Source organism: Vipera ursinii (assembly GCF_947247035.1).
Source record: "Vipera ursinii genome assembly, chromosome: 2".
Taxonomy (NCBI): Eukaryota; Metazoa; Chordata; class Lepidosauria; order Squamata; family Viperidae; genus Vipera; species Vipera ursinii.
In genome coordinates this window covers 7,719,890-7,791,978 of record NC_139513.1, presented here as the reverse complement: position 1 = coordinate 7,791,978, position 72,089 = coordinate 7,719,890, and positions in this window count along the sequence as shown.

Sequence of the window (72,089 nt, the reverse complement as noted above, 5' to 3'; positions counted from 1 at the left end):
TGCAAGCTAGATCACTGTACAAGAAAGGTTCAAATGAGAACAGTCAAAAAGGAATAAGTTGCCAAGTTTACTAGTTGTTTTTTTTTTTAATTCCTGGATGTTCCCATTTCAGTTCCATCCCTTTCTGGAGAAGAATGAGTTCACCAATTTTTCTGAATTTGAACTGTACTGGGACAAAAACAGAGATTTAGCAGCCGACCTGGAGATCACAAGCTGGGTGTTTTTCACCAAGGAGGGTTCCTTCATGGACACACTGTTGTTTTTTGAAAGACAGAGACTTACCATCGTTGAACGTTATCTATCACGGCTAATTACACTCAATAGGGTGAGAGACGTTTTGGTGTCTTTTCTCTATTTTCTAAGCGTTCTGACCCTTTCAGTTTGGCTAAGCCTATGCACCATGGCTTAGTGTTGAAATGGAGAAGCTGCATGAAAATGGTAAGAGAGGCCCTCAAGTGCTATGTGATAGCCTCAGGTTCACTTCTTCCTTGTGTGCAAATTGCAAAGAAGGCAGCAAATTTATTGATCAGTGACCAGAGTTCATGTTTGAAATTGAATCAGCACTGGATGGAGGTCCTGCTGGAAAATTAGCTTTGGAATTAGGATTCATCTTGTCCTGGTTGGGTCCTGTTACGTACTGGGCTTTTTGAGGGAATACCACGTGGGTTGCTGGAACAGCTAATGGCTCTCCAGCAACCCAGACTACAAATCTCCTGTGCTGCAATTGGCTACCTCCAGGCGGCAATGGTTGATTCAAACCTATTGGCTGCCGCCTAGGGGCTAGACTATATATTGTGGCTAGTTGCAGCCATTTCTCTAGTACAGTCATTGCATGAAATAAACGATGAGTTACCCTGTACTCCATTCTGCGTCTTCATTCCTGTGCCAAAGAACCTGCTATTTAACAGGTCCAGTGTCCCATAGAAGGACAGGGCAAGCAGTTTTTTATAAAACTCAGACCTGGCCAGAGATATCCAGTCCAATCTTTCACACCACTGGGATAGTGCAGAAGGCCTTCTGCTCTTATGAAGGAGGTCCAAGAATTTCTGTTCCCATGGAATCATAGTGACTGGTCTGCTGGGAGATTATCCCCTGACCCAGGAAACCAAAGCATTGAAACATGGCTTTGACTCAGAGAAAAGCCTTTCCTGATATTTTAAGTAATAAGGGACAATTTTAAAGGAAATACTGCCTAGATTCTGGCTAGGCAGTATTGTAAGAGGACAGCTCCTCTGAAATTCATCTTGATTGTTACCTGCCTTGAGTAATCTGAAATAAAAGGAGACTCCAAATTTAGCTAATAACAATTATGGGCTTGTTCTTCTATGCTAATTGTTACCTGGTTCTTCAGCAGAAAGGAACATTTTTTGGATGCCTAGCTGGGCCTTAGAAATATGTCTTTCTGACACAGGGTTTATACACATGTCCCACATGCTGCAGCAAAAGTTGGCTGAGTTACCCTTTCTGAGGGATATGTTTTCAAGACCTCACATCTACCTCATATCATTACAGTTCAAGAAACTGAGCACTCCCTTTTATTCTTTTCAAGATCATGTTGGCATGTCAGGATGGTTAATGCTAACATATTTTCTTTTGGAATTCTTTGTTTTTCTGCTTAGTCTCCTCCTCAGTCCAAATGTGTGGAAAAATGTTGTCCAGGATTTGTCAAGCGGAAGCGAGAAGGAGAACCGGTTTGCTGCTATGACTGTGTTCCTTGTCCAGAGGGGACCATCTCCACTCAGGAAGGTGGGTCACGTCAAAGAAAAGATCAGACCTCATGGTAGTAGATTCATTCAGGGCATTTTAGTGGAACTGCAAGTTAAAAGACAGTTTGAAGCTCAGCAGCTTTCTTGTTAATTTTCAAACTGTACAATTTATAATGTATAGCAGGGGTGTCAAACTGCTGGCCTGCGGGCCAGACATGTCATCCGGAAGCCACACCCACCCCATTGCTGGCAATAGCAAAATAGTCCTGATATGTCTTGCGACATTACGTGACATCACAAGTTTAATATGTCTGATCTATAGGGAGGAATAGTAAAAGAAAAACAACCTGCTGCCGGCATCAACTCCCCTCCGCCCTGTGCGTGCCCACAGAGAGGACCTCCTCAGGGTGCCTCCGGTCAGGGAATGTCGACTGGTGGCCCCCAGGGGGAGGGCCTTCTCTGTGGGTGCTCCGGCATTATGGAACCAACTGCTGGTTGAGCTCCGGATGGCATCGGACCTTCGATCCTTCCGTCGCGGGTTGAAGACCCATTTATTTGAATTAGCTGGTATGGCCTGATAGGGGTATATGGGTTTTTTATCGGTTTTTATTATTTTATCATTCTTGTATTTTAATTGGGCATTGGTTTAATTTTCTTTTAATTTTTGTACTGTTATTTATATATGCCCTGTGAACCGCCCTGAGTCCCTTAGGGAGAAGGGCGGTATAGAAATCTCAATAAATTAAATTAAATTAAATCTTGGTCTTTAAGGGTAGTGAAACATCAATATTTTTTTCCACCCTGGTGTCTCCTGATATCCATGCAGCAGCCATACTTATATCCCCTCAGAAATTCTGTTGAGCCACTTAAAGGATTATTCAGGGTATGCGAAGGATAAAATTGCTTAGATTTATCCTGATTTGGGCAGGGAAGGTCAGGATGCCTGGGACAAGATTTGGTGGTGTGAATTGGGAGGAGTTTCAATTAGTGACTCCTAAGGAAGCAGACATGGTTCCCTGTGAGTTCCAGAAGGTCCCCACAATACTGCTTTTTGAAGGGTTTTGAACACTTCATTCTGCACCTAAGATATTGGTGAGAAAAGTGATGACCATCCCTGTAGTGTGTGGATTTATGTTTGGTTCCTATCCTGGATTTTGTTATCCTGGCAATCTTCTTCATAATGTCCTACTGTACCAATTCTTGTTTTTAATGTCTGAATTTGTCAAGCATGTACAGTCATTGGGTGGTGGGCCTCATCTAAGTTTAACAACATAAAAAATAAAGTTATAAGCCTCACTGGCTCCATTATGACAATGCCCAGCATATTTTCTTAAAATCATTTAAGAAGAATAGAACAGAAGGTATCTAATTATAAACACTCTATAAAGCTTGAAAGCAGCCATAGTACACACAAGGGGTCAGATCCCCTCCTAATGCAATACCTGGGGACACAGTCAAAATTTAAATGGCCTTTTAAAGAAGGTCAGGATTGGAGCTCAACAAGTCTCAGAGGGGATATTATTTTATAGGGCAGATGTTATGAAAGAGAAGGGCTGTTTCCAAGGTCCTCAGTTTTATGTTAAGAAGCTGAAATCTAAGAGCAGACAGGCCTTGATACTTAGTAACCTTGCTAGCATGCAAGGATGGTCAAGAATGCTTACAAAAGAAAAGTCCTCAAGCGCCCTGAGTCCTTCAGGAAAGGGCGGTATATAAATCTAATAAAATATAATAATAATAATAAGAAGAAGAATGCTTGCTGAACTGGAATCCCAGAGATATAATGAGATAAGGTAACAGTTTGTGAAAAGAGGAACTTCGGGGGGGGGGATGTATTAATTATGGTATAATGTGCCAATTGCCACTGGAAATTAGGAATAAATGTGCTGATTGCTTCTATGTGGATAAGGTCATAGGATGACCTAAAAAGGTTCAGGGTGAGCTTATGGAAAAGTAGTTATAAAAACTGTACTGTTGAAGGAATGGCCTTTAGACAGAACTAGTGGGAATGGTCCCCCTGTGCCCTTTCTTCTGTCCAGAATAAACTCTTTGCAATCTCTACCTCGGTGTACTGTATGTTTCATACACTAGGTATGAAGCCAGCTTATTGGGACAACACCATTGAGATGGTCTCCTGGCCTGTAATGGTTCAGTGGCTCTACTCCATCCTGCTCCAGAGTCAAGGTGTTGGCTTCAATGTCAGATATCCTGCATTTGGCCTGGAGTTGATAAATACTTGATGCCTGAATTTGAGATAGAGACTTTTATCTTTCCAAAGGGGCTTTTTTGCCCATATCAACATGTGAATCACTAAGAATAAAAGCAAAGCAAAAAACATTTATTGGTGGGGGAGGTTTCCCAAGTCTTTTTATAGGGTACAGAAACAAATGATATATGCATTTGATATTTGTGATACCTCAGCAAGCAAATAGTTGAACAATAAAAGGCATTGATTACCTTTGAGTCTTGAACAAGAAAAAAATGATTCTACATAACTTTCCACAAATGACCAATTTTTGGGTTCCCTTAAATTTCCCAGCTAGGTTTCTATTTTTCTTGAAACTTGCAAGTACATTCAAGGACTTTCAGAATACTTACACAATGGTGTAATTGCTGAAAAAGCAAGTTCTCACAAGTATAAATGAAATGGTCAGGGCTAAAAAGAGGAAAATATTTTTTTCTTAATATTAAGAAAGAAGCCTGGACTGTCGTTAAAAGTGCTCATATGATGTTTTTAAAAGCTAATAAGGAAGCCTAAATTCAAGGCAACATTATAACTGTTAAATACATATCATAAGAATTAAAGATGAATTTCCTTATTGAATCATGATTATAAAGTGTTTACATTAATTTTGACTGATTGATCAGTGCATATTCTTATTTAAAAGACAAAAGACAATGTCACAGCTGTATTGGATGTAATAGAATATTTACAAAAACTTAATGAAAAGCAAGCCAGATTAATATTCCTACATGCAAAGGAAATAATTTGGCAATTTGAGGAAGATGGGTGATTAAAAAATATGAATGAATGAATGAATAAATAAATAAATAAATAAATAAATAAATAAATAAATAAATAAATAAATTTGAATTTAAAGTCCTGAAAGACATTATCTTTATAAAAATAATTAAGAAATGAAGCTGTTATATATGTTTCAGAAGATTCAAATTATTATTAAAATTTTGTAAAACTTTTCAATAAAAAAAGAAGATTCAAATTATGGTTTATGGTGATCTAACTAAGCCATGTGATCTCCAGAAGGGGATAAGACAAGGTTACCTTTTGTCCTCTTTGTTGATTATTTTGCCTCTTGAGGTGTTGACCCATCATGGCCCAGGAGAAAGGAGAGCAGAAGGGAGATTCCATTAGGTTAGTTGCCTAGCAACACAGTCAAGATTCCGATCAGTGGCAGTTGGCTGCAGCCCCATTCCGAGGGGTGACTGGCCATATAAGAGGCAGGGTTCCCTCTCTTCTCTTTGGTGGAAATAACATTTAGCTCAAGCGTGATCCTTGTGTATGAATTTCACTCTTGAACCTTAGACGCTTGGATTGGCTGATACTTTGAGCTTGGACGAATGTTGACCTTGGACCAACTTTAGATGACTCTTTTACAAGCTTCTCTTTGAAAAACACACTTGGCAGGTAAGACTGACTTTGTTTGACATTTTTAGGTACATATTATTAGAATAAAAAATTGGTTCAAATCCAGGTTGATTCTTCCAAAGAGCACACGGTGCTAATTGCTTGAGTCAGAGGTGGAGTTCATTTGATATGGTTACCTTTACAGAGCAGCTTTTCTATTGTCCCCAGGAAGCACATGAACTCAGCCTGCCTTCTTAACGAGATGAGGCTGAAACCTTCCTAAGTAATTTTGAAGAAAAAGTGACCCCACTTCCCTTTATCACAGTTCTCTCCAATACCTAATAATCTACATACACATCTATCTCATTTCCATATCAACAGGTTAATAATACAATATAATATTCTTGTTTTCATTATAATTTCCACATACTGTAAATTCAATAGCCAAATTTTCTCCCATTTCAGCATTTAATACATCCTTTCTCTTCTCCTTTGTATCTGCTCTCTTATGCTTAGACTTTTAATTTTATTCTTATCACTACATCCAAGTATATCCGTTACATTATATCACTCTCAAAATATGTCTTAGTCAATTTCATTTAAACGGCTCAATATTTCAATTTAACGGTTGATATTCACACATCTAAGTTTTTTTAATTAGTATTTTTATCTGGACATTAAAACAATCTCTCATAATCCAAGTACAATCCTGTCTATTTAGATATTTTCCATTTCAGGCCTCTTAAATAGGTCCATTCTTCTTCAATCTTATTCTGGTTTTTTTTTTCCTTTGCCATGTCATTTTCTGTTTCTTTGCTTCAGGGTCATCAAAGAGTTCTTGTGTTGTTGTATCATATTGAAGTGACCCTCCAAGCTCCATTTTTGAAGGGTTGAGGAGTCTGATAGAGGTACCAAATCTTCTCATTATTTTCTCCTCTTGGCGTAGTTGTCCTGGACTGTCTTATTTTTTCTTCCATATGTTTCTCATTTTGATCTTCAAATTCCTTCTGCTTTATATAACAATTTTTTTCCCTCCATCCATTTTGTCAGGTTTTTCTCCAAGTTTTCTCTTATCTGTGCTTGTTGAGTAGTTAAATCTTCTGCCAGAGAATTTGATTGTTCAATTTCTTCTGTTATGTTCTGTCCCGATAGATCAGGGGTGTCAAACTCAATTTCATTGAGGGCCGCATCAGCATTGCGGTTGCCCTCAAGGGGCTAAGTGGGTATGGCCAGGGTGGGCGTGGCCTACTGGGTGGGCATGGCTAGAGTGCGTATGGCCTCCTGGGTGGGCGTGGCTAGCTCTACATCGTTCGCATCAAGGGTGCCTATGGGGGCCTGGGCAGGAGTGGGACAGATCTGAGGGTCTCTGGCAGAAGGAGGGTCTCTGGGCCAGGGCCAAGGCAGTGGGGGCCGTTCCCTCACTGTTTCCAGGATGGCTTCGCGGGCCACATGAAACCAGTTCGTGGGCCGGATCCGGCCCCCAGGCCTTGTGTTTGACATGTCTGCGATAGATTATTAGTTGTAGTCACAATTTGAGTTTGCTTATCCAAAACGCTTTCTATTTTTGTTTTGTTTTCCCCAAAAGCTCTTATTTCATCACCGGCTGTAGAAAGGAACTGATAGGTTTTGGCTGGTTATTTTCATTATAGCATAGATTTGTTTTTGTATTTCTTCCATGGTGAACTCTCACATCTGGTGTTCAAGGTTAGTCTTATCTTCTAAAGTGTCAGCCAAGTCTCTCTCTCTCTTTTTGTATTTAGGGTGTCAGATTGCAATTTCAGGTTTAGCCACGAGGTGTCCCCCAAGTGCTTAGAAAATTCTTTTCAATTGTATCTTCTGTTTTAGAAGAACAGAGCCAAATTATCAAATAAGGATAGGAAGTAAGGTGTAGATAGTCAAAAGCTTTTAGTATGCAAGTTATTTTTTTTTTAAAAAAAAGGAATAAAGTTCTAGTTGTAGTCCAATTCGTTTTTTCAATGTTTCTTTTTAAATCACCCCTAGAAGTTCAATTGCCGCTGTTTCTGAAGGGAAGGTTGAAATTCCCCATCCCTCTCTTCAGGGGGAAAGGTGCTTAGCAGCTTATTTAGGTGGAAAGAAGAAGATTGGAGTATAAGAGAGGTTGATCATACCCAGTCTCTACCATGCTGCTTTAATGTTGCCTGGTGGTAAGTGTGACTTTGGCTGTCTGCAACATAGTGACCAGCCATGTTGCTATGGCCGGTCTTTTGTCCGCCGGTTTGAAGGGAATGCAGGCACTAACGGGAGAGTTGCAGCTCCCCCACATTTCTGCGAAGGCCCCTTCTTGCTGGTTGCCTCTCCAGGGTGACTCTTCAGCCCTTTTAGGGGCCCCCAGCGATGTGAAACTGGACGTGGAAGATGAGAGCCATTCTGCAAGTGTCCATAATGGCCGCATTGGCAAACCAGAGGATGTATCTATGATTTTTTTGTCCAGCCATTCCTTTGAAAATGAGGTTTTGAAAAAGTTTAGGGTCGCCAGAGGAGAAAAGTTACTTCTCACTGTAATTTTCTAAATTCTCACCTCTGGGATCTCTTCTGCTACAATTTACTGTCTTTGAGATAAACATCAGAGTGAAACAACATGGAAGACATCTTGCATCAGAAAAGGATAAATGCCTCAGTCATACACATTGTGGCACAGGTTTGGGAACAGGTAGAGACTATGCTCTTGAATGTACTTACTGTCCATTCCACGTGAAGCTTGGTTTATCTCTGAATCTGGAAAGTCACTAGAATTTCCATATTGTGAAGGTGCTTTCAATTCATCTAACACTCCATTGTTCTTTCTTAGAAACAGGAAAGGGATTGATTTATGAATTATGGACCTTCTGATTGTGTTTCTGTTGTTGCTGATGTCCCAGCCAGTCTCTGGAAAGCTTAAAATGAAGTGTTCACTGAATTTCAAGCACCAGGATGAAAATAAACCATGGAGCTATTACAGGCCAGGAGACCATCTCATTAATATCATCACCACTGGAAGTAAAATAGTGCATACAACAACATTGCCTTTCAACACAGCTCCTCATTGTCAGTCTGAGCCGTAGGTCATCCAGTGTGATGGAGTTACATTCCCTCTAATTGCATTTCCCATTATTTTCTTCTTATTTCACTTATACCTGTATTGTAGGACTTATTTCTTGAATCATTTTGATTTCCATTGCTTTTCTCTTTTGTCTTATTTTGTAGGCGGGGTGGAATCCAAAGATGGGGCAGGGAAAAAAATCCTTGGGAAAAAAATCCAGATTCTATAATTTTTTTGGTCTAATCCTGAGTTATAATTTGAATATCGACTCTAGTTTAAAATAGTTACCGAATGAGCTGTGGTTGCTTCTGCCCAGACCACTTCCATAATTTTATAACCCTTCTTTCATATTTAATGCCTGAACCTCATAGAAACAGAGAATGACTTGATTTTAGAATTGCTTTTATGCCTCACTTATGAAACAGCTTCTTCCTATTATGATGGTTCTACCTTAATGACTCAATGATTTTGGATCCTTGTTACTGGGCAGATGAAAATTAGTACTGCTACAAATAATGATTTATTTGTGATTCTTAACCTTAGTGGAAAACTATCTCCTTATCATCTCCCCAATACTCATTAAAAAGAAATGTTGATGGGTAACTATCATTTGTCTCTTGTTTTGCATCGGTATTGGCTTAAGACTCAGAAGGTTTGTGGAGACAAGGAGGATTACATTAAAAATATTCTGTTATTGCTGTTAACGATGATGATGGCAACATGACCATTTTTTATGTTAGTTTATCTTTTGATAGATTTAGAGCACTACGCTACATTTTTAATATTCAAGTGGTCAACAAGACTCCCGGTTTCTGCAAAATCTCACACTTGGCTACAACATCCATGATAACTATCTGAACACCCTTATGACTTCAGATGCCTTGCTGGATATGCTCTCTACTGGAGAAGCCAATGTTCCCAACTACAGCTGTGGAAGGAAGGACAACATCTTGGCTCTTGTTGATTCAGCTGCTGCTGACATCTCCACCCAGATGTCAACATTAGGAGAAACCTATAAAATCCCCCAGGTTTGTATGTTTATTTTTCTATAGTAAAATTGAATGGGGTGGTGAGTTGGTATGTGATAGATCCAACCATATCTTCATGATTTTCAACATGGCCATTGTAGGTATCATGGTTAGGGATTGTTTCATTTCTAAAATCCTTTGCTCCTCATTGTCTGTTGGCCTTTTGTTGGAAGCATGAATGAAAGCATCACTTGTACACCTAATTCTTTAACTTTCTTCTCTAGCTGTTCATAATATCTTGTTATTGTTTTCAAATTCATTCTTGTGTCATTGGTTCCCATGTGTAGAAGTAAGGGTCAGTAATCTATGGGGTTGATTATTTTAGTAAGATTCTCAGTTACATCTTTGATTTTTGCTTTGGGGAGAAAACATACCTCCCTAGATTGACTGCCCAGTCTGCAGGCTATAGTTTCTGTTCCCCAAAGGAATGAATTTTCTATCACGAATATTCACTTTTTTCCTCCTTAGGAAAGTCTGTGATGATTTTCTTCCTGTTAAATATTAATAGGGTTGTGTTTAATATTAATTGATATTAGACAACATATTCCCTGTTTGATCACTTTTTTTAAAAAAATACATACAATATGTATCTTTATTTGAACAAAACACTTCAGTTGAAATTTGCTTATGGGGGTCTTCTTGCCATAGTTTGTAGATGCAGAAGCATGATTTGCATTCTTTATTCTTATTCTGTTAAACTTAATGTATTTTCTTTTATGCCATTGTTATTCACTATTGTTAATGTTGTTTTATTTTATTCTATAACTTGATATGGGCTTAATGACTAATCAACAAATAAATTATTCTAATAGGTTCATGAGAAACCAGTTGGATTTGTTTAAAGCTAATATTCTGGAACTGATCTGACTCCAAATATAACAGTTTTCTTCATTACTTTTTCAGATCAGTTTTGAATTATTTTCAGATTCGCCACGTGATAAAAGCTATTTGCCCTTTTACCATCAGCTTTTCCCAAAAAAAGGGATCTTCTACCCAGGAATTGTCCAAGTGCTCCTCCATTTCAGATGGACCTTCATTGGTCTCTTTGCTTCAGACACAGAAAATGGAGAGAATTTCATGAGAACTATTACTCCTTTGCTTGTCAAGAATGGAATTTGTGTTGTTACATCACAACAATTCTCAACAACTCAACTGACAGCACCTCACAGTGATGTCCTCTCTAAGTGGAGACAAATCAATGTCTATATTCACCACATAGAATATGGTACTGTTTTGGAAAGAATTCTTCCTTTTCATTTTATACTTAGGCGTTTGCCAGGACCCATTGAAGGGAAAGTCTGGATCACAACACTCCTCGGCTTATTTCCATTGAGAGAGCACAGAGCTCTCAAATATGTGAATAGTATCTGGACTGTTGATTTTGAGAGAAAAAAGGGGCCAATCAAGGATGCCTTTATACCCAGTTTCTTTCTGGATCCACCCTCTGGATATCAATCATTTGTATGTTCTTTTTCAAAGCACCTCTTTTCTGTCAAAGGCCGGAAAAGATGCACTGAGAAATCACCACTGGAGACCCAAAAGAAAAAGAACATGGTTTGGGCCAAGAATTTTCACGGTTTTTACAGTGCCATTAAGACTCTGGACCATGCCTTGAATGCTGCATATTCCTCCAGATCTGTGAGGAGGAGAAAGGAGGGCAAAAAGCAGTTGGGGGCTCCAAGGCTGCAGCCATGGCAGGTATGAGGTCATGACAATTCAACAATTCAACAAATACAAATTTCAACAAAACAATGTTTTGTTTTCAACAAAACAATGTTTTGTTTTCAACAAAACAATGTTTTGTTTTCAACAAAACAGTGTTTTGTTTTCAACAAAACAATGTTTTGTTTTCAGCAATTTCAACAAAACATGTCCAATAACAATAAAAGAAAGCCAGTCCAGAAATACAAGAGTCACAATAATATTGACAAAAATGTAGTCACTGATAAAAAAGTAACCGAATGAAACAATTCATACAACATTAAATTGTCTTGTGGCAAGTTGTATAGCGGTGAGTTAGCCGGGTCAAGTTGTCTTCAACCCCCATCAAATTTATTTCTTTTGGAAAAACAATCTGAACGAGAAGGAGGCAAACTATTGTATATCGACCTGCTTGTATTAAGGATTTCAACAAGTTTCACCAATCTAATAACTTAGACAATAATGTTCACAAGAATGGGAACTATGGCAGATATAGTTTGATATAGCTAACTTTTAAATGAAGCATGCATTTTAAATAAATTTCTGTATGTTTAAATTTGAAGGAACCCCTTGGACCACCTAGACCATCTTAGATCAATGAAGGGTAGAGTTCTGTGGATCACTGGCTCAGTACTAAAACTTTTTATCAGGGATAATATTTTTTTAATTCCATTTATATCCCGCCCTTCTCCGAAGACTCAGGGCAGCTTACAAGCTTAGCAGTAGCCTTCATTCTATGTATATGCCTGCTTATTAGGGCTTTCACACACACCCCCAAGCGGCATTATTACAAAGTCAGCTTATTGCCCCCAACAATCTGGGTCCTCATTTTACCTACCTCGGAAGGATGGAAGGCTGAGTCAACCTTGAGCCTGGTGGGATGCGAACCTGCACTAATTGCAGGCAGCTGGTGTTACTTAAGGAGGCATTAGCCCACTGCTCCACCAAGGCTCTTAATTTAATCTTTTAATTCTCTTTTAACTTTGTATTTTATATTGATGTGATTTTAAAATGCCCTGTAAACCGCCCTGAGTCCTTCGGGAAAGGGCGGTATATAAATCTAATAAAATCTAAATCTAAAATCTAATTCTCAATCTAAGAGCTTGTATTATTTGGAAAAGATGCTCTCAGATACCTTCTCACTTTCCACTCTGGTAGACCAACATGCTTCTTCTCTAAAGGCTAAGTCTTTCCTTAAGGCTAAGAGCGGCTTCTTTCATCTCTTCCTTGGTTTCATCATTGTCCTCTAAAGTTGATCCAGTTTTTTGGCAATATTGTTTCCAAGTGTGGTGCCTGAAAGGGGCACTTGGGATCTCCCAAGAAAACTAACCTTCACTTTCTGATACTACTGTTGTGGACACTAAGTTGATGTTGAACTTAGTTACGGCAGCAAGACTTTTAGTAGGTCAATATTGGAAAAAGGAGTAATTGCCGACTATAGAAGAATGGACTTTAAAAGTTTCTGACATGGCGGAAATGGCAAAGATATCGGCGTATTTGAAAGATCATTCGCAACAACGTTATATTACGGAGTGGAAAAAATGGATTGATTACATCCAGAATAAATATGGGACTAAAAAGTTTCATTTAGCATTTGCATAAGTATTGATGTGATATTAGTATTGCTTGTAGTCATTTTATATGAGCTAGAGTGTGATAGACCTAATAGCTTATGGTTATTAGCATATGGTTGTTTATGATTGTTTTTACTTTTATACCTTGTATTTAGCTCTGGGAAGTCGGGGATGGTGAGGGGGGAAGGGGAGGGTGGGAGGGTCGGGAGGGGGTGGGTAGGGGGTGGGGGGAGGGGTTGTTAAAGTTAAAATGTATTGGAAAAACTTTTCAATAAAAAAAAACTACCCTTCACTTTCTGAGATTCTTATGAATGCATATGCTTTCTTTCCATGATCATCACACCGCTGATTCACATTTGGTTTACAATGAACTACTATTTTAATATCATTTTCACAAATAGAATAATAGGATAACAGACCTGGAAGAGACCTTGAAGACCCTATACCATTCCAGACAAGTGGCTGTCCAATCTCTTCTTAAAAACCTCCAGGGATGGAGCACCCATAACTTCCAAAGGCAAGCCGCTCCACTGGTTAATTGTTCTCACTGTCGGGAAACTTATCCTTAGTTCTGTGTTGCTTCTTCCCTTGATTAATTTCCATCCATTGGTTCTTGTCTTCAGGTACTTTGGAAAATAGTTTTCCCTCATCAATTGATTGGTTTATTGATTATCAATTTATTAATCAATTATCATTTCATAAGCATCCTTATTAGGTTTTATGGCCATCATTCTTGCTCTACATTTCATTTTTCTTATTTGTTTTTTAAAAAAATATTTTATTAATTTTCTAATTTTAAAATTAAACATTTAGAAAGCAATGTGGTGGCTGGGTAATCAATAATTCAATAACATACATAAATCTTTAGCACAAATCTCAAGTTACAACATCAGACATTTCCTCTCTTTTTCCCTTAATATCTACTATCTCATATTAGGCTAATATAGTTCTTATCAATTAAGTAAAACCATCTTTGTTACATTTATCAATAATTTTTAGGTTATACATATCTTAATTGTGTTTGAATTCAATCCTTACATACAATCAATGTCTTCTTATTGCTTTTTCCCCAAGCTTTATTTTTCCATCAATATTCAAATTAACATTTGTTATATTATAATTTCCAATGTTTAGGTGACCAGAGTTTCCCTTATCTCAACTAATACATTTTCTCTTTTTATAACAAAATCTAATATTCTAAATACACATCTTACATAATCTCATTCTATTTTCTAGAAGTTATATATTTTCCACCATATCAAATCAAAAGTCTATTAATGTTATTATACATCTTACCTATTCAATTATAATGTTAGTTTTTCTAAAAAAATATCTATTTTCCACCATATTCAACCCTCTAATCAGTAGTATAAAATCCTCTCTAATAAATAAAAAGCCTAGTTTCTTTCAGCCTTACTCTTGCTTTTTTTCTTTCCAACTAACCTTCCATGTCAACAGTTTTGAATCCTCAAACAGCTCTCCCTCTATTATTATATGTATTATTTGAAATAAGAAAGACAATTTAATTACAGTTTTTTTTTGGAAGAAGTAGCCTATTTGTATTCATTTTAATTACCTCCCTATTACTCCAATTTCCGACAATTTCCCTACATGGCCTGGGTCCGGGGTATTTGAGGGAACACCTGCTGCCGGCATCAAACGCCCTTCGCCCAGTGCGCTTCCACAGAGAGGGTCTGCTCAGGGTCCTGCCGGTAAGAGATTGCCGGCGGGTGACACCCAGGGATAGGGCCTTCTCAGTGGGGGCGCCTGCCCTCTGGAACCAGCTGCCAGTGGAGCTGAGGACTGCTCCCGACCTCCGATCATTCCGCCGGGGCCTGAAGACCTGGCTCTTTGAGCTCTCGGGCCCAGGCTGAGGAGACATTCATTTTAATTGGGGTTTTTAATAGTACAGGGTTAATTTAATATTTTTTAAATTGGGTTTTAACTTTTGTATGGTTAATTTTAACTCCCTGTAAACCGCCCTGAGTCCTCAGGGAAAGGGCGGTATATAAATGCAATAAAATAAATAAATAAATAAATAAATAAATAAATAAATAAATAAATAAATAAATAAATAAATAAATAAATAAATAAGTTTATCTTCCATTCAATCTGTTCTTCTTCCTTTTCCTCAAATTTCTTCTGATTTATGTAAAACATCTTTCCATTTTCAATGTTGTCACTCTCTTTTCTAATTTTCCCATTGGCTGGATTTGTTAGCCAGTTGGATCCTCTGTCTTAGTATTTAGTTGTTCCACTTCTCCTGTTACTTTCTGCATTGTTAGTTTATTTCATGTAATAACAGATACTTCTCATGTAAAGAAATAGGAAAACAATTTCCTACATATAATTCTGAAAATCAGTAAAGGTTTATCTTCATAGTTCAAACAGGCCAGATATGCCACCCTGCAGTTCCTTCTTTACAGCTGAGTTTTCACAAGTGTTTTTTTTTTATTGAAAAGTTTTAAAATACAATTTTCCTTTGAAAAACCCCCCTTCCCCCTCCCTCCTCCCCTCCCTACCTCCCCCCTATCTCCCCCCCTCCCCCTCTCCCTCTTCCCTCCCACCCCTCTACTTCCCCTCCTCCCCCCCTCCCCCCCCGACTTCCCAGAGCAAAATACAAGGTATATATCTAAAAAGCAATCATAAACAATCATATACTAACAATTATAAACTCTAAAATCCATCACTCTCTAGCTTATATAGAGTAAACCAATCCTTAACAATACTAAATATGTATAAAGAACTAAAATAAAAGAAAACTAGCATCATTCCCATCTATGTTCTTCCACAATTCACTATTACCTAGACATATTCTCACTTACACATCACAAGCACCTATCCCTATTAACCTCTCTAGCCAAAATAGGCTATAATAGATAGTTCTTACACAAATTAACCCGCATTAACCCACAAAACTTTCTTCCTCTTCCTCTGTAGTAAATTGTCCATTAATTCCAAATTGAACATTCTGTTACCATACATATCATCCCAAAACTCTTAAAAACACAACTACCACTTGACTATAAGTATATTGTGGAAGTTCCATAGATTTCTACTGGTCTTATTTTTTAATCTTTTTTGAGCGTTTTAAGGCAGCACGCGTCACCCTCTGTTCTCTAGGATCATCCAAAAGAGTTGCAGCTTGATCTCCTCCTGTACCCTTCTCGTCTAACTGTCCATCTTCATCCTCTTGATGTTCTCCTTCTCCAGATCCCTCTGCAGCTTCCAGAAGTGTTGATGGGGTTGCTTTTAAAACATTGTTGTAAAAATCATGCGCTTGCTTCACAGTACCCAAACAGTACCTTTTGCCATCATACATGAAGCTCAACCCAGCTGGGATCTCCCATCTGAACCTTATATCTCTTTGCTTGAGCTCTTGCACAAGAAATATAAAGTCCTTCCTTCTCTTTAAAATCTTTGGAGGAATTTCTTTTAGAACCAAAACTTCTTGACCAGCAATCACAACTTTAGTATCATAGGCAGCTTGTATAACTTCATCTCTAATTTCCCTTTTTACAAAATAAACCACCACATCTCTAGGCAACTTTCTCTGCTTAGCAATCCACGAATTCACACGAAACACTTTGTCCATGCCTTGTTTTATTTCAGATGCTGGATGGTTCAATACCCCCTCAAAAGCCTCAGAAACCAGCTGCTTTAAATCTTCCTTAATATTCTCTTTTAGGCCTCTAATTCTAACAGCAAACTGCATCTGGTAAAATTGAGCCAAACTCTGTTCGCTATCCATTTTGTCTTTTAAATCTTCAATTTCCAATACTTTTGCTTCTAATATAGCATTCTTTTGAGTCAAGTCTTCCACTTGATCATCCAGCACCTCCACACATTTAGCTACTTTATGCACTGAGGACAAAATGTCTACCTTCATCTCTCTAAGTTTCTGCTCCATCCTTTCTTCCATTCTCTGCTCCAATTTCTCCAATTTCTCCTCCATCTGTGCAAATTTAACACCCATTGACTCCAAAATTAACTGGGTATGTTTTTCAAGATCCTTCGATGTCAATACATCAGGAGAATGCAACGCCTGCAGTAGTGATTGTTGTTGCACCGGAGAATTTCCAGCACTCCGAAAAGTTCTAGGGGGAGGTTTAGCCGCCATCTTTTACTTACAATTGTGACGCACTTTCACTTTAAGTTTTAAGCATAGTCCATCAAGCTTGAGAGTAAAATAAAATAATCCTCTTCATCTCTCCACCTTTTCCTCTTGTACCGCTCTGCCTGCTCCTTTAAATCATAGTCCTTTCTTCAGGCAGGGATGGTTCGCAGATGCCTGGCTCTGCTCCAGGAAGTTCGGAGCAGAGACGACGGCCAGCTGGGAGCAACCCAGGCTTCGGGGGAGTTCGATCCTTCAGCCGCCCAAGCTCAAAGCTCAGGCGGCCTCGGAGAACTCTACCCCTACCTGGGGCCTCACCCCCTCCTCTTCTCCCGAGGAGGGGGCTTCAATTTCGCCCGAACAGCTGATCGGCGCTGTTTCGGGCGAAAAAACAAACAGCTGAGCCGCGGGCAGCCAGGGGAGGCTGTCTTCGGCGCCGCGCCACCAGCGGAAGTCGAGTTTTCACAAGTGTTATCTATCAAGGTCAAGAAATTCTTTTCTAGATTCTGGGCTTCAAGCCAAGTCTCTTTTAGTCAATAACAAGTAGTTATACCATACTTCACCAAAAGATGTCACTGATGCTGTTTAAAAAGTTTTAAGTCCCGAGTTTTTATAATAGTTTTTCAAAGTTTATTTCTTTTCTTTTTTGATAAAAACCAACATCTACAGTAAGAATAGGAAAACTTTTAGTCCCCAAATTTCAAAATTATAAGCATCCAATTAGATTAAAGTTGTTCCTATAATTGCTCTTTTCCCCCTAGGTTGTCAGTCACTGCTGTTCTTAAAGGGTGGGGTAGGGATTCCCTTCCCTCTCTCCTCACAGGGGAAAAAATACTTTGGGCAGCTTTTGCAGGAAAGATATTTAAAGTCTTAAAGAGAAAATCAGATCTCACCCAGTTTCATCCACGTTGCTTTAAAGTTGCTTGGTAGTAATTTTGACCTCGACTGTCAGCAGCTTAATGACAAGCCATATTGCTATGCCCAATCTTTCTCCCACCAGTTTTTCAGAGCTGCCCTGGATTAAGCAGAAGGTCTCCCACAATCAGGAAACAGTCCCCTCCTTGCTCGTCACCCCTGCAGGGCAACTTTTGACCCTTTCCAGGGTCCCCCAGCAGTATGAAATTGGACACAGAAGATGGAGTTTGCCTTCATGCATCTACAGGCACTGTGATGGCAATCCAAAAGTGGTTGTCCAGTCTCTTCTTAAAAACCTTAAGGGATGGGGGAGTTTCCAGTGATCTCAATGCAAGATGGGTGCTGGGGAATGAAGCTCTGTTCCCCAAGCCCGAATTCTACCAGCTGGGGAGTCTAATAAGACTCAAAGTCACCCCATAGAGGCGACTGGCCAAACTATGAAACTTTGCAGATTGTGGGCCAGCGGTAGCTGACTCGCTTGATCCAAAGGAGCCTTCAGGACTGGCAGTAAGAAAGGCTCATTGCACCCATGTGGTCAGCCAGAAGCAGCTGATTGTCAGAGACAACAAATTCTAAAAGCAGAAAGCAAAACAGCTGATTTGGGTGAGATTACTTTCCTTATCTCTCTGCAAGTGAAAATACCAGTTCTGGGGAAAAGCTTTCAAAAGCAAGGAATCCCTAAGCTCCAGAGAGAGGGGAGGGCTTTTCTCTTTACCCCTCCCTCCTGAACTATAAGTGGCAGTTTAAGCCTTGGGAACATTGAAATTGACTTATAACAATATTATGAAGGTAACTGAGGCATAAAAGAAGGATAATTTGGGAAACTTTTGGACTCATAAATCTTTTTTTTTAATTCCTTGTTTGGAAACCATCTGGTTTTAACTTTTAAAACTTGTTTAAAGCATGGTGGGAATGGACATCTAAGGACATCTAGTGGCACAACTGAGAATTACATTTAACCTTTTTTTCCTCTTTTCTTTATCTTACTGAATTGTTTTGATTGGAGTTTGAAAACTTGGCTGCATGCCCAGACACGGTTTATAATTTAAACATTTTGGTGTCCTTGGAATTTATCTACACATACTAACTGCAGCAAGAATTGTATTTGCCCAATATTGGAAAAATGGAAATTTACCAACTGAAGAAATATTAATTAAGAAAATTTTAGAGTGTGCAGAAATGGACAGATAGACTTTAAAGATAAAAGAGAAAGAAGGCACAGTGTATTTTAGAACATGGGATAATTTCTATCAATGGCTAGAAACATGAGTTAGAGAGAAAGGAATGTGATATGTAACTTTGAATATATATTAGTAAGAAGAAGACTATTGAGCGATTAACATATTGTTTATGATAATTAACTATTATCTATTATTTCTTGTTAAACACATGAACCCAGACATTATGCTGTTTGCTAAATATTGAGAATTTTATTTGGAAAAATCCTAACCCTATCCCCAACCATAATCCCAACCTTAATCCAAATCCCGATCCCAAAAGCAGAGGAGCCCAAAAATGAATAATGGGGAAAGAGAGAAACTCAGAAAGGATCCTCCCAAGCTTGTTGGGATATTTGTACTTTTGCAACTCACAGTGAGATACGTAGTATATAAATCTGATGAGATAGATAGATAGATAGATAGATAGATAGATAGATAGATAGATAGATAGATAGATGAAAGAAATATAGATAATACTGTAGATAGTTGGATATAGATTTTAGATTTTAGATTTAGATTTTATTAGATTTATATACCGCCCTTTTCCCGTAGGACTCAGGACGGTTTACAAGGTGTTTAAAACATCAATACAAAAATTAAAAAAAAAACAATTAAAAATGATTAAATTCAGTCCCTGAAGTAGAAATATAAAAACCCCAATTAAAACTCTCAGCCTGGGCCGGAAAGCTCGAAGAGCCAGGTCTTCAGGTCTCGGCGAAATGATCGAAGGTCGGGGGCAGTCCTAAGCTCCATGGGCAGCTGGTTCCAAAGGGTAGGCGTACCCAAAGAGAAGGCCCTCCCCCTGGGTGTTATCCGCCGGCAATCTTTTAAAGGAGAACCCTTTAAAATAACCGGCTAAAGAACATATCAGGGGCCTATTAATGCATCTCCACTAGAGGCCCTTAGTTAAGCCCAACCACCTCTCGGGGTCCCAGCAATTGGACCCGTCATCAAGAGAAATGACAGACAGGGAGGCTGGTCGTGTCCAGGAGGGAGAAACCCCCCTGAGGGCGTACAAGTCTGATCTGGAATATCGCAATCGAGCCATAAAGTGCAAATATCCATGTAAGCCATTGTCCACAAATGGAAAGTCAGATGTTATAAGATGTTAAGTCCGGAACACATCTTCATCCACCAATCCGGCTCTGCTCTCACCTCCAGATGATGAGCTCACAACTGTCCTCTCACCACAGCTGTGAGATCCAGTCTGGGGTGGGTAAAAACACCATTGCCAGGTAAAACCTCCCCAACTAGTCTCTCACACCAGCGGGGAGGTTGATGACCAGTTCAGGGCCACCCTGTCACCACGGTCCTGTCCCGGGTTCGTTCTGGAGTGTTGAAAGGAAGTCACGGGAGCAGGGAAATGTCAAGCCATCCAAACCCTGCTCCAGCCTCCAACTGGCATCAAGTGCAATCAAAATGCAATCTCTCATATAAGAGAGAGAGAGAGAGAGAGAGAGAGAGAGAGAGAGAGAGAGAGAGAGAGAGAGAGAGAGAGAGAGAGAGAGAGAGAGAGAGAAGAGAGAGAGATTCTCTTAATGTGGCTCACAATAAAGTAGAATTAGCTTATATGAATGTGTTTCTAATCTGGTCTACATGGGAGGAGATTAGTCTTGGCAATTTTCTTTGTGCAATTTATTTGTGACTTGCTTTAGAATGTTTTCTATAATTGCTTTAGAATGTTTTCTATAATTGACAAATTTTATCAATTACATTGTTTTCAAAACTTATATTGTCAATACATGATTGACAAATTTCGCTGAAATATTTATTTCCATTTTTGAAGATAGTCATTAATCCTGTTCTTTCAGATTCAAATGAGAACAGACAAAAAGGGATAAGTTGCCAGTTTACTGCTTTTGAAATTCCTGCATGTTCCCATTCTAGTTCCATTCTTTTCTGGAGAAGAATGAATTCTGCAATCTTTCTGACTATGAATTGTACTTGGACCAAAATGGAGAGGTAAAGGCTGATCTGAGCATCTTTAGCTGGGTGTTTCTCCCCAAGAACTTCAAGAAAGACAAACTGGTGGCCTTTGAAAGACAGAGACTTATTATCAACCAAGATCATCTGTCATGGCTAAAGTTGCACAACAGGGTAGGAGAAATATTGGTGTCTTTCCTCCACTTTTTCAAGGGTTACGACCCATTTCATTGGGCTAAGCCCAATGTTGAAATGGAGAAGCTGCATGAAAATGGTAAGAGAAGCACTCAGGTACTAGGGATTGTGGTTTCCTTGTTTCTTGTCCTCAAACAGAAAACAAGAAGGACAATTTGTTGACCAATGTCTGAGTTCTGGTTTGGACTGAATTTGATGAACTTAAATCAAGACTGGATACAGCTCCTTTTGTTTCCTAGGAAATAAGATTCACCTTCTCCTGGTTAGGACCAGGAGGGCAGGGCAAGAGGTTTTTAAGAAACCCAGACCTGGGTAGAGTTATCCATTCCAGTCTTTCACCCCACTGGGACAGAGAAATAGGCCTTCTGGTCCTATGAAGGAGGCTTTCAGTTCACAAGGAGTCATAATGATTGTTCTGATATGTCTTATCCTAAACAACTGTAGCATTGAAACATTGAAATGAGTTGTTGTTGTTGGTACCTGCGAAGTCGTGTCTGACCCATCGCGACCCTATGGACAATGTTCCTCCAGGCCTTCCTGTCCTCTACCATCTTCTGGAATGAGTAATGAGTGATTATTTGAAAGGAAATACTACATAGATTTGGCCTTTGTCCCGTAAGAGGGCACTTCCTCTGAAAACCCCCTGAATGCAAAATTTCATCTTGTTAGCTACTTTATGTCATCCTGAGAAGCAAAGGAGGCTCCAAAATTAACTAATAACAAATCTCCCATACCAGTTGTTGTTACCTAATGGTAATTCTTCACAGAAAGGACCTTGTCTTGGATACCTAGCTGGGCCTTAGAAATATCACTTCCCCACACATGGCTCATATCTGCTGAGGCAAATTATTCTTTTTCAAGAAATCTCCCATGTGCTTCAGCAAAAGATTCCTGACTTATATGTTATTTAGGGACACACTCTCATGACCTCACCTCTATTTCATGTCTCTATAGTTCTAGAAACTGAGCAGTCACTTTTAGTCTTTTTTCAAGAGCATGTCAGCATGCCATGATGGTTAGTGCTAACATATTTTCTTTGCAATACTTTGTTCTCTACTTAGCCTCTTCCTCAGTCCAAATGTGTGGAAAATTGTCATCCTGGATTTGTCAAGCAGAAGCGAGAAGCGGAGCCAGTTTGCTGTTATGACTGTGTTCCTTGTCCAGAAGGAACAATCTCCACTCAGGAAGGTGGGTCACACCAAACAAAAGGAGAGGCTTGTGGAAATGGATTCATCAAGACCATTTTCATTAAAGTGAAAGTTAAAGAATGAACCTTAAATGATATTTTTGATTATTTTCAAACTGCACAATTTGTTTTAAAAACAGAAGAATAAAAAAAAGACCCTGATAGGGATTGGAGAGTATGGCATATTAGACAAACTTTACTATGGCCAGAGAAAATATCTCTTCTGCATTTTAGTTTGGATCTGTCCTTCCACATTTATCTTTCTAGGACCATCTGAATTCTTTGAAGCTTAGAGAATTGTCTTAGGTCCATTTCCTGGAGGGATTATTGCAATGCACCTTACATGGACCTCCCCTTTTGGATCACTGTAAAATATCACTGGTCCACAATGAGGGAATGTGGACAATTATTGGTGCACCCCATTACACCAATATTACCACTGTTCCCAGTAGTCATTCCAGATTATTTGCAGCACTACCTTTCTCTGCCAGCCAATTAGATTACAGAAGATAGGCATCCTCTGAGTCCAGTACGGTACTGAGTAAGTACCATCTGGAAAGACTCCAAAAGATGGTCTGACTCATTATTTACCTCTAATTAATCTGGGTAAGTTTGAAACTTCTGCAGATTATTCAGAAACTCACATTGGTCCTAGGATTTCCCTCAATTTCATAGACCTTAGCTCTACAAGGATTAGAAAATGATGTTCTTCCTATCTTCCTTATGAGGAGATATTAAGAAACGCATCCTGAAAAATGTTCCTGGTATCAGCTGTTGTCCCAAGAAGGTATTGCTTAAAATGTAAAGGACAGAAGTTTTAAAAAAGTATTGCCTTTTGATTTTCTTAGGTACAGAAAAATGCACTAAATGTCCAGATGATCAATATCCAAATGAGGACCGAGTCCAATGTATCTTTAAGATTATAACCTTCCTGTCTTATGAAGAACATATGGGCTCCATCCTTGTCTCTTTTGCTCTACTCTTGCTGCTAAATACAGGCCTTGTCTTAATCATATTCATTAAATACCGAGAAACTCCCATTGTCAAAGCCAACAACCGGGACCTCTCTTACATCCTCCTGGTATCCCTCCTGCTTTGCTTCTTGACTCCTCTTGTCTTTATTGGTCAACCAAGGAAAGCCACATGCCTTTTCCGACAAACAATTTTCAGCATCATCTTCTCTATTGCCATTTCTTCTGTCTTGGCCAAAACGATCACAGTCATGCTCGCTTTCCTGGCCACAAAACCAGGAAATCGAGTGAAGAGATGGATGAGGAAGATTTGGTCCAATTCCATCATCCTTTCTTCTGCTGCTGTACAAATTATCATCTGCTCCATCTGGTTGGGAACTTCTCCCCCATTCCCTGACTTGGACTTCCAGTCCCAGCCTGGAGTGATCATCCTGCAATGCAATGAAGGATCTGTTGTTATGTTCTACATCACCCTCAGCTACCTGGGCTTCCTGGCTGCCATCTGCTTCATATTGGCTTTCCTGGCCAGGAATCTCCCAGGGGTCTTCAATGAAGCCAAGATGATCACCTTCAGCATGCTGGTCTTCTGCAGTGTCTGGGTGACTTTTGTGCCCACCTATCTGAGCACCAAAGGGAAATACATGGTGGCTGTTCAGGTCTTCTCCATTTTGTCCTCCAGTGCTGGTCTGCTGATCTGCATCTTCATTCCCAAGTGCTACATTATCATTCTGAGGCCAGATTTGAACACAAAGAAGCAGCTTATGAGCAAAAGAAATATAGAAATGTGAAATGGAAGAATTTAATATTGTTCACAGCAATTTATTAAACTATATTTTAACCACTTTCTCTAAAGTTGCATCATAACTCTATTCTTTCTATAATTGATCATGTCCAACCATTAAAACAATAAATTGCAAGTTGATTTTTGTGGACATTTTATGCAAAAACACAACTAAGGATGTTTCAGTTACTAATAAATTTCCTTTCGACCCCAAACCACCCCAGTGATGCCCTCAACGTGATGTCCCGGTGCCTGGAGGCGGTTCGGGTCTGGATGGGGAGGAACAGACTCCAACTCAACCCCGACAAGACTGAGTGGCTTTGCATACCTTCATCCCGGGTTTATTCGGATGTTCCACCTCTGGCTATGGGGGGTGAACTATTACCCCCCGTAGATAGGGCTCGCAACTTGGGAGTCCTCCTAGATTCACGGCTCACCTTGGAAGACCATATAGGAGCTGTGACTAGGGGGGCCTTCGCCCAGGTTCGCCTGGTGCGCCAGTTGCGGCCCTATCTTAGCCGGGATGATTTGTGCACGGTCACTCATGCGCTCGTGTCCTCTCGTCTGGACTACTGCAACGCTCTCTACATGGGGCTGCCCTTGAGGACCACCCGGAAGCTCCAGCTGGTACAGAATGCAGCCGCGAGAGTTGTGTTGGGAGTCTCCCGATACTCCCACGTTACACCGCTGCTCCGTGAGCTGCATTGGTTGCCAGTTGTCTTCCGGGTGAGATTCAAGGTACTGGTAACAGTGTTCAAAGCCCTTCATGGCATGGGGCCGGAGTACCTTAGGGAACATCTGCTGCCGGCATCAAGCTCCCTGCGCCCTGTGCGTTCCCACAGAGAGGGCCTCCTCAGGGTGCCACCGATCAGAGAATGTCGATTGGTGGCCCCCAGGGGGAGATCCTTCTCTGTGGGCGCTCCGGAGCTGTGGAACCAGCTACCGGTAGAGCTCCGAATGGCGCCCGATCTTCGCTCCTTTCGCCGCGACCTCAAGACGTTTCTGTTTGTACAAGCCGGCCTAGCCTGATGGGGATTGGTGGGGTTTTTTAATTTTGTGCTTTAATTTTAACTTGGTGTTTTAGAATTTTATTCCAACTGTTTTAATATGGGCAATTATTTAATCTTGTTTTAACGTTTGTATTTAGTATTTTATTCTGCCCTGTGAACCGCCCTGAGTCCTCAGGGAGAAGGGCGGTATACAAATATTATTAAATTAAATTAAATTAAATTAATAACATACATTGTCTTTTCTCTAATAAAATAAATCAGTTTGTCCATCTCAGCAAGTTCTGTCAATTTCACCAACAGTTCCTCCATGGTGGGTAATGTCAACTTTTTCCATCTTTGTGCATAATCTCACCACATGTCATAAATCTGAAATAATCTTCAATGTAATTTTTCTATCTGTTCATCCATCAATCTTTAGGACTTATCCATTCTTCTATAGTAGGCAGATCCTCCTTCTTCTAGTATTGCGCTACCAAAAGTCTTGCAGCTGTTATTAAGTTCAGCATCAATTTATTTTCTATAGCAGTACAGTCAGTGATAATACCCAACAAAAACAATTGTGGTGAAAATCTTATCTTTTTCTTAAAGATCTTCTGCATGTTCCACCAGATTTTGATCCAAAAAGCTTTAACTTTTTTACAAGTCCACCATACATGATAATACGTTGCATCATCACAACCACATCTCCAACATTTTGGCTGACAATTTGGATACATACATGCTAATTTTTTGGGATCTAAATGTCATCTATAAAACATTTTGTAAAAATTCTCCCTTAAGTTTTATGCCTGTGTAAATTTAACATTCCTAACCCATATTTTCTCCCAAGTGTCCATTATTATTGGTTCTTGAAAATTCTGGGCCCATTTTATCATACAATCCTTAACCAGTTCTGCTTCTGAGTCAATTTCTATCAATGCATTATATATCCTTCTTATATGCGCTCGACTTTGATCTCTAATTTGCTTTACCAAATTCCCATCTGATATTGAAATACCAATTTTTTGATCTTCTTTCCATCTGGCCTGTAACTGCCCATACTGAAACCAAGTTTGTACTATTTTTTCTTCTTTTAAAATATTAAAAGACTTCAATTGCCATTCATTCTTTTCCAATCTAAGAATTTCTTTATATGTTATCACATCATGTTTAAATCCCACATTTATATTTTCTATTGCATGTTTAGGTATTGCCCAAATAGGAATTTTATAATTCAACTTATATCAATATTTTTTCCAAACTCTCAACAAGGCAGACCTTAATATATGTATTTTAAAAACTTTGTCCACTTTTTTGTCATACAATAAATAAGCATGCCAACCATATAACAAATGACACCCTTCAATATTCAATAATCTCCTTTGTGTTAAATTAAACCAATCACTAATTGCCGATAATGCTGCCGCCTCATAATATAATTTAAGATTGGGCACTTTGAGACCTCCTCTTTCACGTACATCTTGCATTATCTTAAATTTAACTCTCGGTCTCTTCCCTGCCCAAATAAATTTATTAATATCTCTCTGCCATTCCTCCATATTTGAATCTTTTTTAAGTATAGGTATCATTTGAAATAAAAATAAAAATTTAGGTAAAACATTCATTTTCACAGCTGCAATTCTTCCCAATAAAGACAGTTGTAATTTCCTCCAACTATCTAGCTCTTTTTGTATTTTGACCATAAAAATTCATAATTATTCTTATATAATTTAGTATTTGAAGCTGAAAGATGTACCCCCAAATATTTAACTTTTTTAACTATTTCAAATCCCGTTAATTTTTCTAAGGCTACCTTTTGTTCTATGGTCATATTCAGGGGTAGGCAACCTCGGCTCTTTTATGACTCATGGACTTCAACTCCCAGAATTCCTGAGCCAGCTATTCTGGGAGTTGAAGTCCATGAGTCATAAAAGAGCCGATGTTGCCTACCCCTGGTCATATTTTTAGACAATATCTTAGTTTTTTGTCTGTTTACCTTGAATCCCGAAACTTGTCCATATTGTAAAATTATTTCCATTAAATCTGTAACTGATTGAATTGGTTAACTTAACGTAATAACCAAGTCATCTGCAAACGCTCTTAATCTATAGTCTTGATTTTTTATTTTAATTCCCTTTATTTTCTTTGAATCACGTATTTTAATCAATATTTCCAATGTTAAAACAAACAACAATGGCGACAGTGGACATCCCTGTCTTGTACCCTTTTCAATTTTACAAGCTTCTGATAAGCTACCATTAATTATTATTTGTGCTGTTTGTTTTTGATATATAGCCCCAATAGGTTGGAAAAACATATCCCCAAACTGTATCTTGCTAAGCACATTTGATTTGTGCTTAGATTGTAAGCCGCCCTGAGTCTTCAGAGAAGGGCGGGATATAAATGGGATTAAAATAAATAAATAAATAAATAAAAATCTTCTCTAACACTTTAAATAAGAATTGCCAATCCAATTGATCAAAAGCTTTTTCAGCATCCAGAAAAATCATCGCTGCAGGGACTTGGTTATTTCTTTCTAAATATTCTAATACATTTACAATATGTCTCACATTATTTTTCATTTGCCTACCACTTATAAACCCTGTTTGATCAATATGAATCATTTGTTGCATAACCTTCATCAATCTATTTGCTAAAGGTTTTGCAAATATCTTGTAATCAGTATTCAACAACAATATAGGTCTATAATTTTTAGTTTGTATAGGATCTTGATCTTCCTTTGGAATCAACATTATAAATGCTGTTTTCCATGATGGAGGAACCTCCCCTCCAGATTGAATTGTTCTAAACAATTCTTTTAAAGGTTCCACCATCTCTAGTTGTAAATTTTTATAATAAGTAGCAGTCAATCCATCTGTCCCAGGTGCCTTACCTAGTTTTAATTGTTTAATTGCTAGAATAATTTCTTCAGTGGTTATCAATTGATTCATCTCTTCCTGTTGCTCTTGTGTGAGTGCCGGGATATTCACTCCTTGCAAATAACTATCTATGTCTAAACCTTGACTTTTATCCCTTGCATACAGCTTAGAGTAAAATTCGACAAAAGCCTTTTTAATGAGATTTTGCTGAAACACTTCTTTACCCTTATAAACTATCTTATCTATATGACGAGATCTTTTTTTCCCCTTAATAAATAAGCTAACCACCTACCAGGTTTATTTGCGTTATTAAAAATATTATGTTTAGCATATCTTAAATTAGTTGCCACCTGGTCCGCCATCAGCATATCAAATTGACCTCTTAACAAGTTAATTGAATCTTTTAGCCTCTTGCCAGATGGATCCATAGTAAAAGCTTTCTCTTTCCTCTTTATTTCCTCCACTATTTCTTTACGCTTAAATTCCATTCTACGTCTATATTTATTATTCAAATATATTAAAATTCCTCTCATATAAGCTTTGCTTGCATCCCATACCATTTCAATAGAAGTACCTTTGTGCATATTCATAATAAAAAATTCTTTCATCTGCTTTTTACATTCTTCCACATTTTCTAGATATCTAAATAAATTTTCATTTAATCTCTATGATCTTCTGTCACCATTACCCTTATCCAACTCCATCCAAACTGGACTATGGTCTGATAAAGTTCTTGGACATATCTTGATCTTCTTAATGCTAAAAAAAAATATCATTAGTAATTAGTATAAAATCAATCCTAGAAAAGGATTGATGTCTGTCTGAGAAAAAAGTAAAATCCTTTTCATCCACGTTTCTTTCTCTCCAAATATCTCTCAATTCCAAATTATCTTTCAACTCAAAGAAAGATTTAGTCAATCTAGCATGATTAGGAGTATTTTTAAAAGATCCTTTCTTATCCTTCTGCGTGTCCAGCACACCATTCCAGTCTCCCATTAAAATACAAGACTTATAATCCCATTGAGTTATTTTGTTGTGTAGCAATTTATAAAATTCTTCTTGTTGTTGATTAGGAGTGTATATTCCAATTAAAAGTATTTTCTTCCCTTCAATCAAAAGTTCAATAATAATATATCTTCCTTGTATATCTGCTTCTATTAATTTGGCTATCAGACCCTTCTTCACATATATTACTACACCATTTTTCTTCTCTGGAGCAGATGCAATAAATTGTGTACCCAGTCTCAGATTTATCAAATATTTCTGATCAGAAACCTGAATATGCGTCTCTTGCAAACATACATCATTTTTAAAATGTTTCAAATACCGAAATACTTTCTTCCTCTTTTGTGGTGAATTTAAACCATTAACATTCCAAGTCAGGAATTTTGTCGCCATCTTTTGCAACTTGAAGCCTCCAGAGCGCCTCCTGAAGATCTTCAGAGATCTGTCTCTTTGGCCTCACTCCTCCCACTGCTTCACTTGGTTCTTGAGTTGTAATCATCAAACATTGATCCTGTTGCCATTGTTGTTGTTGTGCCTTACGTCTAGATGCAGCCCCAGTTATTCTTTGAGTCATAGGTTCTTCAACTATAGCCAAGGGTTGCACAGTTTCAGAAAGTTGCTGTTTCTCTTGTGACTGTCGCTCTCCTTCATCCTTTCCTGCTCCACGGTTTAAACAGCAACAAAGGACCAGCAGTCAATTCCGACCATCCGCGACGCTGGAGAGCCACCCGGAAGCCTTAAAGCTTTTGTACATGTCCACCAAGCATAATAAAATGTCCACTCATGTGTTCACATTTCCAACTCTACATTTCCTATTAAAAGCTTGTGACATAATCTGGTGAAGTCTGCTGACTTAGTTGACTTAGTTTGAGAACCAAAACTAGGAGCACCTCATGTGTCCCCATCATCTTACTCCCACCAAGGTTCCTGAGACACAGAGAGGTTCAATTGCTGAATCAACATTAAAAAAGTTAGCATATATTTAGTGTATATGTGTGAGTGTGTGTTTGTGGGGGGGGGGTGGAGAGAGTTTGACAACTTTTGTCAGATGCATACAATTGTTTCTGTTTGCTTACCTCAACTTCTCCCTCTCATTCTCATCTTAATTATTGGTAGACTATCTCCAAGGCACTTAGATGCTTACAATGTGGTATATCCCACTTTGCCTGAGACAGTATTGAATCAAATTACAATTCCTATGTTTTACATGACTGCTAAGTGTGGCCAATGAGCAGTAGAACACAGACTCACTTTCCTCACTAGGAATTGCACCGAAAGTACTAGATGTTTTGAGGGAATGGGACAAAGATGTTTGGCTTGGCTTGCCAGAACCTGACCCTGATTTCCCTGAACCATTTCCCAAGAGTACAGGGCTGAATTTCTGCACAAGTTGTCTTGCCGCCATATGTCCCTGTACAAGCAATGATTCCGTCTCCATCTCTGTGACTTCTCAGCATCTTTCAAATGAGACCCTGTAGCCATTTAAAAAGAGAAGTTGTGACTTGTTTTTTGTTATGTTATTGTAAAAAACCTGACATCCTATACAGTTTTCACATTGTTTTTTTGTCATTTAAGTAAAAAACCACATTGATCTTCCTGAACAAACTCTTGCTAACTGTTTTTAATCTACCAGCTATATTTCATGTGAACACTTTATATTCAGCATTCATAATTGAATGGTGGTTATACAGATACAATTAATGTTTCCCTGGAGTCAACTCTCTAGGTTTCTGAGAAAGATCCATCCTGAGGGTCCCTAATGGCCCCTCCAGACCCTCCAGCTGGGCTCTCCCCAGCAGCCACTGCTCCCACTTGCCCCAAAGTCTCCACTTGGGACAATCTCTTCACAGCAACCATTTTTTCGATGGGGGAGACCTTCCAAAACTACCCACCATGGAGGAACTGTTGGTGAAATTGACAGAACTTGCTGAGATGGACAAACTGATTTATTTTATTAGAGAAAAGACAATGTATGTTATTAGTAACTGAAACATACTTAGTTGTGTTTTTGCATAAAATGTCCACAAAAATCAACTTGCAATTTATTGTTTTAATGGTTGGACATGATCAATTATAGAAAGAATAGAGTTATAATGCAACTTTAGAGAAAGTGGTTAAAATATAGTTTAATAAATTGCTGTGAACAATATTAAATTCTTCCATTTCACATTTCTATATTTTTTTTGCTCATAAGCTGCTTCTTTGTGTTCAATTCTGGCCTCAGAATGATAATGTAGCACTTGGGAATGAAGATGCAGATCAGCAGACCAGCACTGGAGGACAAAATGGAGAAGACCTGAACAGCCACCATGTATTTCCCTTTGGTGCTCAGATAGGTGGGCACAAAAGTCACCCAGACACTGCAGAAGACCAGCATGCTGAAGGTGATCATCTTGGCTTCATTGAAGACCCCTGGGAGATTCCTGGCCAGGAAAGCCAATATGAAGCAGATGGCAGCCAGGAAGCCCAGGTAGCTGAGGGTGATGTAAAACATAACAACAGATCCTTCATTGCATTGCAGGATGATCACTCCAGGTTGGGACTGGAAGTCCGAGTCAGGGAATGGGGGAGAAGTTCCCAACCAGATGGAGCAGATGATAATTTGTACAGCAGCAGAAGAAAGGATGATGGAATTGGACCAAATCTTCCTCATCCATCTCTTCACTCGATTTCCTGGTTTTGTGGCCAGGAAAGCGAGCATGACTGTGATCGTTTTGGCCAAGACAGAAGAAATGGCAATAGAGAAGTTGATGCTGAAAATTGTTTGTCGGAAAAGGCATGTGGCTTTCCTTGGTTGACCAATAAAGACAAGAGGAGTCAAGAAGCAAAGCAGGAGGGATACCAGGAGGATGTAAGAGAGGTCCCGGTTGTTGGCTTTGACAATGGGAGTTTCTCGGTATTTAATGAATATGATTAAGACAAGGCCTGTATTTAGCAGCAAGAGTAGAGCAAAAGAGACAAGGATGGAGCCCATATGTTCTTCATAAGACAGGAAGGTTATAATCTTAAAGATACATTGGACTCGGTCCTCATTTGGATATTGATCATCTGGACATTTAGTGCATTTTTCTGTACCTAAGAAAATCAAAAGGCAATACTTTTTTAAAACTTCTGTCCTTTACATTTCAAGCAATACCTTCTTGGGACAACAGCTGATACCAGGAACATTTTTCAGGATGCGTTTCTTAATATCTCCTCATAAGGAAGATAGGAAGAACATCATTTTCTAATCCTTGTAGAGCTAAGGTCTATGAAATTGAGGGAAATCCTAGGACCAATGTGAGTTTCTGAATAATCTGCAGAAGTTTCAAACTTACCCAGATTAATTAGAGGTAAATAATGAGTCAGACCATCTTTTGGAGTCTTTCCAGATGGTACTTACTCAGTACCGTACTGGACTCAGAGGATGCCTATCTTCTGTAATCTAATTGGCTGGCAGAGAAAGGTAGTGCTGCAAATAATCTGGAATGACTACTGGGAACAGTGGTAATATCGGTGTAATGAGGTGCACCAATAATTGTCCACATCCCCTCATTGTGGACCAGTGATATTTTACAGTGATCCAAAAGGGGAGGTCCATGTAAGGTGCATTGCAATAATCCCTCTAGGAAATGGACCTAAGACAATTCTCTAAGCTTCAAAGAATTCAGATGGTCCTAGAAAGATAAATGTGGAAGGACAGATCCAAACTAAAATGCAGAAGAGATATTTTCTCTGGCCATAGTAAAGTTTGTCTAATATGCCATACTCTCCAATCCCTATCAGGGTCTTTTTTTATTCTTCTGTTTTTAAAACAAATTGTGCAGTTTGAAAATAATCAAAAATATCATTTAAGGTTCATTCTTTAACTTTCACTTTAATGAAAATGGTCTTGATGAATGCACTTCCACAAGCCTCTCCTTTTGTTTGGTGTGACCCACCTTCCTGAGTGGAGATTGTTCCCTCTGGACAAGGAACACAGTCATAACAGCAAACTGGCTCCGCTTCTCGCTTCTGCTTGACAAATCCAGGATGACAATTTTCCACACATTTGGACTGAGGAAGAGGCTAAGTAGAAAACAAAGTATTGCAAAGAAAATATGTTAGCACTAACCATCATGCTCTTGAAAAAAGACTAAAAGTGACTGCTCAGTTTCTAGAACTATAGAGACATGAAATAGAGGTGAGGTCATGAGAGTGTGTCCCTAAAAAAAATATAAGTCAGGAATCTTTTGCTGAATCACATGGGAGATTTCTTGAAAGAGAATAATTTGCCTCAGCAGATATGAGGCATGGGTGGGGAAGGCCCAGCTAGGTATCCAAGACAAGGTCCTTTCTGTGAAGAATTACCATTAGATAACAACAACTGGTATGGGAGATTTGTTATTAGTTAATTTTGGAGCCTCCTTTGCTTCTCAGGATGACATAAAGTAGCTAACAAGATGAAATTTTGCATTCAGGGGGTTTTCAGAGGAAGTGCCCTCTTACGGGACAAAGGCCAAATCTATGTAGTATTTCCTTTCAAATAATAACTCATTATTCATTCCAGAAGATGGTAGAGGACAGGAAGGCCTGGAGGAACATTGTCCATAGGGTCGCGATGGGTCAGACATGACTTCGCAGCTAACAACAACAACAACTGATTTCAATGTTTCAATGCTACAGTTGTTTAGGATAAGACATATCAGAACAATCATTATGACTCCTTGTGAACTGAAAGCCTCCTTCATAGGACCAGAAGGCCTATTTCTCTGTCCCAGTGGGGTGAAAGACTGGAATGGATAACTCTAGCCAGGTCTGGGTTTCTTAAAAACCTCTTGCCCTGCCCTCATGGTTCTAACCAGGAGAAGGTGAATCTTATTTCCTAGGAAACAAAAGGAGCTCTATCCAGTCTTGATTTAACTTCATCAAATTCAGTCCAAACCTGAACTCAGACATTGGTCAACAAATTGTCCTTCTTGTTTTCTGTTTGAGGACAAGAAACAAGGAAACCACAATCCCTAGTACCTGAGGGCTTCTCTTACCATTTCCATGCAGCTTCTCCATTTCAACATTGGGCTTAGCCCAATGAAATGGGTCGTAACCCTTGAAAAAGTGGAGGAAAGACACCAATATTTCTCCTACCCTGTTGTGCAACTTTAGCCATGACAGATGATCTTGGTTGATAATAAGTCTCTGTCTTTCAAAGGCCACCAGTTTGTCTTTCTTGAAGTTCTTGGGGAGAAACACCCAGCTAAAGATGCTCAGATCAGCCTTTACCTCTCCATTTTGGTCCAAGTACAATTCATAGTCAGAAAGATTACAGAATTCATTCTTCTCCAGAAAAGAATGGAACTAGAATGGGAACATCCAGGAATTTCAAAAGCAGTAAACTGGCAACTTGTTCCATTTATTTATTTATTTATTTATTTATTTATTTATTTATTTATTTATTTATTTATTTATTTATTTATTTATTTATTTATTTATTTATTTATATACCGCCCTATTCCCGAAGGAGTCAGGGCGTTTTTTGTCTGTTCTCATTTGAATCTTTCTTTTACAGAGGTCTAACTTGCAAATATTCTTAGTTGAGAGAAGAGGCTTAACGACTATCTTCAAAAATGGAAATAAATATTTCAGCAAAATTTGTCAATCATGTATTGACAATATAAGTTTTAAAAACAATGTATTTGATGAAATTTGTCAATTATAGAAAACATTCTAAAGCAATTATAGAAAACATTCTAAAGCAAGTCACAAATAAATTGCACAAAGAAGAAGAAAGTTACCAAGACTAATCTCCTCCCATGTAGACCAGATTAGAAACACATTCAGATAAACTAAATCTACTTTATTGTGAGCCACATTAAGAGAATCTCTCTCTCATTTATATCCAACTATCTATTATCTATATTTCTTCCTATTATCTATCTATCTATCTATCTATCTATCTATCTATCTATCTATCTATCTATCTATCTATCTCATCAGATTTATATACTATGTATCTCACGGTGTGATGCAAAAGTACAAATATCCCAACAAGCTAGGGTGGATCCTTTCTGAGTTTCTCTTTCCCCATTATCCATTTGTGGGCTCCTCTGCTTTTGGGATTTGGATTAGGGTTGGGATTAGGATTTTTCCAAATAAAATTCTCAATATTTATCAAACAGCATAATGTCTGGGTTCATGTGTTTAACAAGAAATAATAGATAATAGTTAATTATCATAAACAATATGTTCTTCTTCTTACTAATATATATTTTAAGTTACATATCACATTCCTTTCTCTCTAACTCATGTTTCTAGCCATTGATAGAAGTTATCCCATGTTCTAAAATAAACTGAGTCTTCTTTCTCTTTTATCTTTAAAGTTTATCTGTCCATTTCTGCACATTCTAAAATTTTCTTAATTCAGTTGGTAAATTTCCATTTTTCCAATATCAGGCATATACAATTCTTGCTGCAGTTAGTATGTGTAGATAAATTCCAAGGACACCAAAATGTTTAAATTATAAGCCGTGTCTGGGCATACAGGCAAGTTTTAAAACTCCAATCAAAACAATTCAGTAAGATAAAGAAAAGAGGAAAAAAAAGTAAGGTTAAATGTAGTTCTCGGTTTTGCCACAAGATGACATTAAATTTACATTCCCACCATGCTTTAAACAAGTTTAAAAAGTTTCCAAAGAATGAATAAAAAAAGATATATAAGTCCAAAAGTTTCCCAAATTATCCTTCTTTTCTGCCTCAGTTATCTTCATAATATTGTTATAAGTCAGTTTCAATTTCCCCAAGGCTTAAACTGCCATTTATAGTTCAGGAGTGAGGGGTAAAGAAGAAAGCCCTCCCTCCTCTCTGGAGCTTGGAGATTCCTTGCTTTTGAAAGCTTTTCCCCAGAACTGGTATTTTCACTTGCAGAGAGATAAGGAATGTAATCTCACCCAGATCAGCTGTTTTGCTTTCCACATTTAGAATTTGTTGTCTCCCCACCCTCTAAGAACAGCAGCGACTGACCACCCAGGGGAAAAAGAGCAATTATAAGAACAACTTTAATCTAATTGGATGCACATACTTTTGAAATTTGGGGACTAAAAGTTTTCCTATTCTTACTGTAGAAATTGGTTTTTATCAAAAAAGAAAAGAAATAAACTTTGAAAAACTATTATAAAAACTCGGGACTTAAAATGTTTTAAACGGCATCAGTGACATCTTTTGGTGAAGTATGGTATTACTACTTGTTATTGACTAAAAGAGACTTGGCTTGAAGCCCAGAATCTAGAAAGAATTTTTTTGACCTTGACAGATACCACCTGTGAAAAACTCAACTGTAAAGAAGGAACTGTAGGGTGGCATATCTGGCCTGTTTGAACTATGAAGATAAACCTTTACTGATTTTCAGAATTATATGTGGAAATTTTTTCCCTATTTCTTTACATGAGAAGTATCTGCTATTACACGAGATGATGGAATACTTTGGACTATAATTTTTTTCTTGGCAAACAATTTCCACTATAAAGATTGCCTATAACACGTGAAACAGATGTCCCATACCTAGCTATAAATAAACAAAAAAACCCTATTTTCACCATTTTATTTTAAAATCTTCAGCTTAATACATTATCATGAGAATATGGATAAAGATCAGGAAAAAATCCTTTTTATGCTGAAATCAAACCATTCCTTCAGCATGTAACAAAATAAGAGGCAAAATAAAGGAACAAGATGGCAGCTTAGATATACAAAGCCAGATCTTGACTACAACCAAAGAACTAACAACGCAGAAAGTAACAGGAGAAGTGGAACAACTAAATTCTAAGACAGAGGACCCAACTGGCCAACAGATCCAGCCAACGGGAAAATTAGAAAAGAGAGTGACAACGTTGAAAATGGAAAGACTTTTTACATAAATCAAAAGAAATTTGAGGAAAAGGAAGAAGAACAGATTGAATGGAAGATAAACTTATCAGGACAATTGTGGGACATTGGAGTAATAGGGAGGTGATTAAATGAATACAAATGGGCTACTTCTTCCAAAAAAAACTAATTAAATTGTCTTTCTTATTTCAAATAATACATATAATAATAGACGAGAACTGTTTGAGGATTCAAAACTGTTGACATGGAAGGTTAGTTGGCATAGAAGGAAAGCAAGAGTAAGGCAGAAAGAAACTAGGTTTTTTATTTATTAGAGGGGATTTTATACTCCTGATTAGAGGGTTGAATATGGTGGAAAATAGATATTTTTTAGAAAATAAAGTAACATTATAATTGAATAGGTAAGATGTATAATAACATTAATAGACTTTTGATTTAATATGGTGCAAAATATATAACTTCTAGAAAATAGAATAAGATTATGTAAGATGTGTATTTAGTATATTAGATTTTGTTATAAAAAGAGAAAATGTATTAGTTGAGATAAGGCAAACTCTGGTCACTAAAAATTGGAAATTATACTATAACAAATGTTAATTTGAATATTGATGGAAAAATAAAGCCTGGGGGAAAAAGAAATAAGAGGACATTGATTGTATATAAGGATTGAATGCAAACACAATTAAGATACCGTAAGTATGACCTAAAAATTATTGATAAATGTAACAAAGATGGTTTTACTTAATTGATAAGAACTATATTAGCCCAATATGAAATAGTAGATATTAAGGGAAAAAGAGGAAATGTCTGATGTTGTAACTTGAGATTTGTGCTAAAGATTTATGTATGTTATTGAGCTATTGATTACCCAGCCACCACACTGCTTTTTAAATGTTTAATTGTAAAATTAGAAAATTAATAAAATATTATTTAAAAAGAATAAGAAAAATGAAATGTAGAGCAAGAATGATGGCCATAAAACCTAATAAGAATACTTATGAAATGATAATTGATTAATAAATTGGTAATCAACAAACCAATCAATTGATGAGGGGAAACTATTTTCCAAAGTACCTGAAGACAAGAACCAATGGATGGAAATTAATCAAGGGAAGAAGCAACATAGAACAAAGGATAAATTTCCTGACAGTGAGAACAATTAACCAGTGGAACGGCTTGCCTTTGGAAGTTATGGGTGCTCTATCCCTGGAGGTTTTTAGGAAGAGATTGGACAGCCGCTTGTCTGGAATGGTATAAGTTCTCCAAGGTCCCTTCCAGGTCTGTTATCCTATTATTCTATTTGTGAAAATGATATTAAAATAGTAGTTCATTGCAAACCAAATGTGAATCAGCGGTGTGATGATCATGGAAAGAAAGCATATGCATTCATAAGAATCTCAGAAAGTGAAGGTTAGTTTTCTTGGGAGATTCCAAGTGCCCCTTCAGGTAGCACACTTGGAAAACATATTGCCAAAAAACTGGATCAACTTTAGAGGACAATGATGAAACCAAGGAAGAGATGAAAGAAGCTGCTCTTAGCCTTAAGGAAAGACTTAGCCTTAAGAGAAGAAGCACGTTGGTCTACCAGAGTGGAAAGTCAGAAGGTATCTGGGAGCATCTTTTCCAAATAATACAAGCTCTTAGATTGAGAAGGGAGGATACAGCAGCTATTCAATAAATGAAAGATGTTACACAAATGCTTAACATCAGTTTGATGTTATTCCATAATGCAGGACATGGGAAAGTGACTTCAGGTACAGTATGGAAGATTCTGGCTGAATAAGAGGAAAAAGCATCTTGAAAGAGGAATTTTAGTACTGAGCCAGTGATCCAGAGAAGTCTACCCTTCATTGATCTAAGATGGTCTAGGTGGTCCAAGGGGTTCCTTCAAATTTATACATACAGAAATTTATTTAAAATGCATGCTTCATTTAAAAGTTATCTATATTTAATATCAAACTATATCTGCCATAGTTCCCATTCTTGTGAACATTATTGTCTGAGTTATTAGATTGGCGAAACGTGTTGAAATCCTTAATACAAGCAAGTCGATATACAATAGTTTGACTCCTTCTCCTTCAGATTCTTTTTCCAAAAGAAATGAATTTGATGTGGGTTGAAGACAACTTGACCTGGCTAACTCACCGCTATACAACTTGCCACAAGACAATTTAATGTTGTATTAATTGTTTCATTTGGTTACTTTTTTATTAGTGATTACATTTGTGTCAATATTATTGTGACTCTTGTATTTCTGGACTGGCTTTCTTTTATTGTTATTGGACATGTTTTGTTGAAATTAATTTAACTTTTGTATTTGGTAAATTGGTGAATTGTCATGACCTCATACCTGCCATGGCTGCAGCCTTGGAGCCCCCAACTGCTTTTTGCCCTCCTTTCTCCTCCTCACAGATCTGGAAGAATATGCAGCAATCAAGGCATGGTCCAGAGTCTTAATGGCACTGTAAAAACGGTGCAAATTCTTGGCCCACACCATGTTCTTTTTCTTTTGGGTCTGCAGTGGTGATTTCTCAGTGCATCTTTTCCGGCCTTTGACAGAAAAGAGGTGCTTTGAAAAAGAACAAACAAATGATTGATATCCAGAGGGTGGATCCAGAAAGAAACTGGGTATAAAGGCATCCTTGATTGGCCCCTTTTTTCTCTCAAAATCAACAGTCCAGATACTATTCACATATTTGAGAGCTCTGTGCTCTCTCAGTGGAAATAAGCCGAGGAGTGTTGTGATCCAGACTTTCCCTTCAATGGGTCCTGGCAAACGCCTAAGTATAAAATGAAAAGGAAGAATTCTTTCCAAAACAGTACCATATTCTATGTGGTGAATATAGACATTGATTTGTCTCCACTTAGAGAGGACATCACTGTGAGATGCTGTCAGTTGAGTTGTTGAGAATTGTTGTGATGTAACAACACAAATTCCATTCTTGACAAGCAAAGGAGTAATAGTTCTCATGAAATTCTCTCCATTTTCTGTGTCTGAAGCAAAGAGACCAATGAAGGTCCATCTGAAATGGAGGAGCACTTGGACAATTCCTGGGTAGAAGATCCCTTTTTTTGGGAAAAGCTGATGGTAAAAGGGCAAATAGCTTTTATCACGTGGCGAATCTGAAAATAATTCAAAACTGATCTGAAAAAGTAATGAAGAAAACTGTTATATTTGGAGTCAGATCAGTTCCAAAATATTAGCTTTAAACAAATCCAACTGGTTTCTCATGAACCTATTAGAATAATTTATTTGTTGATTAGTCATTAAGCCCATATCAAGTTATAGAATAAAATAAAACAACATTAACAATAGTGAATAACAATGGCATAAAAGAAAATATATTAAGTTTAACAGAATAAGAATAAAGAATGCAAATCATGCTTCTGCATCTACAAATTATGGCAAGAAGACCCCCATAAGCAAATTTCAACTGAAATGTTTTGTTCAAATAAAGATACATATTGTATGTATTTTTTTAAAAAAATGATCAAACAGGGAATATGTTGTTTATTATCAATTAATATTAAACACAACCCTATTAATATTTAACAGGAAGAAAATCATCACAGACTTTCCTAAGGAGGAAAAAAGTGAATATTGGTGATAGAAAATTCATTCCTTTGGGGAACAGAAACTATAGCCTGCAGACTGGGCAGTCAATCTAGGGAGGTATATTTTGTCCCCAGAGCAAAAATCAAAGATGTAACTGAGAATCTTACTAAAATAATCAACCCCATAGATTACTGACCCTTACTTCTACACATGGGAACCAATGACACAAGAATGAATCTGAAAACAATAACAAGAGATTATGAACAGCTAGAGAAGAGAGTTAAAGAATTAGGAGCACAAGTGGTGCTTTCATCTATGCTTCCAACTGTCAGGACCCACCTCAATCCACATCTTAGGAAATAAGAACTCTTGGATGCAAGTTTGTCCAAAAGGAAAAGTTTACTAGGATGAGATCGATTGTGGCAATACAAGACGGGATCTAACAGAGTTACATTTCAATCCTATATAAAGCATTCCAATTTCAGCCCCCTCCCCTCATCCATTTGGTCAGGCTCACATCATTTACTTAGGTGTCAGGCCCTTCCGTGGGAAAGGGAACTCTACTTGTTTTTATTGTTATTGCTTCTTCCTTTTCAGTTGTAAATGGAGATGCAATCCAGATCTCTCTCTCCCCCTGTCCCCCCAGATCAAAAGTTTCCTTGGTCTTTGAAACACAGCCTACTGCAATCTGAGTAACCATCCTCTTCTTCCCCCCTCGGAGAGATGGCAGAATCCCCAGAATAAACACAATATTCTACCCATACATTTATGAAATGTGATATAAATGGATTCTGACACCAACAAAAGGCGAACAGACAATGAGGAGCAAAGGATTTTAGAAATGAAACAATCCCTAACCATGATACCTACAATGGCCATGTTGAAAATCATGAAGATATGGTTGGATCTATCACATATCAACTCACCACCCCATTCAATTTTACTATAGAAAAATAAACATACAAACCTGGGGGATTTTATAGGTTTCTCCTAATGTTGACATCTGGGTGGAGATGTCAGCAGCAGCTGAATCAACAAGAGCCAAGATGTTGTCCTTCCTTCCACAGCTATAGTTGGGAACATTGGCTTCTCCAGTAGAGAGCATATCCAGCAAGGCATCTGAAGTCATAAGGGTGTTCAGATAGTTATCATGGATGTTGTAGCCAAGTGTGAGATTTTGCAGTAACCGGGGAGTCTTGTTGACCACTTGAATATTAAAAATGTAGCGTAGTGCTCTAAATCTATCAAAAGATAAACTAACATAAAAAATGTTCATGTTGCCATCATCATCGTTAACAGCAATAACAGAATATTTTTAATGTAATCCTCCTTGTCTCCACAAACCTTCTGAGTCTTAAGCCAATACCGATGCAAAACCAGAGACAATTGATAGTTACCCATCAACATTTCTTTTTAATGAGTATTGGGGAGATGAGAAGGAGATAGTTTTCCACTAAGGTTAAGAATCACAAATAAATCATTATTTGTAGCAGTACTAATTTTCATCTGCCCAGTAACAAGGATCCAAAATCATTGAGTCATTAAGGTAGAACCATCATAATAGGAAGAAGCTCTTTCATAAGTGAGCCATAAAAGCAATTCTAAAATCAAGTCATTCTCTGTTTCTATGAGGTTCAGGCATTAAATATGAAAGAAGGGTTATAAAAATATGGAAGTGGTCTGGGCAGAAGCAACCACAGCTCATTTGGTAACTACTTTAAACTAGAGTCGATATTCAAATTATAACTCAGGATTAGACCAAAAAAATTATAGAATCTGGATTTTTTTTCCAAGGATTTTTTTCCTGCCCCATCTTTGGATTCCACCCTGCCTACAAAATAAGACAAAAGAGAAAAGCAATGGAAATCAAAATGATTCAAGAAATAAGTCCTACAATACAGGTATAAGTGAAATAAGAAGAAAATAGTGGGAAATGCAAATAGAGGGAATGCAACTCCATCACACTGGATGACTTACAGCTCAAACTGACAATGAGGAGCTGTGTTGAAAGGCAATGTTTTTGTATGCACTATTTTACTTCCAGTGGTGATGATATTAATGAGATGGTCTCCTGGCCTGTAATAGCTCCATGGTTTATTTTCATCCTGGTGCTTGAAATTCAGTGAACACTTCATTTTAAGCTTTCCAGAGACTGGCTGGGTCATCAGCAACAACAGAAGCCTGAGCAGAAGGTCCATAATTCACGAATCAATCCCTTTCCTGTTTCTAAGAAAGAACAACAGAGTGTTAGATGAATTGAAAGCACCTTCACAATATGGAAATTCTAGTGACTTTCCTGATTCAGACAGAGATAAACCAAGCTTCACGTGGAATGGACAGTAAGTACATTCAAGAGCATAGTCTCTACCTGTCCCCAAACCTGTGCCACAATGTGTATGACTGAGGCATTTATCCTTTTCTGATGCAAGATGTCTTCCATGTTGTTTCACTCTGATGTTTATCTCAAAGACAGTAAATTGTAGCAGAAGAGATCCCAGAGGTGAGAATTTAGAAAATTACAGTGAGAAGTAACTTTTCTCCTCTGGTGACCCTAAACTTTTTCAAAACCTCATTTTCAAAGGAGTGGCTAGACAAAAAAAAACATAGATACATCCTCCGGTTTGCCAATGCGGCCATTATGGACACTTGCAGAATGGCTCTCATCTTCCACGTCCAGTTTCACATCGCTTTGTTGTTGTTGTTAGCTGCGAAGTCGTGTCCGACCCATCGCGACCCTATGGACAATGTTCCTCCAGGCCTTCCTGTCCTCTACCATCTTCTGGAGTCCATTTAAGCTCACGCCTACTGCTTCAGTGACTCCATCCAGCCACCTCATTCTCTGTCGTCCCCTTCTTCTATTGCCCTCGATCTTTCCCAGCATTAGGCTCTTCTCCAGTGAGTCTTTCCTTCTCATTAGGTGGCCAAAGTATTTGAGTTTTAGCTTCAGGATCTGGCCTTCTAAAGAGCAGTCGGGATTGATCTCCTCTAGGACTGACCGGTTTGATCGCTTTGCAGTCCAAGGGACTCGCAGGAGTCTTCTCCAGCACCATAGTTCAAAGGCCTCAATTCTTTGGCGCTCAGCCTTTCTTATGGTCCAACTTTCACTGCCATACATTGCAACTGGGAAGACCATAGCCTTGACTATACGCACTTTTGTTGACAGGGTGATGTCTCTGCTTTTTAGTGTGCTGTCTAGATTTGCCATGGCTTTCCTCCCCAGGAGCAAGCGTCTTTTAATTTCTTGGCTACAGTCCCCATCTGCAGTGATCTTGGAGCCCAGGAAAATAAAATCTGTCACTACCTCCATTTCTTCCCCATCTATTTGCCAGGAATTGAGAGGGCCAGATGCCATGATCTTGGTTTTCTTAATGTTAAGTTTCAACCCAAGTTTTGCACTCTCCTTCTTCACCCGCAACAAGAGGCTCTTTAGTTCTTCTTCACTTTCTGCCATTAGAGTGGTATCATCTGCGTATCTTAGGTTGTTGATATTTCTTCCGGCAATCTTAATTCCAACTTTTGATTCATCTAGCCCTGCCTTTCTCATGATGTGCTCTGCATATAAGTTAAATAGGCAGGGCGACAGTATACAGCCTTGCCGGACTCCTTTCCCAATTTTGAACCAATCAGTGGTTCCATGTCCAGTTCTCACTGTTGCTTCTTGACCCGCATATAGGTTTCTCAAGAGACAAATAAGATGGTCTGGTACTCCCATCTCTTTAAGAACTTGCCACAGTTTGTTATGATCTACACAATCAAAGGCTTTAGCATAGTCAATGAAGCAGAAGTAGATGTTTTTCTGGAATTCCCTAGCTTTCTCCATGATCCAGCGTATGTTGGCAATTTGATCTCTAGTTCCTCTGCCTCTTCGAAATCCTGCCTGCACTTCTGGTAGTTCTCGATCCACATACTGCTGAAGTCTAGCTTGTAGGATTTTAAGCATGACTTTACTAGCATGAGAAATGAGTGCAATGGTGCGATAGTTTGAACATTCTTTGGCACTGCCTTTCTTTGGAATTGGAATGTAAACTGATCTTTTCCAATCCTGTGGCCACTGTTGAGTTTTCCAAATTTGCTGGCAAATTGAGTGTAGCACTTTTACTGCATTGTCTTTTAAGATTTTGAATAGCTCAGCTGGAATACTGTCACCTCCACTAGCTTTGTTGTTGCTCAGCTTTTCTAAGGCCCACTTCACTTCACATTCTAGGATGTCTGGCTCGAGGTCAGTGACCACCTCATTGTGATTATCTGGGACGTTAAGCTCATTCTTGTATAGTTCTTCTGTGTAATTTTGCCACCTCTTCTTAATCTCTTCTGCCTCTGTTAGGTCCCTGCCATTTTGGTCCCTTATCATGCCCATTTTTGCATTAAACGTTCCCTTCATCTCTCCAATTTTCTTGAAAAGATCTCTGGTCCTCCCTATTCTATTGTTTTCTTCTATTTCTTTGCACTGTTCATTTAAGAAGGCATTCTTATCTCTTCTAGCTATTCTCTGGAATTCTGCATTCAATTGGGCATATCTATGTTTTTCTCCCTTGCCTTTCGCTTCCCTCCTTTCCTCAGCTATTTGCAAAGCTTCCTCAGACAGCCATTTTGCTTTCTTGCATTTCTTTTTCTTTGGGATGGTTTTGGTTGCTACCTGTTGTACAATGTCGCGAACCTCTGTCCATAGTTCTTCAGGCACTCTGTCTATCAGATCTAATTGCTTAAATCTATTTGTCACCTCTACTGTATATTCAACAGGGATATGATTCAATTCATACCTGAGTGGCCTAGTGCTTTTCCCTACTTTCTTCAGTTTAAGCCTAAACTTTGCAAGGAGAAGCTCATGGTCTGAGCCACAGTCAGCTCCTGGTCTTGTTTTTACTGACTGTATAGAGCTTCTCCATCTTTGGCTGCAGAGCATATAGTCAATCTGATTTCTGTGTTGACCGTCTGGTGATGTCCATGTGTAGAGCCGTCTCTTGGGTTGTTGGAAAAGAGTGTTTGCTATCACATCGCTAGGAGGCCCTAAATGGGCTGAACAGTCACCCTGGAGAGGCAACCAGCAAGAAGGGGCTTTTGCAGAAATGTGGGGGAGCTGCAACTCTCCCGTTAGTGCCTGCATTCCCTTCAAACCAGTGGACAAAAGATCGGCCATAGCAACATGGCCGGTCACTAGGTTGCAGACAGCCAAAGTCACACTTACCACCAGGCAACATTAAAGCAGCATGGTAGAGACTGGGTAAGATCAACCTCTCTTATACTCCAATCTTCTTCTTTCCACCTAAATAAGCTGCTAAGAATCTTACTAAATGAATCAACCCCATAGATCAGGGCTTTTCAACCTGTGGTATCCAAAATCATTAAGGTAGAACCATCACAATAGGGAGAAGCTGTTTCATAAGTGACCCATAAATCAAGTCATTCTCTGTTCCTATAAGGTTCAGGCATTAAATATGAAAGAAGGGTTATAAAATTATGGAAGTGGTCTGGGCAGAAGTAACCACACCCCATTCAGCAACTACTTTAAAGTGAAGTCAATATTCAAATTATAACTCAGGATTAGATCAAAAAAGTTATAGAATCTGGATTTTTTTTTTCATTTTTTTTCTGCCCCATCTTTGGATTCAAGTCCCCCCCCCTACAAAATAGGACAAAAGTGAAAAACACTGGCAATCAAAATGATTCAAGAAATAAGTCCTACAATACAGGCATAAGTGAAATAAGAAGAAAATGATGGGAAATGTAAATAGAGGGAATGCAACTCCATCACACTGGATGATTTACGGCTCAAACTGACAATGAGGAGCTGTGTTGAAAGGCAATGTTGTTGTATGCAATATTTTTTTTCCAGTGATGATGATATTAATGAGATGGCTCCATGGTTTATTTTCATCCTGGAGCTTGAAATTCAGCGAACACTTCATTTTAAGCTTCCCAGAGACTGGCTGGGATATCAGCAACAACAGAAGCCTGAGCAGAAGGTCCATAATTCATGAATCAATCCCTTTCCTGTTTCTAAGAAAGAACAACAGAGTGTTAGATAAATTGAAAGCACCTTCACAATATGGAAATTCTAGTGACTTTCCTGATTCAGACAGAGATAAACCAAACTTCACATGGAAAGGATAGTAAGTACATTAAAGAGCATAGTCTCTACCTGTCCCCAAACCTGTGCCACAATGTGTATGATTGAGGCATTTATCCTTTTCTAATGCAAGATGTCTTCCATGTTGTTTCACTCTGATGTTTATCTCAAAGACAGTAAATTGTAGCAGAAGAGATCCCAGAGGACGTACTCAGCGTGTGGTCCTCAATGGAACTGCATCTACATGGAAGGAATTGTGTAGTGGGGTGCCCCAGGGCTCGGTTTTGGGCCCAGTGCTCTTCAACATCTTCATCAACAATTTGGATGAGGGGATAGATGGGGAACTCATCAAATTTGCAGACGACACCAAGCTGGCAGGAATAGCCAACACTCCAGAAGACAGGCTTAAGATACAAAAGGATCTGGACAGACTCGAACACTGGGCACTATCTAACAAAATGAAATTCAATGGTGAAAAAAGTAAGGTTCTACATTTAGGCAGGAAAAATCAAATGCACAGGTAGAGTATAGGTGGTACCTTGCTCAATAGTAGTAACTGTGAGAGGGATCTCGGAGTCCTAGTAGACAATCACCTCAATATGAGCCAGCAGTGTGCTGCAGCTGCCAAAAAAGCCAACACAGTGCTAGGCTGCATTAACAGAGGGATAGAATCAAGATCAAGTGAAGTACTAATACCACTTTACAATGCTTTGGTAAGGCCACACCTGGAATACTGCATCCAATTTTGGTCACCACAATGTAAAAAAGATGTTGAGACTCTAGAAAGGGTACAGAGAAGAGCAACAAAGATGATTAGGGGGCTGGAGGCTAAAAAACATATAGGGAATGGTTGCTGGAATTGGGTATGTGTAGTTTAATGAAGAGAAGAGTGAGGGGTGACATGATAGCAGTTTTCCAATATCTCAGGGGCTACCACAAAGAAGAGGGAGCCAAGCTATTCTCCAAAGCACCTGAAAGCAGGACAAGAAGCAACGGATGGAAACTAGTCAAGGAGAGAAGCAACCTAGAACTAAGGAGAAACTTCCTGACAGTTAGAACAATTAACCAGTGGAACAACCTGCCTCCAGAGGTGGTGAATGCTCCTACACTGGAGGTTTTTAAGAAGAGACTGGACAGCCATTTGCCTGAAATGGTATAAGGTTTCCTGCCTGAGCAGGGGGTTGGACTAGATGACCTCCAAGGTCCCTTCCATATTATTATTATTATTATTATTATTATTATTATTATTATTATTATTATTATTATTATTATTAATAATAATAATAATAATAATAATAATAATAATAATAATAATAATAATAATAATAATAATAATAATAATAATAATAATAATTTAAAATTACAGTGAGAAGTAACTTTTCTCCACTGGTGATCCTAAACTTTTTCAAAACTTCTTTTCCAAAGGAGTATCTGGCCAAAAAAATACCCCCAAAAACATATTAGTGAAAAGTCACAGATCCAATCCTGGGGGCATAGTTGTGTAGTGGTTGTGGTCCTTCTTGTCAGGTTTCATTCACAAAGTGATGCTGGACCAAGATAGTTCAGCACTCAGGAAATTGACTTCTGCTTTCCTTCATGGTGGTAACCTATCTCCAAAGACCATTGGGAAAGTTCATCCATTCAAAGCTATGGAGTTTGGTGATATTCTAGCTTGGAGGCACTCAAGTGTTGCCTATCTTCTAATGCCAATTAAATAACCAGTATCTTGAACTCTGTCTAATGTTAAGAGTTGGGTCTAAATGTCTATGAAATGTCATGCAGAGCTATGTAGTGGCACTAAACTCAATTTGTTTATCAATTTGTTTATGAAATGTATAAGACTGTCCATTATTACACAAAGTGCCTGGGTAGCCTATAATTATACCAACAGTAGAATATTTTACAAAACAATGAAACAAAGAAATAAGGTTGGAAGAGAGGAATACCTCAAGATGTTATAAGTGATGCAACCAACACATAGGTTCCTGTTACCAAGGGATTCTCACTCCTGTTGAAAAAATCTCATTTCAAGGGATTTCCAGAAGGCTTCAAGGGTTAAAGCTAATCCCCACTTGGGGGTAGTTAATGCCTCTTTGCAGCAATGGATGATACCACGATCTGATCTGAATGATGTGGTTGTGCATCCCTTTCCAAAGATGTTCTCCATAGATGCAACCATGTTATTCAACTTTCATCCAGTGCCCAATATTTTAGAGAAGTTTGTTGAGAACATGGTTTTCACTCAGGTACAGTATCCAGGCTCATGCCTGAGGTACAGTACCAAGATGACGTTGGTTGCTTTTGCAAATGAGCTCTGAGGATCTTAGGAAGGGTGTGTTTCAACTATACTGACCATTCTGGATCTCTCTGTAGCTTTTGATAGAATTAATCATGATATTTATTTGTTTATATTTTATTATGATATCCTTCTGAGACCAGCTTTAGAATTTGGGAGTGAGAAGCCATGTTTTTTAAATATAATTTTAATAAGTAAACATAGTGGGGGATAAGGAAAAGGGAAGAGGGAATTGTGGGAAAAGGGAAAAAAAGAAAGTTCCAACTTATTTCAGTGCAGTATAGAATAATGGTAATATAACATTGCAGTCTCAATTTGCATAATTTCTACATCAACAAACTTGTCTAATCACCAAATCCCAAAGTCAGAATTTCATTTTTTTTCTATCTCAAGCACAAAATCTAGAAAATGGTTTCCAAGTAGAAACAAAATTGGATGTATTCTTTTTGTTTATTAAAGCAGTTAATTTGGCTATCTCTGGGGAAACAATAGTGGAGCACCTGGTATCTGTATGGACAAGATGGGAGGAACATATTTTGACTCAACTCTAGAAAGATGGTGTGGCTTTCTGTTTTTGGTTCCCAAGTGTCCAGTGATAAGCCATCTCTGATTCTGGATAGAGAGGCACTCCCCTTGATGGAAGTGGTGTAAAATTCAGGATCACCCTAGACTCACGGATACTGCTCAATGAGTAGTGGGAAGAGTTGACTAGAGCTACCTTCCCACAGATTCTTCTTGTGTAATGCCTGTGCCTTGTTCGTGCCTTGGTCACTTCCTATGCACTGAATAGTGTTCCTAACACACTTCAATGTATCCTACATTGGGTTGCTCCTGAAGACTTACCTAGAAGATACACACAGTCCAGAATGCAATGCCATGTACATTGTTGGGTTTTCCTATATTCACTTCTATTATGTGAGCTGCATAGGCTTCCAATGTCTTTCCAATTCACCTGAAAGCCCACTTTGCATAGAATCAGGGTATCAGTGGGACTAAATACTCCTGAGGATGTCTACTTATTCCACAATATATGGTGTGTGTATAATAGGCATGATACAGGTCCTTTCACAAAACATTGCTATCTTGTTGGTCCTTGAAAGGCAGCATTTTCTGTTGCAGCTCCTGCCTATGGAACACCCTCCCTCTTGAAATCCAAGAGGCCTCCATCTTCCTAAATATCTGGAGACCTGGTTATTCTTCCAGCTATTGAGATTAGCTGAGGTCAGTGCAGGATGAGAATGTGGTAAATTGCCTCAGTGAAGGGTGATTATGGTGCCAGGTATTTCTTTTGAGGGTTTTATTTTGTTGTTTTATTATTGTATACTCTGTATTGAGGTTTTGTTGGACTTTAAGCTGCCCTAAATTTGTTTAAGATGGGCAGCCAGAGAAATTTTAAATCTTTTGCTATAGCTTTCCTGTCAATCAGTATCATCCAAAGAAGATATTTCTTGAAATATAAAAAGAGATATAAAAGAAATATTACTTTCTGTTTTGTCAGATACTGAAAAATGCACCAAGTGCCCAGATGAACAATATCCAAATGAGGACCGAGTCCAACATTTCCCCAAAAGAATAAGCTTCCTGTCCTTTGAGGAATATCTGGGCATCATCCTGGTCTCCTTTGCTCTACTCTTGTTCTTAACCACAGTCATGGTTTTAATCATATGCATTAAATAGCTAGAAACTCCCATTGTCAAAGCCAACAACTGGGACCTCTCCTTCATACTCCTGGTCTTCCTTATACTCTGCTGCTTGTCCTCCATTTTCTATATTGGACAACCAAGGAAAGCCACCTATATTCTCCGACAATGTTCAGTGTTGTGTTCTCAATAGTGGTGTCTTCTGTGTTGGCCAAAACTATCATAATGGTTCATGCAATGCTAGCCACAAAACCAGGGAACAGTGTGAAAAGATTGTTGGAGAACAGCTTGGCCAACTCCATCATCCTTTCTGGTTCTGGTGTCTAAATTTTCATCTGTACCATGTGGCTTGGAGTTTCTTCCCCATTTCCTGATACTGACTTCTAATCCCAACCAGGAGTGATCATCCTTCAATGCAATGAAGGCTCAGTCACCATGTTTTATGTTGTCTTTGGATATATGGGATTTTTTAGCTGCCATTTGCTTCACACTAGCTTTCCTAGCCAGGAACCTGCCTGGGGCCTTCAATGAAGCCAAGCTGATCACCTTTAGCATGCTGGTTTTTTGCAGTGTCTGGGTCTCCTGCCCACCTATCTGAGCACCAAAGGGAAATACATGGTGGCTGTGCAGATCTTCTCCATCTTAGCTTCTGGTGCTGGTCTGCTGTATTGCATCTTTTTAACCAAGTGCTACATTATCATCCTCAGACCAGATCTGAACACTAAGAAACATCTAAACACAAAAACATAGGGAACTGCTAGTAAAATGCTTTCTTAGGCTCATACAATTTAATTATTGATTGTAATTATCAATTTTTTATGTTTCCTTTGCATTTGATTGTTAAGGTTATTTAAAACCAAATCTAATAAAATTTTGTATAAGAATATTCAAATTAAAATCTAAAATAATGTCAAACAATAAAATAAATGAATAATTAATATTCTTTTTTTAAAAAAACCTGTTGGTAGTCATCTTTTTCCTCACTGCACAGATTAGTTAACATGTGACTTAAGCAGCCCTTTGAGAGAGGAAACATGTGAGCCACATCCTGGGCTTTAGACTGCTTTAAAATTGGCAGGCTCCTTCAAAGTTAGTAACAAGGAATCATGGTTCTTTGGCAATTAGTATTTTCATTCCTTTGAGGTTTGGATAGTACTGGAGGGAGGGGTGGGGGGTGGGGAAGAAAGGTTAGTGAGGATGATGTGGTGTTGCAACAGCTCTGACTGGGGTTGGTGTACTTTCTTTCTCTCCTGATGTGCTCCTTCACAGCAACCTCTATTCATTGAAGCTCCAGATCAAGTTCCATCTTATTTGTGGATTTTTTTAAGCATTCATTGGAGTTTGCCCCATCATCCAGGACTCCAGCAAATATTTTAAAAGAATTCTGTATACCTTTTTATACTGCATGGGTAGGAGCACACTTGGAATACTGAATCCACTTTTAAACCCTATGATACAAAAAGGATGCTGAGATTCTAGAAATAGTCCAGAGAAATGAGCAGGGGGTTGGATTAGATGACCTCCAAGGTCTCTTCCAACTTATTATTATTATTATTATTATTATTATTATTATTATTATTATTATTATTATTATTATTATTATTATTATTATTATTATTATTCCCCTTCATGGATTACTGCCTTGTCGTGGCGAAGGGGCTTGCGTAATTCAATGAAGCTATGAGCTATGCCGTGCAGGGCCACCCAAGACGGACAGGTCATAGCTGAGAGTTCTGACAAAACGTGATCCACTGGAGAAGGAAATGGCAACCCACTCCAGTATCTTTGCCATGAAAACCCTATGGACAGTACCAAAAGGCAAAACGATATGACGCTGGAAGATGAGCCCCTCAGGTCGGAAGGCGTCCAATATGCTACTGGGGAAGAGCAGAGGGCTAGTACTAGTAGCGCCAGAAAGAATGAAGCGACTGGGCCAAAGCCGAAAGGACGCTCAGCTGTGGATATGTCTGGTGGTGAAAGGAAAGTCCGATGCTGTAAAGAGTTTTTCTCCATAGGAACCTGGAATGTAAGATCCATGAATCAAGGAAAGCTGGACGTGGTCAAACAAGAGATGACAAGACTAAACATCGACATCTTAGGTATCAGCGAACTAAAATGGACAGGAATGGGTGAATTTAATTCAGATGACCATCAGGTATACTACTGCGGGCAAGAATCCCTCAGAAGAAATGGAGTAGCCTTCATAGTCAATAAAAGAGTAGGAAAATCAATACTGGGATACAATCCTCAAAATGACAGAATGATCTCAGTTCGAATCCAAGGCAAACCATTCAATATCACAGTAGTCCAGGTCTATGCCCCAACCACCAGTGCTGAAGAGGATGAAATTGACCGGTTCTATGAAGCCCTACAGCACCTTATAGAAGTAACACCAAAAAATGATGTCCTTATCATCATGGGGGATTGGAATGCTAAAGTAGGAAGCCAAAAGATAACTGGAATAACAGGCAAGTTTGGCCTTGGAGTACAAAATGAAGCAGGGCACAGGCTGATAGAATTTTGTCAAGAGAATACGATGGTCATAGCAAACACTCTTTTCCAACAACCCAAGAGACGGCTCTACACATGGACATCACCAGACGGTCAACACAGAAATCAGATTGACTATATGCTCTGCAGCCAAAGATGGAGAAGCTCTATACAGTCGGTAAAAACAAGACCAGGAGCTGACTGTGGCTCAGACCATGAGCTTCTCCTTGCAAAGTTTAGGCTTAAACTGAAGAAAGTAGGGAAAAGCACTAGGCCACTCAGGTATGAATTAAATCATATCCCTGTTGAATATACAGTAGAGGTGACAAATAGATTTAAGGAATTAGATCTGATAGACAGAGTGCCTGAAGAACTATGGACAGAGGTTCGCGACATTGTACAACAGGTAGCAACCAAAACCATCCCAAAGAAAAAGAAATGCAAGAAAGCAAAATGGCTGTCTGAGGAAGCTTTGCAAATAGCTGAGGAAAGGAGGGAAGCGAAAGGCAAGGGAGAAAAACATAGATATGCCCAATTGAATGCAGAATTCCAGAGAATAGCTAGAAGAGATAAGAATGCCTTCTTAAATGAACAGTGCAAAGAAATAGAAGAAAACAATAGAATAGGGAGGACCAGAGATCTTTTCAAGAAAATTGGAGAGATGAAGGGAACGTTTAATGCAAAAATGGGCATGATAAGGGACCAAAATGGCAGGGACCTAACAGAGGCAGAAGAGATTAAGAAGAGGTGGCAAAATTACACAGAAGAACTATACAAGAATGAGCTTAATGTCCCAGATAATCACAATGAGGTGGTCACTGACCTCGAGCCAGACATCCTAGAATGTGAGGTGAAGTGGGCCTTAGAAAAGCTGAGCAACAACAAAGCTAGTGGAGGTGACAGTATTCCAGCTGAGCTATTCAAAATCTTAAAAGACAGTGCAGTAAAAGTGCTACACTCAATTTGCCAGCAAATTTGGAAAACTCAACAGTGGCCACAGGATTGGAAAAGATCAGTTTACATTCCAATTCCAAAGAAAGGCAGTGCCAAAGAATGTTCAAACTATCGCACCATTGCACTCATTTCTCATGCTAGTAAAGTCATGCTTAAAATCCTACAAGCTAGACTTCAGCAGTATGTGGATCGAGAACTACCAGAAGTACAGGCAGGATTTCGAAGAGGCAGAGGAACTAGAGATCAAATTGCCAACATACGCTGGATCATGGAAAAAGCTAGGGAGTTCCAGAAAAACATCTACTTCTGCTTCATTGACTATGCTAAAGCCTTTGATTGTGTAGATCATAACAAACTGTGGCAAGTTCTTAAAGAGATGGGAGTACCAGACCATCTTATTTATCTCTTGAGAAACCTATATGCGGGTCAAGAAGCAACAGTGAGAACTGGACATGGAACCACTGATTGGTTCAAAATTGGGAAAGGAGTCCGGCAAGGCTGTATACTGTCGCCCTGCCTATTTAACTTATATGCAGAGCACATCATGAGAAAGGCAGGGCTAGATGAATCAAAAGTTGGAATTAAGATTGCCGGAAGAAATATCAACAACCTAAGATACGCAGATGATACCACTCTAATGGCAGAAAGTGAAGAAGAACTAAAGAGCCTCTTGTTGCGGGTGAAGAAGGAGAGTGCAAAACTTGGGTTGAAACTTAACATTAAGAAAACCAAGATCATGGCATCTGGCCCTCTCAATTCTTGGCAAATAGATGGGGAAGAAATGGAGGTAGTGACAGATTTTATTTTCCTGGGCTCCAAGATCACTGCAGATGGGGACTGTAGCCAAGAAATTAAAAGACGCTTGCTCCTGGGGAGGAAAGCCATGGCAAATCTAGACAGCACACTAAAAAGCAGAGACATCACCCTGTCAACAAAAGTGCGTATAGTCAAGGCTATGGTCTTCCCAGTTGCAATGTATGGCAGTGAAAGTTGGACCATAAGAAAGGCTGAGCGCCAAAGAATTGAGGCCTTTGAACTATGGTGCTGGAGAAGACTCCTGCGAGTCCCTTGGACTGCAAGGCGATCAAACCGGTCAGTCCTAGAGGAGATCAATCCTAACTGCTCTTTAGAAGGCCAGATCCTGAAGCTAAAACTCAAATACTTTGGCCACCTAATGAGAAGGAAGGACTCACTGGAGAAGAGCCTAATGCTGGGAAAGATCGAGGGCAATAGAAGAAGGGGACGACAGAGAATGAGGTGGCTGGATGGAGTCACTGAAGCAGTAGGCGTGAGCTTAAATGGACTCCAGAAGATGGTAGAAGACAGGAAGGCCTGGAGGAATGTTGTCCATAGGGTCGCGATGGGTCGGACACGACTTCGCAGCTAACAACAACATTATTATTATTATTATTATTATTATTATTGTTGTTGTTGTTGTTGTTGTTGTTGTTGTTGTTGTTATTATTATTATTATTATTATTATTATTATTATTATTATTATTATTATTATTATTATTATTATTATTATTGCAACAAAGATGATTAAATGGCTGGAGGCTAAATCAGTGGTGGGATTCAGCCGGTTCACACCACTTTGGCATAACTGGTAGCTAATATTTTGTTGCCCAGGTCCAGAATGGACTTTCAGAAGTGGCATCCACACAGAGAACCGGTTGTTCACATATTTGAATTCCACCAATGGCTAAAACAGGGACGCGGTGACTCTGGGTTAGGATGCTGAGCTTGTCGATCAGAAGGTCGGCAGTTTGGCAGGTTGAATCCCAAGTGCTGCATAACAGAGTGAGTGCCTGTTTCTCGTCCCAGCTTCTGCCAACCTAGCAGTTCGAAAGCATATAAAAATGCAAGTAGAAAAATAGGGACCACTACAGTGGGAAGGTAACAGCATTCTGTACACTTTTGGCATATAGTCATGCTGGCCACATGACCACGGAGACGTCCTCGGACAAGCGCTGGCTCTTCAGCTTTGAAACGGAGATGAGCACTGGCCCCTAGAGTTGGAAATGACTAGTACGCATGTGTGGGGGAACCTTTACCTTTACCTTTAATGGCTAAAACATATCATGAACAGTTGTGGAATCTTGGTATGTCTATTCTAATGAAGAAAAAGACTAGGGTCTTACAATATTTGAGGGCCTGCAATAAAGAAGATGGAGACCATCAATTTTCCCAAACAGTTAAGGGCAAGACAGAGTATCAGATGGAAACTAATCAAGGAGAGAACCAAACTAGAACTAAGCAGAATTTCTTCCCAACTAGATACATCAGGAACATAGGGATTCCCAACCACACCTACAAACCAATTATCAGTATTTTGGGGAGGGTTTACACACAGAGATGGGAAGTCCAAAAGGGCCTCTCTCCACCATCTGTGTTCCAAGGAAAAGAAGGAGGACCAATAGATTCCCCCCAAGCCAGTTTCTGGTGGGTGTGGTAAAAAATTAGGTTGCATCTTCTACCACCCTTTGGGCACTGCCACCCTCACAGTTACTGACCTCACAAGCTCAGGGTTTATTTGATGAATAAGAACCTTCAAAATATAAAGATATTTAGGAGCTAATATAAATGTGGAGGGACAACATATAGATGTCAAGGGGTTAAAAAAAATAAAATGATTCCACTCATAACTTTTTCTCTGTATATGTAATGATAACAGTCCACAGGCTGTCACTTTCCAGCCTCTTAGTTGATTCTTATCCAACAACTGACATTTCCAGAACTGATGGAAAATGAAATTTCACTTCAGGCACAATGAATTTTAAAACCACAAAAGACCCTAATCTTAACATTAGGGAAGGTTCAATTATACTGATTACCTCCTTTGCATTAGAAGACAGACAGGACTAGAGCTGTGTCATCAACAGAGAGTTTAACAAAACTCCACAGCTCTGGTTGACCTTCTCCAGCAGTCTCTGGAGGCAAGTCATTATAATGAAGAACAGCAGAAGTCAATTCTCTGGGTGTTTTTCCAGCATCACATTCTAGACATATCCTGATAGGAAGGACCACAATACCCTCAGGCGTCTATTTGTGATTTTTCACCCACATGCTATTCTCCAGCTGACCCTCTGTACTTGGTGTCTTGGAAGAACTTCACGATCCCCAGAGGAGAAAATATTTCTTATTGTAATTATCACCATCCCAGTCTTTGAGACATCTTCTGCTATAGTGACTGCCTTTGATGGTAACATCAAACTGAAGCAACATGAAAGGGATCTTGCACCAGAAAAGGATAAATGCAGAAGTTTGAGGACACAGAGATTGAACTCTTGAATATACGTTTCTCTCCTTTCCAGGTGAAGATTGGTTTGTCTCTATCTGAATCAGGAAAGTGAGAGTGCCTTGAATTCTCCTAATTCTTCTTGCTCTTGTTTAGAACAGGAAAGGAGATTGATTCAGTCCTATAAATTATGAATCTCCTGCTTCTAATGTTGTTGGTGTCTCAGACAATCTCTGAGAAGCTTAGAATGAAGTGCTCACTAAATTTTGAGCTTCAGGATGGGAAAAAGCCATGGAACTATTACAGGCCAGGAGACCATCTCATTGCTACAGTCTCCACTGAAACAATGTCATTACCTAGAATGTTGCCTTTCAACATGGTTCCTTCTAGTGAGTCTCGCTCGTAAGTCATTCAGTGTGATGGAATTGCATTCCCTCCATTTGTAATTCTAACACTATTTCACTTACTCCTACATTGTAGGACCTGTCTAATTTCTTGAATCATTTGATTTTCATGGCTCTCCTCTTTTGTCTTCTTTTGTGGAATAGACTCAGGTTCAAATATGTGGCAAATAGAACTTGAAACAAGTCTACATTATTTATGCATTCCAGTCTAATACTATGTTCATCACTGGGATACAGAGTTTGGTTTTAAAGTAGTGACTTAAAGGGTTGCAAATGCCTCTGCCTAGCCCATTTTTATATTTATATAACTACTGATTAATATTCAATGCCTGATCCTTAGAAGATCAGAAGATGATTTGTTTTTACAGTTGATTTTCTGGTCATCTATGTAACATCCTCTTCATTTTATGATGGTTCCACTTTAATACTGGGCAGGTGAATATTAGGACTGGTAGAAATAATGGTGTGTTTGTGATTCTTATTTATGGTAGAGGACTATCTCTATCCCATCTTCTTAATGCTCATAAAATTTACCTGCTAATGGGTGGCTATCATGTGCATTTGGCTTTGTATCTGTATTGGCTTAAGACACAGGAGAATTGTGGAGATAAAGTGGATTAAATTAAAAAAATGATGAGGATGGTTATAACATGAACTTTTTTTTTTTACAGTACAGGACTTTATTTTAAACTGCTAATCCTGGCTTTCGCCATTCAAACAGTCAACAAGTATCCCGAGCTTCTGCCCAATCTCACACTTGGCTACAACCTGCATGACACCTATGTCAGCACCCTTGGAACTTCAGAAGCCCTGCTGGACATCCTCTCTACAGGGCAAGCCAATGTTCCCAATTACAGCTGTGGAAGGAAGGAAAACCTTTTGGCTGTTGTTGATGGAGCTATGAGGGAAACATCCACTCAGATGTCAACATTAGTAGGCACCTACAAAGTCCCACAGGTTTGTGTGTCTCTGTGTTTCTCTATCTAGTAAAGTGAGTGGGTCGAGTGGAGGTTGTGGGTGAGTGATAGATCCAACCATATTTTGCTACGGAATTCAAGAGCTGCTTTTTTCCCTTTATTGCCAGGCAGGGATCAGGTGTGGCTTGGTGCAAGTAAAGAGCTGGAGTCCCAGGTATCTCTCTTATAAACACACATTTATTCAGCTGAACAAAAGGTGGGTCCTCCCATAAGATTGGAAGAACCCTGAATGCAGCTTGACATTAGAATATACAGATTTTTCAGTCTTACTTAGTTAGATAAGAGGATGTCAGCACATAGTAGATAAAGTATAAAAGTTATAAAAATACTTATGTATGCCTTCCGTGATTTGGATCCCAGGTCTAACCCACATGCTTGTGGTTTCTTGTGGAACTTTCCACAACCCTAAAGGCCAGCTAAGGATTTATTTCTGCCATGCCAACATAAGAACCTTTTGACCAATTATCAGAAATATCACAATCCTGATCTACATTATGGGAATGATGGCTATGGATTGGAATGCTCTGTGGGGAAGGTGGAAAAGAGTAGACATATCCTCTTAAGTTACCATCCCCATTGCTTTGGGAGCTTCTTCTGCATCCTTGTGAAGGTGATCAGTGTCCAATCAAAGGGTCTTATGTAAAAAAGGAAGGCGCAACTGTGAGGGGAAATTTTGTACAAAACAATGATATTTTCCATGGTGAACAACTCCATGATTCATGAAAAGAATCTTAATGAGTATCTTACCTACATTTAATAAAACATACACGACTAAAGTGAGTGGGTCGAGTGGAGGTTGTGGGTGAGTGATAGATCCAACCATATTTTGGTACAGAATTCAAGAGCTGCTTTTTCCCTTTATTGCCAGGCAGGGATCAGGTGTGGCTTGGTGCAAATAAAGAGCTGGAGTCCCAGGTATCTCTCTTATAAACACACATTTATTCAGCTGAACAAAAGGTGGGTCCTCCCATAAGATTGGAAGAACCCTGAGCCTTGGTGGAGCAGTGGGCTAATGCCTCCTTAAGTAACACCAGCTGCCTGCAATTAGTGCAGGTTCGAGTCCCACCAGGCTCAAGGTTGACTCAGCCTTCCATCCTTCCGAGGTAGGTAAAATGAGGACCCAGATTGTTGGGGGCAATTAAGCTGACTTTGTAATAATGCCACTTGGGGTGTGTGTGAAAGCCCTAATAAGCAGGCATATACATAGAATCAAGGCTACTGCTAAGCTTGTAAGCCGCCCTGAGTCTTCGGAGAAGGGCGGGATATAAATGGAAATTTTTTTAAAAAAAATTAAGCCTATTAATAAACTAAACTAATAGACATTTTGGGACCAGAACATTAAACATTTCACTAAAAAAAAAGCACATTAGCCAACATGTCAAATATTTTCCCCCTAATATATACTGCTCAAAAAAATAAAGGGAACACTTAAACAACACAATGTACTGTATTTAATAGTAGGATGTCTTATTTTCTGTTCCCTTTATTTTTTGAGCAGTATATTTATAGTTTAATTCATTATAGAAGACCTGATGATAAATGCAGCCCTAGGAGAGGATTTTCCACTGACTGAACTACTCAAAAAATATTCTGACTGGTGGGACAAGTTCACTGACAAATCTAAGCAATATCTATTACATCGAGTTGGATGGAAGATGGCAATACGAGTTCATATTTATGAAAAAAAAATAAATAAATAAAAAGGAACCTTGGAATTACTGACCTATTTATTCTAATAGACGTTGTGGCAAAAATACATGCCAGCTTCCTCTTGAGGACAGCTGAGAATAGGTAGATGAATAGTGCAGTCCTTGCAGAATTACAAGTAGGCTTTAGAAAGAGTTGATTCACTATCAGCAATTGTTTTGTCTTGAACCATCCAGTTACAAAATATGTCAGACAGGAGAAACAATGGTTTGCTGCCTTTATAGAGTAGCATTTGACGTAGTAAAGAGAGAAATATTATGGAGGAAATTTAAAATGGAACTCAGACTTTCGGCTCTGCTGAAAGCCCTTTCTACAAGCAGCTGTTTGAGACTGCAGTCTGGGCTCAGTTGAGGCATGTGAAGAAGGAGCGAGCAATACCTACCAAAAGGGAAGACAAGGCTACATACCTGCTCCATTTTATTCATTCTGGGCATAAAGAGCCTTGGTGGAGCAGTGGGCTAATGCCTCCTTAAGTAACACCAGCTGCCTGCAATTAGTGCAGGTTCGAGTCCCACCAGGCTCAAGGTTGACTCAGCCTTCCATCCTTCCGAGGTAGGTAAAATGAGGACCCAGATTGTTGGGGGCAATTAAGCTGACTTTGTAATAATGCCGCTTGGGGTGTGTGTGAAAGCCCTAATAAGCAGGCATATACATAGAATGAAGGCTACTGCTAAGCTTGTAAGCCACCCTGAGTCTTCGGAGAAGATATAAATGGAATTTTTTTTTAAAAAAATCACTTCCTAGGACTAGTGAAGGATCTTGAAGTACACATAATACCACCTTTCATTCTGACAATATGATATTAATATCATAATCTCAAGTTGAGTTGCACAGTTTGTTGAGAGGATTTGGTTCCTACCATTGTAATAATTCTGCATTTTGCATGGTCCCTTTTGTTCTCTGAGCTTGGTTGCTTTCTTGCTGATATTTTATTGCTAAATTAGGTAACATCATCAGTGCTGGAAGGGGTTTTCTCTTACATTCTACTGTATATAATTGTATATTCTGTTGATTTGCCATGTCAGAATCGGTGGGAGTTCCCTATGTTTTAACAAATATGGATAATAATAATAATAATAATAATAATAATAATAATAATAATAATAATAATAATAATAATAATAATAATAATAAGAAGAAGAAGAAGAAGAAGAAGAAGAAGAAGAAGAAGAAGAAGAAGAAGAAGAAGAAGAAGAAGAAGAAGAAGAAGAAGAAGAAGTTGGAAGGGACCTTGGAGGTCATCTAGTCCAACCTCCTGCTTAGGCAGGAAACCCTATACCATTTCAGACAAATAGCTGTCCAGTCTCTTCTTAAAAACTTCCAATGTTGGAACACTCACTGCTTCTGGAGGCAGGTTGTTCCACTGGTTAATTGTTCTGTCACAAAGTTTCTCCTTAGTTTTAGGTTGCTTCTCTCTTTGATTAGTTTCCATCCGTTGCTTCTTGTCCTGCCTTTGGGCACTTTGGAAAATAGCTTGACTTCCTCTTCTTTGTGGCAATATCCCTGAGATATTGGAACACTGCTATCATGTCCCCTTTCATCCTGCTGATAATTAAACTAGACATATCCAGTTCCAGCAACCGTTCCTTATATATTTTAGCCTCCAGTCCCCTAATTATTTTTGTTGCTCTTCTCTGTACTCTTTCTAGAGTCTCAACATCTTTTTTTTACATCGTGGTGACCAAAATTGGATGCAGTATTCCAAGTGTGGCCTTACCAAGGCATTGTAAAGTGGTATTAATACTTCACATGATCTTGATTCTATCCCTCTGTTAATGCAGCCTAGCACTGTGTTGGCTTTTTTGTCAGCTGTAGCACACTGCTGGGTCATATTTAAGTGATTGTCTAGTAGGACTCCAAGATCTCTCTCACAGTTGCTGCTATTGAGCAAGGTACCACCTATACTATACCTGTGTATTTGATTTTTCCTGCCTAAATGTAGAACCTTACTTTTTTCACTATTGAATTTCATTTTGTTAAATAGCACCTAGTGTTCAAGTATGTCCAGATACTCCTGTATCTTAAGCCTATCTTCTGGTGTGTTATCTATTCCTGCCAGCTTGGTTTCATCTGTAGATTTGATGAGTTCACCATCTATCCCCTCAACCAAATCATTGATGAAGATGTTGAAAAGCACTGGGCCTAGAACAGAGCCCTGGGACACCCCACTACGCACTTTCCTCCATGTAGATTCAGTTCCATTAAGGACCACACACTGAGTACGGCCAGTCAGCCAGCTACGAATCCATGTGGTGGTGATGCTGTCTAACCCACATTTTTCTATCTTATCAAGGAGCAGGTTGTGATTTTTGTATCAAATGCCTTACTGAAGTCCAAGTAAATTATATCCACAGCATTCCTCTAGTCCACTAATTTTGTCACTTGATTTAAGTATGCAATAAGATTTATCTGGCATGATCTGATTTTGACAAACCCATGTTGGCTTTCAGTAATGACTTTTTTTTCCTCTAGGTGTTTCCTGATTCATTGTTTGATTATCTTTGCCAGAATCTTCCCAGGTATTGAGGTCAGGCTGATAGGTCTGCAGTTTACCGGATCTATTTTCCCCCCCTTTTTTGAAGATAGGAACTACATCAGCTCTTTTCCAGTCCTCTGGTAGTTCCCCAGTGCTCCAGAATCTTTGGAAAATATAGTACAGTGGTTCTGAGATCACATCTGCCAGTTTCTTGAGAACCTTGGGGTGTAATCCATTTGGTCCTGGTGATTTGAACGTGTCTAGGCTGGACAGGTGCTCACTTACCATTTTCTTGCCTATCTTAAGTTGTGTTTCTAATTTGGTTTTTATGGTACTTTTTGAAAGATTGGACTTTTTTTTCCTTTGTGTAAAGACAGATGCAATAAACAAGTTAAATAGTTCTGCTTTCTCCCTTTTTCTTGACACCTTCTTGTCACTTTCCCCCACTAAATGGACCAATCATTTCCTTAACTTTTTCTTGTTTTTTTATATGTTGAAAGAAGGTTTTTTTTTTACTTTGGTTGCAAGCCTTAGTTCATTTTGAGCCTTAGCTTTCCTCACTTCATGTTTGCAGGCATGGGCTATTTGCTGATATTCTGTTTTAGTTATGTGTCACTTTCCACTTTTTATATTTCTTTTTTATCTTTCAATTTATCAGAGAGTTCTTTATTCAGCCATGCTGGTTTCTTTTGAGAGCTGTTATTTTTCTTCTTTTTTGGTATTGTGCTAGACTGGGCTTTTATTATCTCACTTTTTAAAATTTCTCAAGCTTCTTGAGTTGTTTTCCCCTTGAGGATTCTCATCCATGGAATCTTTCCCAAGCTCTCTCTAACTTTATTGAAATTAGCTCTCTTAAATCTAAGACTCTAGTTTGACTGTTCTATTGCTTGTGCTTCCATAATGTTGAATTCCAATATTGCATGATCACTTCCCCCCAAGGTTCCTGTGGCTTCAACACCTTATATAATTTCATGTCTGTTAGTGAGAATTAGATCCAATATGTCTAATCCCCTAGTACCCTTCTCTACTTTTTGGGAGACAAAGTTTTCTGCTAGGTTTGTCAGTAATCTGTTTGATCTTCCACTTGGTGCAGAGTTTGTCTCCAGTTAATGTCAGGGTAATTAAAGTCCCCCACAACTATTGTGATGTGCTTCCTATATACCTTAGTTAGCTGAATAGCAAAATTTAATCTATTTACTCTGTTTGGTTGGGTGGCCTATAGTATACACCTATGGCAATGTTATCCCCTCCCCCTTTTATATTGACCCAAATGCATTCAAGACAGTTTTCATCATTGTTGTGCTCTATTTCTGTGAAGATGTAGTTATTTGTTATATAGAGAGCAACTCCACCTCCTCTTTTGTTTGTCTGCTTCTTTTAAATAATTTAAATCCTTCTAGCTGTGTGTTCCATTTGTGGGTTTCATCCCACCATATTTCCGTAATGGCAACAATATCATATCTGCCCTCATTTACCTGAATTTCTAGTTCACTCTGTTTACTGTTCATACTCTATGTATTGGTGTATAGATATTTAAGTCCTTTATGACTGACCCTATGTTTACTTTCTACATAACTTGTGTGGTGCCTGAGTTCCCCTATTTTCTTACCACCTGTTTGGTTAGTGCACTTTGTGTGGCACTCGCTATTAAATGCTTGATTTTGCTTGACAGCAAGGTTGACATTCTTGTCCACAAACACATCTATGTTACATGCACTGATAACCCTATACTTTTTAGATTGCCTGGGACAGGGATGTTCTGTATCGATTAACTCACTGCCCCCACTGTTTAGTTTAAATATTTCTCCAGAAAATCTGTGCATTTATTGCCAAGTAACTCACTCCCTTTCTTGGATGGATGCAAACCATCTCTTTTTTCATTGGACCAGCTACAACATTGTGACTAATATAACCAAAGCCTTTCCCTTTACACCACTCCTTTAGCTACATATAGAATTCTGCTTCTTATACACTGGTAAAACCTCTGAAAAAGTAAGCCTACAGCCTATCCTGCTGAGTTCCTGCCCCAATAATAATTTGGATTCTTTTCAGAAATCATGGATTTGTTCATCGTGGAAAATATCATTTTGATTTTGTAAGTACAAACCTTACTCTTATAGCTGCATCTTCATTTCTCAGAGAAGACCTTTTGTTTGGACATTCCCAAGTATGCAGAAAGAGCTCCTAAAGCAATGGGGATGGTATCATAATGACATATGACTATTTCCCCCCCCTCCCCATTGTGTGTTTCAAACCATAGCCATAAAGCCTATAAGAGCCATGGTAAAAAGCAGCTCTTGAATTCCATAGGCAAAGTATTGATGGATTTATTAGTTATCAATCAATCAGAATAAAACTGTATGGGATCATGGAGGTCTTCTGTTCCAACTCCCTTCTCAAGCAGGAGACCCTATACCATTTCAGGCAAGTCACTATCCAGTCTCTTCTTGAAAACCTTCAGTGATGGGAGCACACAGAGCTTCTGAAGGCAAAGCATTCCACTGGTTAATTGTTATCATTGTTAGGAAATTTCTCCTTAGTTATAGGTTTATTCTTTCTTTGATTAGCTTCCATCAATTGTTTCTTGTCTTGCCTTCTGGTGCTTTATAAAATAAGTAGACCCTCTCCTCTTTCTGGCAACCTCTCAAACACTAGAACATTGCTATCATGTCTCTCCTAGTCCTTCTCTTCTTTAGACTAGACAAACCCAATTTCTACAGCCCTTCTTCACATGTTTTAGTCTCCAGGCCCTTAATCATCTTAGTTTCTCTTCTCTGTACTTTTTCCAAATATCCAACATCTTTTTCACAATGTGGTGACCGAAACTGGATGCAGCATTTCAGGTGTTGTCTTACTAAGATTTTATAAAGTGGTATTAATATTTCATGTGATTTTGATTCAATGCCTCTGATTATGCAACTAAGAAAAGTATTAGCTTTTTTGGGCTGATGCTACACATTGCTGGCTCATATTTCAGTGATTGTCCACTACGATGCCAAAGTCCCACAGTTACTATTTTGAGCCAGATTTCACATAACCTGTACTTGTAACTTTGGTTCTTCTTGCCAGAATTGTGCTTTTCTCCATATTAAGTTTCATGTTGTTGAATAGGACCCATTGTTCAAATCTCTCAAGTTCCTTTTGGATCCTGAGCTTGTCAGTTTAGTGTCATCTGCAAATTTGATGAATTCCCCTTCTATTCTAGATTGTTTATGAAGATACAAAGGAGAACTGGGCCTAAGACAGAACCTTATGGTACCCCACCACTTACTTCCATTCATGTGGATATAGTACCATTAAGGACTATTCATTGAGTATGGTTTGACAGTCAGTTACAAATCCATCTGGTGGTGATGCTGTCTATCTCACATTTTTCTAGCTTACGAAGAAGTAGATTGTGGTCTTTGTCAAATGCCTTATTGAAATTTAGGTATACTACATCCACAGCATTTTGCTGTTTTGCTAATTTAGTGAGTTTGTCAAATAATGAAATAAGATTGGTTCAGCAGGATCTGTTTTTAACAAGCTTGTACTGGCTTCCAATAACTTTATTTGTTTCTAGATGTTCACAGATCTGGTTTTTTTAATTATCTTTTCAAGGATATTTCCATGTATTGATGTTAGGCTGATTGGTCTACAGTTACTTGGGTCTAGTCCCCCCCCTTTTTTTGAAGATGGGAATCACATCAGCTCATTTCCAGTCCTCAGATAGTTCCCGGTGGTCCAGGATTTTTGAAGGATATGGTATAGATTAGATCTAAGATGGCGGCGCCTGGAATGGCTGCGGCTGCATTGGCTATTGAAGGCAAATAGTTTTGGGAGGGATAGTAAGGGCTATAGGCCACATGATCAGGAAATTTTAATGTGTTTGAGCAACATGGTTGAACTAAGGTAACATACGACATACGACCGACAATCTTTGCTGTAATGGGCTGTTTCCAGAGGAGGCAGAGGAGGAGAGGACCTGGAGCTTATGGAGCAAAGGAACTGGATAAGGCTGTCGGCAGGCACAGAGGAAGAAAGAGAGGCTTTTGGAGGAGTTGGTGATGGCGGCAGCAGTGTGCTCCAGGGGCGAAAAGAAGCAAGGCCTCTTTAAGGAAAAGGTGGAAGAGTCAGGATCAGAAAAAGGAAAGAAGGCAAGGTTGTCAGAATACAAGTGAATTTGAGGGCTAATCCACACGGAGCCCCATTTCCATCTGTCCTGTTTGCCATCGTTCACTCCCTAGAGACTAAAATGGACAATGTGAAATTTGAGCGGGCCACGAACAAGAAGTATATATCGGAGGTTGTGACCCTTTGAGAGCTGTATGCAACGAAATTTCATTTTGATGTATGCCGATTGGTGTACATTCAAAGTGACAATAAAGTTATCATACTATAGTGGTTCTGAGATAACATCTGCCAGCTTCTTCAGAACTCTGGGATGTAATCCATTAGGTCCCGGTGATTTATGTGTGTCAAGATCAGACAGGTGTTCTTTCACCATTTTTTTTTCTTATTTTAGTTTTTATGTCTGATGTGTATTTTATGGTTATGTTTCTGGTAGGTTGGGCTTATAGTTTGTGTGTGTGTGTGTGTGTGTGTGTGTGTGTGTGTGTGTGTGTGTGTGTGAAAACTGATGCAAAGAATGAGTTGAGCAGCTCTGCTTTTTCTCTACAGCCTGTTACTTCCTTGCCATCTTCTCTCTTTAGTGGACCTACTGTTTCCTTAACTTTTTTCTTGCTATTTATAGGTTGAAAGAAATCTTATTTTATCACCTTTGCCTTTTGTTCCAAGTCTGTTTATTCTGAGCCTTTGCTTTCCTGACTTCATCTTTGCAGATTCAGTCTATCTGTTGATATTCTATTTTAGTTATGTGTCCCTTTTTTCCATTTTTTTTACTCTTTCAGTTTATAAGAGAGAGAACTTTATGCAACTATGCTGGTCTCTTCTTGGATTTCTTGTTGTTTTTTTTTTCCCAATAGTATTGAGCTGGACTGGGCTCTTATGATCATATTTTTTGTAGTTTCCCAAGCTTCTTGGGCTGTTTTCCCCTTTAACATTTTCATCCCTGGTATCTTTCCTAAACAATCTCTGAATTTTGTTAAAATCAGCTCTTTTAAAGTTCAAGACACTGGTTGGAATATGTTCTATTGCTTGTGTTTGCATTATATTGAATTCCAATATGATATGGTCCTCTCACTCAAAGTTCCAGCAAATTCAACCCCTTCCATCACTTCTTCTCTGTTAGTAAGAATTAGATCCAGTATAGTATTTCCTTTAGTTCTCTCCTCTACTTTTTGAATAATGAAGTTGTCAGCTAGGTTGGTCAGGGTTCAGTTTGATCTTGGGCTTACTGCACAATTTGCCTCCTAGGTGTTATCAGGGTGGTTAAATTATTTAGTATTTTAGTATTTATTATATTTGTATACCGCCCTTCTCCTGAAGGACTCAGGGCGGTGAACAGGGCACATATAAAAATACAGAATACAAAAATTAAAAAAGAATTAAATAGGAGCTAAAACAATAGATGGTAATAAAAAATCCACAATAAAAACCCCAACACATCCCCCATCAGGCCAGGCCGGCTTGTTCAAATAGATAGGTCTTCAGACCGCGTCGGAAGGAGCGAAGGTCAGGTGCCATCCAGAGCTCAACCGGCAGCTGATTCCATAAAGCCGGGGCGCCCACAGAGAAGGCCCTCCCCCTGGGGGCCACCAGCCGACATTCCTTGACAGGAGGCACCCTGAGGAGGCCCTCTCTGTGGGAACGCACAGGGCGGAGGGAAGTTGACGCCGGCAGCAGGTGATCCCCGAGGTCCCCCATTACTACTGTGGGGTATTTGTTTTTCTTCTATTTTTATGTAATTGTTAATTTAAATTTGTTAATTAAATTAATTAACCAGTTAATTAACTTGTTGATGTTCTGTACTTTATACCCTGGGCTTTTTTCATGTTTTTAATGAGTAATCAACAATAAACTATTCTAAAATATTCTAATGTGTTCATGAATATCAGGTTGGATTTGTTAAAATCTAGTATTTTGGACTTGATCTGTCCCCAAATATAGCATAGCATTCTTCATTGCTTTTTCAGATCAGTGATGCATTTGTTTCAGAGGCTCTGAATGATAAAAGTCAATTTCTTTTTTTCCATCGGATGCTCCCCCAAAAAGGGATCACATATCCAGCAATTGTTCAACTGCTCCTCCATTTTAAATGGACCCTGATTGGACTCATTACTTCAGACACAGACGAGGGGGAGAGTTTCATGAGGACTTTTACCCCTGTGCTTGTCAGGAATGGAATTTGTGTTGTTATATCACGACGATTCTCAGCAACCGGATATACAGCACCTCTTGGTGATGATATCTCTAAGTGGAGACAAGTCAACGTCTTTGTGAACTACATAGAAAATATTGACATTTGGGACAGAATTCGTATTTTCCAGTTTAAATTTGAAAGTATGCCAGGACCTATTGAAGGGAAAATCTGGATTATGGGAGCCATCGAGTATTTGGTATCGACTAGGGAGGATCTTTACAAATACGCCCATAGTATTTGGAGCTTTGCTTTTCAGGAAAAAAGAATGCCAGAAGATGATCCCCTTGGAACCAAACTCTATGTGCAATTGGAAGATCGGTTTTTTCACTGTTCTTTTTCAAAGCACATTTTTTCTGTCAAAGGTCGGAAAAGATGCACCCAGAAAGCACCACTGGAGCCTACAGAGGAAAACAGAAGTAATTGGATCCCTTTTCACCTCCGTTTACACAGTGTTGTTAAGACTCTGGCCTATGCATTAAAAACTGCGTATTCTTCCAGGTCCAGAAGGAGAAGCAAGAAGGGCGAAGAGTATTTAGGGGCTACAAGGCTGCAACCCTGGCAGGTATGTAGGCCCTACCAGGATGCATGAAACTGCAAGAACCTTCTCAACCTCCTTGTGCTACAAAAGGTCAGCAGGTTGCCAAACTAATCACCCAGAGAATAATATTGCAGGGATGGGTGACAAGAAGCTTCGGTTGAATGCTGGCAAGATCAAATGACTTTTTCTGTGCGGATCTTCAGGATCCAATAATTTAACATCTTTTTTTAATTCTGGATGGAATTTTGCTACCTCTGAAAAACCAGTCCAGAACTTTTGGCTTCTCCTGGACTCACAACTCCTTGAAGAGCATATGTGAGTCACAGCTAAGATAGCCTTTGCACAAGAATGTGTTGTGTACCAGTTGCATCCTTTCCTGGATCATGAGTCCCTGTGCTTAGTCACTCAAGCCCTGGTCATCCCCTGCTTGAACTATTGCAATGCACGCTACATGGGGCTACCTTTGAAGAGATTTGGAGATTGCAACTGGTGCAGAATTCAGTAGCCTATGCAATTTTTGGGGTCCCTGGCATAGCCCATGTTACATTACTGCTCCACTAGCTGCACTGTGTACCAGTTTGCTACCAGGTGAAATTCAAGATGTTGGTTACCACCTTTAAAGCCCTGCTTGACATGGGTTCAGGCTACCGGAACCATCTCACCTCAATGGGACAGGCCCAGCCCACACATGCCAGAAGAAAGGCATCTTGTGGGCCCAATCAGTCGAGGAATTCTTGCCCCAAACTCTGGAAATCCTTATGTATAGAGAGCACATCTAGTTTGGACAGACCATTAGTGCTAAGATGCACAATAACGCCAGTATCATGATCATTGCTGACAATTCTAATAATGGCCCCTTTTCTCTGCTGGCAGTTGCACCAGGCAGATACCTCACCTCCTTCAATACTCCACATCCTTTCCTAAATACAATTGAGTCACCAACCAGAAGATGGTTTCTCTTTTTAGACACAGTACTCAGCACACATGGCTGATTTGCAACACCTGATATGGACTTTCTCTTATCATGATAACGTTTTCCTCATGGACCATCATCCCCTGCCCAATTGAGTCTTCATCATCACAAATAGCTGAACTTGCCCCCTTAGTTTCTCTATTAAGTTTAGCAGTGATAGAGCAATGGTTATGCAGGGATACACCAAAGGCATCATGTTTGTGGTGCACAGCTCTTACTCTGCTGGATCCAACAATTGTCCATACTGCCCTTCTCATGCAGGATCTTTGTGGTGGAGGGGACTGTTAGCGGAGCACCTCAACAGAACACATCAGCTGAATCGGTCACCCAATTTCAGCCTGCACACACTAAAGACTCTAGACAAACAATCTGTTCATATATAGCAAACTAGTCATTTGCATACAAACTTTTTTGGGAAGCTCTTTATTTTTAAAACGATATCATAATAGGTTTGTCTATGTGTTGATATAAACATAGCATTACAAAATCATATTTTATCAAGTAGCTATCTTTATTAATGACAATGTAGAACAATAGATGACCAAGAACTAATTGTTATTCACAACTCCCCAGTTATACAAGGAACATAGAAAATCATTTCAGTACAATTTTTAAGACCATTTTTATGCACTTATTTATCACAGTATTCAGTCTTCACTTAAGGTTCAGATTTCTAATCATTGCATCAGGAAGTATATTGCTAATACTTTGATGAAATCAAGCTATACCACCAGGGTTCACACAATCTATTAATGATATTTGGATATATGGCATATCAGTAGGCTAGATAGTGGGAGATTGTAAATTCAAATCCTGCCTTAGCCATGAAAGCCATCTGCGGTTACTTTGGCCAATCACTCACTCTCAGCCTGATCAACCACACAGGCTGATCTTCTGGTTTCCTGTATATTTTTTTTTTTATCAAGCAAAACCTCAGAACCTGCACAGCAGGATCTCAAGTTGATTCAGCCCAGGTTGATCAGTCTCAGCCCAGCCAATTGCACATGGTTGTTTTTGTGGGGAAAATAAAAAGAAGAAACTCTGTTGGATATTTTAGTAGCCTTGAGTAAAATAATAAGGTTTGTGGGTGTGTATAATAGTAATAATAATATTAATAATAAAAATGTTGCTGGAATATTTGTACTATAAGACTTGTGAAAGTCTCTTAATGTACCCTTACAGTAATGTAGAATAAACTAATGCAGTCACGGTTCCCATCTGGTCTACTTGGGAGAAGATTAGCCTGGCAACTTCTTTCTTTCTTTCTTTCTTTCTTTCTTTCTTTCTTTCTTTCTTTCTTTCTTTCTTTCTTTCTTTCTTTCTTTCTTTCTTTCTTCTTCCTTCCTTCCTTCCTTCCTTCCTTCCTTCCTTCCTTCCTTTCTTTCTTTCTTTCTTTCTTTCTTTCTTTCTTTCTTTCCTTCTTTCTTTCTTTCTTTCTTTCCTTCCTTCCTTCCTTCCTTCCTTCCTTCCTTCCTTCCTTCTTTCTTTTCTTTTCTTTTCTTTTCTTTTTTGTTTTTCTTCCTTCCTTCCTTCCTTCCTTCCTTCCTTCCTTCCTTCCTCTTCCATCTTTCTTTCTTTCTTTCTTTCTTTCTTTCTTTCTTTCTTTCTTTCTTTCTTTCTTTCTTTCTTCTTCCTTTCTTCCTTTCTTTCTTTCTTCCTTCCTTCCTTTTCTTTTCTTTCCTTTTCTTTCTTTGTTCCTTCCTTCCTTCCTTCCTTCCTTCCTTCCTTCCTTCCTTCCTTCCTTCCTTCCTTCCTTCTTTCTTTCTTTCTTTCTTTTCTTTCTTTCTTTCTTTCTTTCTTTCTTTCTTTCTTTCTTTCTTTTTTTT